The following is a 72,089-nucleotide window of genomic DNA, read 5'->3' as shown; positions in this document are numbered from 1 at the left end:
TTACCGTTTGCATGGTATGAACTCCTGCACCCTGGGACTTTTTGAAGAAATGTTAGTTTCAATAAAGTGGGGGATCACTTTTCTATGATAATTTAACCTAACATGAGCACCCACACGTTGACCCCCCCCCCGAAAACATTTTTGTTTATATTGGGGCAGGGGGGATGTCGGTGGCACTGGGGGGATGTTGTAATTGTACTATGTAGAAATGTTTTCTGTGAAGGAATGTTTTGCAATGAGCATAAATAAAATACAAGCTCAGATGTTTAAAACCATTGGCGTAGACATGACATCAGACTGCTTCAGTCACGGTATGTTCTACGTCTCCATCAGGACAGGAAGTTCAGAAAAATTCTACATTCTGGCTCCAAATCAAAGAAGCAGAAATGTAGTTTACCACGAGGCTCTGTAATGAAAAGTTCTACAAAAGGATATGATGAAAAACTGATATGATCTGATTGTGGTATGTTTTCAGCATTCAATGTGTTAGATAAGATTTAAGCATCGAGTTGAAATTTACTTCCCTCTTACAACATCCACTTACTGGAAAGATGCCCACAAATCGTGTACCTAAATGTGCAGAAAAGTCTCGTGCGATGCGCGGGTATCTTTGCTAGTATATATATATATATATATATATAGTAAGTTATAAAATATATATGGCGATTAAGCTACACAGAATCGCATAAGCCTGAAGAATCCTAGCGTGGATGAAACGCGGAATATTCAGTGTAGCTTAATGGCCATATATATTTTATAAATTACTAACTAGATCTACCTACGTATTGAGCACCGTTGAAGTAAATACTTAAAGTTTTATGCATATTTATTTCGTATATTAATTTATGTGAGTAAATGAAGTATATATATATATATATATATATAAGAGAAAGAAAATTAAACTGTAAGTTGAACTTTACAATCAAAATTTATTGTTCGACTGAATGCTCCAAAAAAAACAATTTACTGTAAATTGTTTTTTGGGGTATTCAGTCAAACAATACATTTTAATTGTAAAGTTCAACTTACAGTTTTAATTTTCTTTCTCTTATAATAAGCTCCACTCTCTATTGCGTATTGAGCTTTTTTATTCGGTTGGGATTAAATTATATATATATATATATATATATATATATATATATATATATATATATATATATATATATATATATATATATATACTAGTATGGGTGCCCGGCGTTGCCCGGGTATTTGGAGATGCATGTTGAGCAAAAAAAAACGTGGTTAATTTTTTTAACTTTGACCCCTATTATGACCCCTTAAAATTTAGTGTTTTGGAGTCAAATTAGGTTATTAAGTTAGATCCATGTCCAATGAACTTATATCTAAAATTTCAAGCGTTTAGACCGAAATATGTCGGAGGAGTTTGGTAGAGTTCTCAAAGATCAAATCGTTGAACTTTGACCCCTTAATCGCAAAATTTCTGGCTGAAAACCGATCACATCGATTTTCCCAAATCTCAGTACCCTGTATATCAAATTTCGAGTCTGTAGAATAAAAATTGACAGAGTTATTGTGTAGGGAAATATACACATTCAGACACACACACACACACACAGATACACAGACAGACAGACACTTTCACTTATATATATATATATATATATATATATATATATATATATATATATATATAGAGAGAGAGAGAGAGAGAGAGAGAGAAAGAGAGAGAGAGAGTTTGTATTATTAGTTTGTCTCAGAAAATAATGATCAGTTTTAGAAAGAAAAATTTATTCTTCATGATTCCATAATTAAAACTTATTTTGTAAATCATAATTTTGTTGACATAATTTTGTAAATCATAATTTTGTGGACATAATTTTGTAAATCATAATTTTGTGGACATAATTTTGTAAATCATAATTTTGTGGACATAATTTTGTAAATCATAATTTTGTGGACATAATTTTGTAAACCATAATTTTGTGGACATAATTTTGTAAATCATAATTTTGTGGACATAATTTTGTAAATCATAATTTTGTGGACATAATTTTGTAAATCATAATTTTGTGGACATAATTTTGTAAATCATAATTTTGTGGACATAATTTTGTAAACCATAATTTTGTGGACATAATTTTGTAAACCATAATTTTGTGGACATAATTTTGTAAATCATAATTTTGTGGACATAATTTTGTAAATCATAATTTTGTGGACATAATTTTGTAAATCATAATTTTGTGGACATAATTTTGTAAATCATAATTTTGTGGACATAATTTTGTAAATCATAATTTTGTGGACATAATTTTGTAAATCATAATTTTGTGGACATAATTTTGTAAATCATAATTTTGTGGACATAATTTTGTAAATCATAATTTTGTGGACATAATTTTGTAAATCATAATTTTGTGGACATAATTTTGTAAATCATAATTTTGTGGACATAATTTTGTAAATCATAATTTTGTGGACATAATTTTGTAAATCATAATTTTGTGGACATAATTTTGTAAATCATAATTTTGTGGACATAATTTTGTAAATCATAATTTTGTGGACATAATTTTGTAAATCATAATTTTGTGGACATAATTTTGTAAATCATAATTTTGTGGACATAATTTTGTAAATCATAATTTTGTGGACATAATTTTGTAAATCATAATTTTGTGGACATAATTTTGTAAATCATAATTTTGTGGACAATTTTGTAAATCATAATTTTGTGGACATAATTTTGTAAATCATAATTTTGTGGACATAATTTTGTAAATCATAATTTTGTGGACATAATTTTGTAAATCATAATTTTGTGGACATAATTTTGTAAATCATAATTTTGTGGACATAATTTTGTAAATCATAATTTTGTGGACATAATTTTGTAAATCATAATTTTGTGGACATAATTTTGTAAATCATAATTTTGTGGACATAATTTTGTAAATCATAATTTTGTGGACATAATTTTGTAAATCATAATTTTGTGGACATAATTTTGTAAATCATAATTTTGTGGACATAATTTTGTAAATCATAATTTTGTGGACATAATTTTGTAAATCATAATTTTGTGGACATAATTTTGTAAATCATAATTTTGTGGACATAATTTTGTAAATCATAATTTTGTGGACATAATTTTGTAAATCATAATTTTGTGGACATAATTTCTTATGAAAAAAATAAAGAAATATTTTAATGCAACGTGAATTTTTAATTTTTGTTAAATGTTTGTTTTTCTTTATGTAAATTTTCTAAATTTACAAGTGAAAAAAAAAAATGTTATTCAAAATTAAACAAAGCTGAGAGTAGAACTAAATGTCGCAATCACTTTCTTTTTTTTTTTAAATGGTGCTTCAGATAATTGCAAACATCATTTGGGGCTTGAAATTAATGGGGAAAACGCATCAAGTTTTTTTTTTATTGATTAAGCATGAATGACAATAATGAAAATTGCATGTTTAAAAATTTATTGATTTTAATCGAAGGAGCTGAGTTTCCGTGTTAATCATGTTTTTGTTTTTTGCTTTTATTTTTTTTTTAAATGCAGAGCGTTTATAAAAGTAATTGTCCGTTTTATCTTATGATTGCCACTTCCTTCATCACAAACCAAACACTGTTATTTTGTCACTTGTGCATCAAAAATTCATTACTCCTCAAGCCCTTGCAGACAATTCTAGTATGAATTTTAGTCTTGTTTACTGTTTTTTGAGAAAGAATTCCAACAAAGTGCTCGATTACAAAGAAAAACTTTCTTTTCGATACAAGAGCTTAATATTTATTTATTTAAATGTACAGAAGGTCAGAAAAACATTGGTACCGTCGGTTTTATGCCTAGCATAAGGGCGACCAGTTAATGGTAAATCGTAAATAATGTTAGGCTCTCATCAGCCTAACATTATTTACGATTTACATGTTAGGCTTGAAACCGACGGTACCAATGTTTTTATGATCTTCTGTACATTTAAATATATATATATATATATATATATATATATATATATATAGTAATTTATAAAATATATATGGCGATTAAGCTACACTGAATATTCGGCGTTTCATCCACTCTAGGATTCGTCAAGCTTATAAGCCTGACGAATCCTAGAGTCGATGAAACGCCGAATATTCAGCGTAGCTTAATCGCCATATATATTTTATGAATTACTAACTAGCTTTACCTACGTATTGAGCACTTTGGAAGTAAATACTTAAAGTTTACGTATAAATCTATACTTTCGTATATTCATTTTATGTGAGTAAATGAAGTAGTTATATACACATATATATATATATATATATATATATATATATATATATATATATATATATATATATATATGTATGTATAACAATGGAAAAATGCAAGCATGGAAAGTAATATGGCTAAGCTTAAACATGAAAAAGTAAAGGACTAGTTGTTAAAACTGGAAAAGAAATAGACAGGATATTCTAGTAAAAAATATAATAAATTTATAACATATATATTGCAGCATCAAGAATTGATTGTATAATGTTATAAATTGAATTTAAAAAAAAAATGACTATACATATATATATAATTAGTTAATAATTATTATAGTAAATAATTATATATATATATATATATATATATATATATATATATATATATATATGCATATATATATGTATATATTATTTATACTAGATTGGCATAGTGGATGAAGTATTTGGTAAAATTCAGTTGTAAACTTACACTTTTCTGGAGGTTGAAAGTTCAATCCTCAGTGTGGGTAATTACTTAAAACTTCAACTCAGCCATAGATGATGGAACGAGAGCATACCATCTCGTGGATTAAATAAAGGTTTCCATTCGAACTTCTGTGTAGATTTCTGAGTCCGACAGAAAGATTCCCGAATTCGATAGAGAGATTCCCGAGTTCAACAATATACACCTGAAGAAGGCCAGAGTTTATATCGACTGAAACATTGTGAAAATAGTACTCAAAATGAGAACAGTAGTCCAAATAAAAATATGAATAATCAATCCTCATCTCAAAAATTCAAAAACGTAACGTTTAATCCATGTGTGAGCATATTGAATGTCATCAGCTTGTTAAACACGAAATCAGCGGCAAGCAGAGAGAAAATCTGCTCGGGCTACTTATTTGGCCGACCGTCAAGATGAAAGAACTGTGATATGGACAAAATCTCTAACTTGAAAGCAAGTGATCAGAAATGCAGTCAAAGACTGCAGCGTTGGTTCAGGCTTAACTTCAAAAGAAACTTTCCTGAAAGGGCAAAGATGAGGTGTGCGATATTTATCTCCTTCCCAAGATGTGGCACAAGGTTTGGAAAAATGAGATTTGAAAAAGCCAGCACCCTAGAGGAAGAGCATGATGACCTGCAAAATATACCTGAACAGCCCTGTCGGTATTTCCCGGTACTGGAGCTTCATATGATTAGCAATAAATTAACCCTTTCTCAAAGGGTGTGAAAGCAAAGAAAAGGGTGAATCTCCTAGAATTGCACAAGACCAGAACCATATCCTAGCCAAAAAGTAAAAAGTCATCTCACAATGGCCTAGACTCTGGTAGCTTTGGTGCTGAAGGAAGACTCTATAGTGTAACGGAAAACGTACTAAGTAAAATTTAGTTGTAAGTAACGCTCTTCTGTGGGTTAAAGTTTCAATCCTGAGTGTGGGTGATACTAAAAATGCAATTGTAAATTATTTTTGTTAAAAAAATTTTTTTATTACATTTTCACCCCAAACAAGGCACATTGCCACTTTGATGAAAGGGGCTAATATCAGGGACATAAGTTGCAAGGGTATTTTGTAGGGAGTTTAGCAGCAAAATATCTGTTCACATTACACTTGAACTTCTGCATGTCAGTACAGTTGGGGAAGCAAGAAACAGGAAAAGAATTTCAAAGACTAGCAGTTCTGGGGAAGAAGCTATTAGAGTAGAAGGCCGTCATACATCTAGGGATCTCTACTGTGTAGGGGTGTGATTTTGCTGCTTGTCGGGTTTGTCGGGGGTATTTTTGTCGAGGGGTACAAGTGCTTGTAGTTCCTCAGAGCATCCACCATTAAAATACTTGTAATCTTGCAGAGGGATGCAACATTTCGTCAATGAGACACGGGCTGAAGCTTAGATGACAGTTCAGGACCTATCAGGTTTGTAACTCTCTTTTGGACCTTGTCCAGGAGTGAGAGACTAGTAGCAGATGCACCAGCCCAAATGTGACAGCAGTACTCCATACATGGGCGAATGGTGGCTTTTGTAGAGGTACAGGATACTTTCAGGTGTAAGTAACTTCCTAGCACGATAGAGAGAACCCACCTTCTTTGCAGCAGCCTTGGCAATGATCTCGATGTATCTATTCCAACTCATAATTCCTGTGAACGTTAAGCCAAGGAGCTTGAACGAAGTACTTTTAGGTAATGTATCTTTAGCCATAGCTATTAGTGGTTGGTAATTATTAAAGGAAACTAGGTTTGTCTTAGCAGCATTGAACGTTACCATGCATTTTCGACCCCATTCCACTACAGACTCTAGGGTTTCGGCCATTACCTTAGATATGTGCTCATTAGTTTTCCCCACATGTCTGCTATAGAGCGTGGTGTCGTCAGTAAATATACCCATCTCAGAGACAATTTTATCAGGTAAGTCATTCGTGAATATCAGAAATAATAAAGGTCCAAGGATCGATCCCTGAGGTACACCTGCATTTATATCAAATTTTTTGGACGTACACCCATCGAGGACAATCTGGATTCTTCTCTCATTTAAGAAGGATTTAATTATGCTAAGCATTCGTCCAGTAATACCATAGGATTTTATTTGTCTGTGAAGACCATTGCGCCATACCCTGTCAAAAACCTTAGATATATCTAGGGCTACTGTCCCCCCCCCTCTGCCTTATCCAGTGCTTGGTATAAACGTTCAGAGATTTCAGTTAGAATACCTGCAGTAGAAAGGGCTTGCTTAAATCCATATTGGTGGTCAGACAGAAGTTTAGCAGCTGTAAGGTGGTGGACTAGAGCTTGAGCTTATCTGAAGAAGCTACCTTGAGCCTTCCATATGGCCCTTAGGAATGACCTTAATCTGGAATATATAGTTTTCATAGTACCATTCAAGAGAGACTTGGACACCAATTTTATTCTGGCAATGAGCTGCAAGCTATGTGGTAAATTCTTCATCAACTACATTCCCTACACACAAAAAACAGTTTGCCAAATGTTTTAATGGTATTTTCTTTTTCGATTTCGGGTCATTCTAGAACCACTGGAGCTTTGCTCCCAAAATTTATTTGTTGTGTGTTAGCACAAATAGTGACCCCCCCCCACATTGTAGAGATAATCTACATGAATGTTACCCTGAGATTCTGTCCGCTTGCGTCCCTCAGTTCCTTAGATAAAAAAAAATAAGAAGGAATTAATTTTAGGTAGGTAGTCTTTCTTTCAGTGAGTAAACTCTTTCTCTCACAATAAAACCTTCAACATGTCTCCAGCATGTTTCACGCATAGAAAGACAACGAGAAGTGACGATGCTGAGAGAAAAAAAACTGGCTATTTATGTTAAAATTGGAGTTATCGAAATTGGTGGCCTTTTTCTATATATTTAGTTATGTCCCTTGTCTCAAACGGATATTCAATATGGCGTCCGGTCAACCGTAACACGTGTTTATCCTACGTCGTGGGAAGTACTAAGTGAACTAATATTGGTAGCAGAGCGTATTCTTTCATGTGACAGATATTATATCTGTTCAACTTATGTTGAAACACAGTTGAAAGAAAGATAGCATCATTTACAAAACAACCGACAAATGATTTACCCTTGTTACTAAGTTATAAATCAATGAAAACTGCTGGCATGATACTAGATTTTAAAAGTGACAGCTGTAAGATTTTAGGCAGATATATAAAATTGCAAAAGACAACTTATTGACATTATAGTCTTCCATTGACAAAGATGCTTTTGCAGGCTGAAAAGTCACCAAACTTTGTGTTACATTGTGAAGCTTAAAAAATGCTCGTGAATGGAGAAAAAAACGAAGGCTAAGAAATTACATAAACAGTTTGCTAATGCATAAAAAAAGAAATTGGTATCATTGGTGAAAGGCAGTAGAGCTTTTCATGACAAGTTTGTGGATTTTTTTCATGACAAGGAGTTTCTGGATCTTATGAAGGATGCCTGTGATTCGTGTTCAGTTTGTTTAAGGCTTAGAAGCTACCTCTTCGTCCAGTGGTAGGATTGGCTCTTGGAAACCGATTTAATGACACCGTATGTATTGAGTTAAAAGAATTCTGACATAACCAATACTGGGTTTTACACCTAATTGACACATCCATTAGGTACTCTGCTGCCAGGCTGATTAAAACCAAGAAGAGTGAAGAAACTATTTGCAATATATTTTTAATACGAATAGAATATTTGGAGTTCCCAATCGCTTCTTGAATGATAAAGGGAGGGGGCGGATTTAATAATGATGGTTACAGAGAGATGAATGAAAAACTGCATATTGAAACCTGCACTACAGCCGCTGAAAGTTCATTCAGTAATGGCACTGTGGAACGTTACAATCTAATATTGGCTGAAGGAATGGAGAAAACATTGGAAGATGAGCTGAGTGAAGAGGAGAAAACAGATTTTAAAAGATTAAATGATGTCAAACGATGTAGATACCTATTCAGACTCGACCTGATGTATCATTTGATGTGTATAGGATGAGTAATACCGGAGAATTTACTAAAATGAAGTTACTTTTTAATGCCATAAAGTCACTATTAAATCTTAAATCAAAGACAGGTTCCATATCCTTTCCACAGTTGGGAAATCCTTCAGATTTGACTGTGGTTTGCTGTTCTGATGCTACCTATACCAGCTTGGAGGATGGTTCCTCACAGGGTGGATTTATCATCTTTGTTTATGGTAAGATGAATAGATTGGCTCCTATATGTTGGTTATCAAAAAACTTGATTGAGTAACAAAGAGTCCATTGAAGCTGCTGGTGCAAGTGTATTGATAGTTGCCATGCTGCAAGAAATTTTCAGATAACCCAAGTTGCCTGAAGTACTTTGAAAACAGACAACGAATCTTTGGTAGAGACTTTAAAATCATCAAATCTTGTAAGTGACAGACGTTTGAGAGTTGATGTGGCCAGAGTAAAGGAAATGTTGGTAAAGGAAGAAATCCTAATTGAATCGATGAGAAAACAGGAACAGGTTACAAACTTTTTGACAAAGATGGGAGCCGCTACTGAAATTCTAAGAGACTTATTGTGTTAAGATTGTTTTTTTTTTTTTGTTTTTGTTTCTTTTTGTTGGAACTTTGACTTACACCTGACACTAGAAGACACCAGCAATGTTAAAGTTGGAGTTATCAAACTTAGTGGCCTTCTTTTATATATTTAGTTATGTCCCTTGTCGCGAGTGGATATTCAATATGGCGTCCGGTCAACTGTAACATGTGTTTATTCTACGTCGTGGGAAGTACTAAGTGAACTAACAATGTAGTCTTATGATATATGAAGTTATGGATTGGAGGTCACCAGTTTTGGGGAAGCGGTCATTGTTATTTAGGGATGTGTTCATGACAGGTTTTCGTGGTTATACCTTAGGCTATTTTGTAAGAAGAGAAGTATTTTTAGGATGAGCTGGATTCAGAGAAATATTTTCAATGAAAAAAAATTGCAGGTTTTATATTAAAATGTAAAATAAAACGAGAGACATTGCCATACGGTAAGCAAAACAAATAATGAGCTAAGAAGGCAGATATTCACAAAAGAGATCATTTATATATGTTTCAAATGGAAGAGCTACAGCAGTAGGAAAACAGGGAATGTTCGTGAATATTTTTAGAGTTCTTGTAAAAACATTAGCTGATACATTAGAGGAAGTCTGTATCGATTAATTAAGAGCCGTAAGTTTCAGGAGCCAGGAAAATCGTATTCAAAATTTCTCAATTAAATAAATTATAATTAATTGAAAGTTTTTAAAAGTCAATGTTCTTTTGTTTTTCATATTAGAAGATATTTCAATGATAAGGTTTAACAGATTGACAGACGAAAATGAGTCGATGAGTTGTGTGTGTCTGTGTGTTCGTTAATTTTTGTGTGCGTGATTGGAGGGAAATGTTGCAGAGATGAGCACCCAAAGTGGGGTTCCAGCGACACAACTTCACAGATTCGGATCGACTGGGTTCCACAGGTTTCTTGAAAAAAAAAAAAAAATCTGGCCCTTTTAATGCATCTGGGTAGCTCCCAGGAAAAAAAACCCATTTCAAATAAATTCAAGAAGTTTTCTGATGGGTCTAAAATATAATTATTTGTTTTTATTTAGGATAATATATACGTAAACGATATGCGTACAGACGCGTTTATTCATTTTGATTTTGTCCGGCGGTGTGTAAACATGGACGCTACAGTCTCTCTCAATGAGTAACTCTCTCTCTCTCTCTCTCTCTCTCTCTCTCTCTCTCTCTCTCTAAAACCTTTGAACATTCAGCAAAATTTCCATTGTATTTCACGCACGAGTAGTTTTGTTCGTCAACAAATGAGATGATCAACAATCAAGAGAGGATCACAGCCCACACATGGAAAGACGATGAAGAGAAAGCGACGATCAAGAGAATGAAAAACCAGCACTCACGCATGCGTGTATAAAAGCACGTATTCTATTGTTTTCTTGATCGCTCACGAGTGAGAACAAAGCGTTTACAAGAACAATCATGCGAGACTTATGTTCCTGAATTTTTTAGATGAGGATTGGTTATTCGTCTTATTTTGGAATCTTCATGTTACTGTTCTCATCATGAGTGTCATTTTTACAACGTTTTCGTTGATGCAACCCCCAACCTTCTTCAGGTGTATCTTGTCGAACTCGGGAATCTTTCTGTTGAATTCGGGAATCTAGACGAAATTTCGAATGGAACCCTTTATTTACTTCGCAGGAGTAGCATGCTCTCGTTCCGTCAGCCATGACTGCATAAAGGTCCTAAGTAATTCGCAATTGTATTTTCCGGTCGCCCACACTGAAGATTGAATCTTCAGCCATCAGGAGAATTTTTTTTTTTTTTTTTAAGTTATTTGAAAGATTTAGAACACCAAATTATATTATTCTCGTTTGAAATTCCGTCCAGATTCCCGAGTTCGACAGAAACATTCCCCCGGGTTCAAAAAGATAGTCCTGGAGAAAGCCGGAGGTTAAATCGACCGAAACGTTGTAAAAATGATACTAAAGATGAGAGCAGTAGTCCAAAGATTCCAAATAATACATACGTGTGGCCTCTATGTTGAATGTTACATTCCTTTGTCCCGCCAAATTATTTTCCCCCCTTTTTTTTCTGAATACTCTGTCCATTTAGATGTAATAGTTCATGTATAAATAAAATGGTAGAAGCTGGAAAAAATATTATAGGTTATTTCGGCATAACCATGAAAAAATATTATAGGTTATTTCGGCATAACCATGAAAAAATATTATAGGTTATTTCGGCATAACCATGAAAAAATATTATATGTTATTTCGGCATAACCATGAAAAAATATTATAGGTTATTTCGGCATAACTGTGGGAACATGCCAACCGGATGCTAACGTCTCCAGCATAAGAGACAAAATAAAAAATCGTCGTTTGCACATGGCTCCACGCATCGCTTCCGTTTGGAAAAAGAAAAATAAGAAACCATAAAAAGAATTATGAACCAATGGCAGAGCTCCCCGCCGAAAATAAAGGCCTAAATTATCACAGCCGCTGGGAGCCGGTTTACGACTATAAAAGGAGAGGACCAGAAAGAAAAAGAAGGAGGGATTCGCCTAGCCGCGTCAGTGAACGCACGGACAGTCTTCCACCCGACCTAAAGAAATGAAGAAGAAAAAGAAAAGAAAAGGAGATTCGCCCAGCTGCGTCAGTGAACGCACAGACATTCTTCCACCCGACCTAAAGAGATGAAGAAGAAGAAGAAGAAGAAGAAGAAGAAGAAGAAGAAATAAGGCACCAGTGAACTGAAGCCAACTCCGCTCTCACGTTATGAGCCGAGACGCCTTCAATTCTAACAATGCCTATCTTACACAAACCAAAGAAGAAAAAGAAGAAAAACACAGGAGGCAAAAACGCCGCGCCGCTAGGTTGATAAATGTAGTCGTCGCTCTCCAGTTAAAAGCCTGACACATATCACCGAAGTAGCGCGACTGGCCGCCACTTACCACCCCGTCGTCTGAAAAGATAAGTACGCTTTGTTTAATTCTACTACCCTACTCAAGTTCGTTCCGTATCAATGCATACACGCGCTGGACTACTATTCTCAATTTTCCTACAACAATTATTTCTCTTCCCACGCGCGAACAAACAATAGTGACCCGAACTTGAGATGAAAACACATTTCCTTTCTTGCTACAACACCAGTCCTGCAACGAACATTGGCCACATACGCGCGGACATATTGTAACTAAAACGTTCATTTCTTTCAATAGCAAATAAACCACGCTTACCTTCTCCAGTAATTGAGTCTTGGTCTCCTTCAATTCCTCATTCGTTTCATTATCCTCTTGTAACGGGATTGGGCTATTTATATATAGCTAGTCCCCTACATAACCATGAAAAAATATTATAGGTTATTTCGGCATAACTATGAAAAAATATTATATGTTATTTCGGCATAACTATGAAAAAATATTATAGGTTATTTCGGCATAACCATGAAAAAATATTATAGGTTATTTCGGCATAACCACGAAAAAATATTATAGGTTATTTCGGCATAACTATGAAAAAATATTATAGGTTATTTCGGCATAACCATAAAAATGCCTGAAATGAAAGCTGATCGAGTATCAATACGATTTTTTCCCTTTGTTTTCTGTTTCGTGAAATGTTTGAAAACTGTTTTGTATTTTATGATTCGTTTCTTTCTATGAACGTCTTTGTTTGGATAGCCGTGTTTAAAAGGTTTTACCTTTAAATCATCATGATGGCCATTCCTTTTTGTTGAAATTGGGCTTTTTATATGTTTACTTTCAAATATGCCATTAACTGGTGCCATGTTCAACTGATCTAATATATCTCATATAGAAAAGAAGTCGGTCGATTTTCAAAGTTAGACCTAAATAGCATTGCATCTGATAAATCGATAATTGATTCCGACTAGCTGATTATTTACATACAGGGTGGAACGATACATTTGTCGCCCTAAAGAAAACAACGTTTCAGCTTTATTTTAAAACGTTTATTGAAAAAATCGATTCAGGTAGTTTAATGTAGTAAAGCTGACATCTGTTCGATGTCAATCACCGCCTTGATACATGTCCGGAACTGGGAGCATGCCTTTTCCACAAGTGCTGATGGGATCTCAGCGAATACTTGGCAGATGACGGCAATCAGGCTGGCTTTGGTGTTGTGGGAGGTCACATTAATGATGTTCTTGGCGTATGACCAAACTAAGTAGTCCAAGTCGGGGGGGGGGGGGGAGAGGGCCAACGAAAGAAAGATGCATAACGATAGAGCAAAGACAGGTTTAAAACGTCACTTGTGTAAGAAAAAGGTTGCAGGGAAGACAAAAGGGCATCACCTTTAGGACAAGTAGCATAGCCAAAGCCAAGGAAGCAAAAATTGATGCCGATGAAGCCAAATGTCCGACCAACATAGCGTTATCTATATTTTATTTACCATTCTTTCTCGACCCAGCATTGTACTCTAATCAACAACGTCTTTGAGAGAATAGATTCGGCACTTTCCCTAGATAATAGTCCTCATTTGCATGACTTTGGTGACTTTAATGTCCACCACAGTAATTGTCTTGGCTTCTCTAGTTACACAGATGCAGCTGGTAGCATCGCACAGCTTTTCTATATCTTGTTCGTTGATTCAGACTGTCAAATCCCCAATCCATTTTCCAAATCGTTAAAATAGGCATGCCTCACTTTTAGACCTATTTCCAACTACAGGTCCCAAGAATTGTGTAACAAATGCCTATAGTCCACTCGAGAATGCTGATTATGTTGTGATATTCGTAGACATCACCCTAAACTCTGGACCATCTGTTTAAGAGCCATTGCTCAAAACAACCAAGTACTTCAAGAAGACTGACTGGGAAGTCATTAAGGATCCTATCAGAGACGCTCCATGAAGAAATGGGTACGTTTACAAGCTAGTCAAGGCCAAGGAAACAAAAACTGATTACAATGAAGTCAAATGCCAGACCAAGTCAGATGTAGAGAAGAAGGCTTTTGCTAATATATCATATACCGATAATGTATAAAAATACATAATATAATAATATAATAATGTTAATAAATAAAATAATATAATAAAATATAAAATATAATAAAATATATAATAATATAATAATGTTAATAAATAAAATAAATAATATAATAATATAATAATGTTTTATAATATATCATATACCGATAATGGTTTCTATTGGTTAGCTAAACAAAGGAACCAGACTATCCGAAATGATTATCATATGCGTATATGATAAAGACTTCGGTAAAACACTATGCAAGATTTCTAAATGTTGAATTTAAATTGTCAAGTGACTCACTTCCTGTGGTTCCCATAGTGACTTTCTTTCCTTCTCGTGTTGCAAGGAAGTTGCTTCAAAAGGTCATTTGCAAGATGACAAATAAGAAAGGTTGTTTCCTTTCTAACATGATATTAGCAGATAGCAGATTCATTGAGACAATCTGCTGCGAAATCTGTGATGATGAAATCTCAAAGGATCTGGAACTAAGCTATGAGATGTCTTCAATAGTTTCCAGACTTTTTTAGTATGGGCACATGAAAATCTAGTCCTCTTCGAAGTAATCTCCTCCGGCTGCAATGCACTTGTACTGTTCCAACAACTTCTGGAAGACCTCATGGAAGTCTTCTTGTGTAAGCGTGTCAATGATCCTCATCACAGCCTCTTTCATCAATTGTCTCATAACGACAGCCTCTAAGGTTTTCCTTGAGCTTAGGCAATAACCAAAAATCACAGGGAGGAAGGTCTGGACTATAGGGAGGATGAGAAACTGTCTTGATACTCATGACAACATCTTTCTTTCTGATCTTCTCTGAGCACCTTTGGGACAAACTTCATACAAATCTTCCACATCTTCTGTTCCTTGCAAATAATTGTGTTCTTATGCTGACATCAAGCTCTGCCCTTATTGTCTCTATTGACACACGACGGTCCTTATCCATGAAATTCTTTATTTGGCCAATCAATTCTGGTGTTCTGACTTCCTTACTCCTTTCACATTTCTCCTCATCACTCACAAACTCCTTGCCTTCCTTAAATCTCTTACACCACTCAAAATCTGATGCTTGATTCAGCCAAGATGGTCCAAAAACAGTCTGAAGCATACCATACGTTTCTATGGCATTTTTTGCACGTTTAAAAATGAATGTTATTGCATATTATTCTTCTAAAGTGTCCTCACGTCTAGATTGCATTTTTGAAATTCACCAGCTCTGACAATTAGGCTTTAGTACGGTGGATTCCAATTCCTGTTGTAGCTGTTCATTTAAACCTGAAATCATAAAAATTGGTCAGTCATTTCATAAGGTGTGTAGCAATAACGTACTTAATTTTTAAGTGGCTACGACAATTTTAAATGCCTGTACAAAAAAAAAAAGTCTGGAAAATTATTGAAAAACCTAGATAAAGGCAAGGGAGAGTGCCAAACCCATGGTAACTGCTGTATTCTTAAAGTTAGCTACCAAGTAAAACTGTTCAAGCTTGCCTTAGCTTCTTATATTTGCAAAATAGTTAAATATCTTTTGTAAAAAGGCAAAGCCACCTTGGATGCCATTTTCATTGCATGCAGGGAAAGGATATTACTTCCAGGAGGCTTCTCTGTTTGATGATTTTCAGAAGGCATTTTACCATATGCCTAGGAAAGTGCTTAGCTAGATAATGAGGTAATATTAGTGTGGAGGAGTATGTTGTGAGGTTAAATGATAAAGTGCTAACCATGCCGCACTTCTAGCTAAGAATTTCTGGGATTAAATACACAAATTGCTACTCCAACATTCAAATCCAAATCAGGCATTTTTATATTTAAATCGGAAGCACCTCATTTGCATAACAGGTGGCAAAATCGCCAGCTTATAAAGAGAAGCAGCAGGCATTTTTTTTCTTTCCCTCATTCTTTCTATTTGCATTGGACACTATAGGCTGTTGAAAGAACAGGTTTGTACCAACTTTTTTTTTAGGTATTTAATCACAGGTTGTCCCTGTTGTTTGGGACGTGTATGTAAATGCTCCAAATCGTGTTTATCAGTTCACTTTTTCTCATCATATTTCTAAAAGTTGCTGTTTCGGGAATTTCATACTGATGTCCCATGGGAGCTTCTGTATGCGAACGATCTTGTTGTTATTGAAGATTCCCAGATGGAGTGTATCTCCAAGTTGCAGACAAGGAAGAATGGGACCGAGAGCAAAGAACAGAGTTTTAATCTCTGGTGTTGATCTTGGCACTGATGATTCCTTACAGGAATGAAACACTGAAGCTCTTGTGTGGCTTTATTGCCATAAATATATTTTTTACCTCATATATAGATTAAAAATTCCGTAAAGACTTTCTTCTCAACCTAATACATTATATATATATATATATATATATATATATATATATATATATAAAATAAAATAAAAATTACAATTAAATTTGCCAAAATGATCCAAGATGGTAAAATTAAAGTATATTATAAATATTAAAGCATTAATATTCCACCAGACTATCCATTCATATGTAATCACCTTTTTCTTCACCATATTCCGTCTGCTTCACTTTTGTTTTCAAGTAAGATCTTTGACTTATTTGTTGTTTCATCAAATACTTCTGCATGCAAAATCCGATCCCGCATTTTGTTAATTCCTACCCTCTGATGAGAAGGAAAGTATTTCTTCGAAAGTCTGCGGATTAAGGACTATCCATTTATCTAGTGTTTCCTTTTCAGATTAAATATGTTTTTAACTGATTTCAAAGTGTTTTTTTAACATATTTTATTAACTGTTTGCTCATATATATATATATATATATATATATATATATATATATATATATATATATATATATATATATATGTGTGTGTGTGTTCATTTTTAAAATATTGTTAATTTCAATGTATACCGTTTTCAGTTAACAGTTTAGACTGTTATGATAAAAACTGAATCACAGTTAATTTCGAGTAAAGCTCAATATATCTATTTTATAGGTAGAGAGCATATATAGGACAAAGTTTTGTGGAAATTCGAAGACTTATATATTTTTTTTATATAACTCTTGTTTATTTCATCCTGGATATCTTCATTACAGCCGTTTCGTTAATGGGATGACAATTCTATGATTTTATGTTTTCATAGAAATTTTCTTTCTTATCAACTCGTCAGATGTTATTTCCACCTGATGTTACCAACAAAAAATTAATTTTGCACATGATAAACCTGGTGCGTTCGTTTGGGGAAAAGAAATTCCTCCCCACGTTGTTACAGGTCGGCCATCTTGAGTACCATGCAAACCAAAATTCTTGTTTTAAACCTTATTTTCGTAGTTTTCATTTTTAATGCAAATAACTCACCCGTATCCACACAGACTCCAGAGATATCACATTAATAACAAACCTACATTAACCCATTTCCATTATTTGTTACCCTCGGAAGTCTCTTCAATGGATAAATGTACCCACTCTTTCTTACACCCTCCAGGTAAGAAACTGCAATGACAATAGGTTTATACTTAAATACTTAAATACTTAAATACAACCCCTCCTGATTTAAAATGTTTTTGTCAATCTAATATATTCGAGTTTTGAATTAGAGTTGGAAGCTCCTTTTGATAAGCTGTGATATGACGAAACAGCTATCTGTGAATGAACTAAGTAAATATGTATCTACATGATAATAAATTGTACTTAGCTTTGCACTTTACTGCAGTTTTATGACGTTATCAATCGATCAGAGGTACACCTGACTGATTTCTAATATCGGGCATTCTATGTTTAAGCCAAGTACACGTTTGATGATCGGTAATGCCGTGAAACTGCAGTAAACCCTAAAGTTAAGTATAGTTTATTGTCGTTTGTTGTTGATATAGTTCTATTCCGATTTTGAGAGATTGATTTTGATGCAAAGGCGAAATAATGCAAAACATGCAAACACGTTAATCAAGTATAATGGAAAACCGAAAAATGTCTTGAATTAATAGTGATGCTATATATGCATATCAAATATGTAAGTGCAAGGGGGATAAAAAAGAATACAAGTAAAAATAAATTAATGAATAGATTTGTAACAGTGTTAATACGAAGGTTGTAGTCAACAGAAAAGACCCAATGCTTCTCCACTACAATGCCCGACCACACGTTACTAAACCGATCCTATAGAAGTTGAATGAATAGGGCTAAAAAACTCTGCCATCTTCTATTTTTTTCACTCAAAAACTAAAACGTTGAAGAGCTACGAAGACGGGTGTGGTATCATTAAAATGAGCGACTTTTTGTGTTTAATAATTTTTTTAATGTATAGCCATCACCATTCTCGATATACTTTTGCTAGCTTCTTCTGATGTCTCCGTCATAAAAGTCCGAGTTGCCACTCTGAAATCGATGGACCCATCTATCTGTACTGACATCAACTGCATCGGCTTTGTAAACGTTCAACAGGCGCCGGTGAATATTGATCAGTTTAATTTTTTCTGCATGGAGGAATTCAGTGACGCATCTTTGCTCTGACGCACGTCCTAGACAGGGGTTGCTTTCTTAGAGTGTCACACCGTCAATATCTTCAACAGAGAGATGGAACTTTATCGCCAGAAATGCATAAGTTCAGTCATCACAAAAATGCAATTTGCAATCCCATCTAATCCATTGGGGAGGAATAAAAAATAGGAGACATTATTTTTGGGACGTTTATCCTTAATTTTAATCCCCATTTCTCAGAAACAGTATAGGATTACAACAACGCTGCCAGAAATAAATAAAAACAAGAATAAAGGAAATCCGCAGAGTTGGAGATAAGATATTATCAAAAGAAAAAAAAATTAAAGAGAGGAGAAAAAAATACAACATCAATTCGTACAAAATAATGATTTTCCTTGACAACTTGTTAAGAGAATACAAAATAAAGCATTGGCAATGAATGAAAGAGTTCAAACAGTCATGATGCAAGAACGTTGCAAGCAAAAGAGTTGTTTAGATTGTATAATGTTTTCAATGGCCGCTAGACTAAACACAGTGACCATGTTTGGGATTGCTTCCAACTGACAAACGGCCTATGAGGCAAATGTAAACTATGCTTGTGTGCTTTGAATAACTCACATTTTTAGTATAATACTGTGAATTCAATTGTATTTGGGACTTGTACGTACAATCTACCTTGGTATTAATACAGCTTTTAAACTGTTTTCTCTACTCGAACTCTAACCCAACCATAAACTAGTCTTAACATAACCCTAACTTAACTATAAACTAATCCTAACATAACCCTGACCTAACCTTAAACTTATCCTAACATAACCATAAACTATGTCTTAACTAACCCTAACATAATCCTAAATTAATTCTAACATAATTCTATCTAACCCTAAACTAATCCGAACATAACTCTAAACTAACCTTAAACTAACTCAAACATAATCGTTACCTTTAACTAACTCTGATATAACCCTAAACTAATTCTAACCTTACCCCAACCTTGTTGGCTTTTGTCAGGTTCAAAAGCTGTACCAGTATCTACCTTGTACGTTGTGTTATAGTTTGTTAAGCCAAACTGTTAATACATCCTAACTAGGATTTGTCTTTTATTGATGCATGCATATTGTTTAAGTAATACACAAAACAACTTTTAGAACTCACATTTTTCGGGCATCAATTTGTTGCATATCTTTATAGCGTAGAATTACATACTCTTCTTAATATATTTTTATAAACATTTACCTAAGGGCGTTTCAAACATGAATTTTCTCCCCTTATGTAGATATAATTATGGTGATGTTTAGAGGGTGATACGGTTCTGATATAAAAAGCACCGTACAAGAAATAAACTCTTTTTTTTTCATTCGGATTTGCTGTTGACAACACCTTGTCAGATCCTTTCTCTCTTCTGATGAGAACAACTCTAACAACACGTGTACATTCGACAAACACATTGTACGGTGTGTAAGCAGTTCATCTCAACTCACGCACACACGTCCTTCTAAGACTTTGTTTATACATTCTTATGAATACAATTTCAAAGTCAGCCATGTTGGGTTTGCAAAGAATAAATGTTTTTTTTTTAATATTCAATGTTTCTGAGTTATTACTTTGTTTTCATTGGCGCATGCTCGTATTTGATGTATGTAGAGGAACCGGAGTTACTAAGCGTCGTTTAAATCTCCTCTAATAGAATGAAAATGTTCAATATTCCCATTCTTTGACTCTGTAGCACATGTCTCACATAGCACACACTCAGTTCCATTAATTTTCAGATCGATCTCACATTTTCTGCTGATGGAAAGCCAGAGAAAATTGTGCAACCGCTTGTTTTAAGCACATAATGACAACGTGGAATCGTAAAGGAGACATTTTGAGAAACAGTTGAATGAATCATAGCAAAGAAATCAGGTTGTGATTAACATGCGAGTACTGGAATTAGATGAGGAAACAAGAACTAAGACATCGTCAATACCTGTCCGTCGCCATGCAAATCACAGAGTCCAATATAAACGTAATCGATCAGAAGACTGCTCGTGGCACCCGTAACAGCTGGGTATTTCATTATGAATTCTTTCAAGGCCCAATCCGTTTTATTTGTGACAGCTGCTGATTTTGTTGCAAAGAGTTTCAAGGTTCGAGTCACAAACCAGCCAATGTTTTATTCGAAATAGTTGCCGATCTTCCTTTAGAAAACAGCCTAGTGTTCACATATCATTTGCTAATCATTTTATTTGTAATATTTTTTTTACAAAACAGTTTGATTTAACAGTCTCGAGTGGGTTTGTAAAACTGCTTTTTTGCAGGGATTTGATCATTAATGTATGCATTTTTTTTTACAAAAGAATCACCACATATCAAGGCCTGAAGGCCACTCGAGGATAAGGGTCAATGTGTGTAGTAATTGGGACAATAGCGTAGTAATCGTTAGTAATGGAAATTTAGTATAATTAGATTAAGAGAACAGTTCAATAAGAACTTGTTTACATTAGACTTGAAGACGACAGTATTGTAGTTAACTGGAAAGCAGACCAACAGAGCAGAGTTCCACAGGCGGACAGTTCAAGAAAATAGGCTTGGTTCATGGAAATCACGTTTAGATTTAGGCACCAATAGAGAGTGGGGGAATTTTTTTCATAGTGATTTTGGCTAGATGAGTGTTTTGTGAAATATTATCAAGGGGAGGTATAGGTTGAAGTTCAGTCGAACACTAGCCATGAAAGAACGATAGAGCAGAGACAAACTAACAACGTCAATTCTATGGGAAGGGCATCACCTACCAGATTACGAAGTCCGTTTTGAACTCTGTCAAGGCAGGATAAGGAGGATCCGAGCAACTCCTGCCCAGATGTGGCAATAGTACTCCATCCTAGAAGGTATTTGGCTCTTATACAGGTAGAGGATTGGTGCGATAACATATTATACTGAATGTGAGTTAACCAAAGATTATTTTCCTAAGGCTTTTTTTGTTATGGCCTCCTTAAGGGTCAGAAATAAGGCACAAGAGAAGAACTGAGTAAAAATATATATTAACAAAGAATAGCAATACAAATGAGAGGGTTAACAGTGATACTATTCAGTCCGACTATCATGGGTGTCTGTTGGAATACTGCTATTTATATCTAGAAGAGTTCATGCACACTTGGTTTACTTTACTATAGTAACACATAAAATTCTACCTACAATATATTTTAGTTCTGGGATTGAATTATGTTTGAAAATAAAAGAAGTCTATTCTAATTAACTGTAATTTATATGTTATGCATAACTTTTTTAGCTTTTTTTATATATTACTCTCGCTCCTTTAATACCATCTTGCTTCCACCACTCTCTAATATTTCTTAATGTCTCCATGAGTAGTTATAGAAAGAGTGACGTTATTTCCATACCAATATATATATATATATATATATATATATATATATATATATATATATATATATATATATATATAAATATAGTAATTTATAAAATATATATGGCGATTAAGCTACACTGAATATTCCGCGTTTCATCCACTCTAGGACTCTTCAGGATTATAAGCCTAAACGCATAAATCTATACTTTCGTATATTGATTTTATGTGAGTAAATTAAGTAGTTATATATATATATATATATATATATATATATATATATATATATATATATACTCATGTATCTGATTCCAGTGCTGATGAAGACTTTAAATCAATAAAATTTATATCATCTCAGAAACGATCGTACACTGATAGGCTGTTGATGTTAAATTCTTTCAGTCTAAGGAAATGATATATTTTATATAAAACTCTTGTGGATTCATTTCTCCACAATTGAACTGATTTTATACTTTATATAGCTCGTATTTTAAAAACTTGGCCACTATATGTATGCTTATTATTACAAATGAAAGGTAAGCTGGTCATTTATTTTAACAGATATATATATAGTGTTATAATGGAATAATTCCAGAGGAAATCCGGGTATGAGAGCTCAATGTGGTAAACAGAACAATAACATAAAAATATAACACGGAAATTACATAATTGTCGATGCAATAATTTATTTCAACCTTATGGTATTTTCAAGCATCTAAACCAGACAATTACATTTTTGATACTGAAAAAAGGAAAGAAAAGGTCGGGCTTCGACCCTCAAAAAACCAGAGGGGGTGGTAGTAGCAATCCACTTTATACATTTTATGGAGAGGGTGGTAGGGATTTAAAAAAATAAAAATTAAAAATAACAAATAAAAATATTAGATTAGACACTTATAAGCGGCAGCTCGATGTAACCATAGATATACACACAGACACACACACACACGCAACACATATACATACACCTACACCCACATACACACACACACACACACACGCCTCTAAAATGTACGTTCTTACACGTAAATGCCTTGACACGCGTTTACTAACCTAGGAAGAGAGGGGCGAAAGTATACGGATATATAGTGAAAGAAATAGAACAGCGTGTAATGGAAAAAGAAGAAAAAAAGAGAGGAAGAAAAAAGAGGAGACAGTGATCAAATGTTAACTGTCATATTAGTCTAGAAACTCTGAGAAAGATAAGGGAAAGAAAATGGATGTTATAAACGCGTCCTATAGTTAATTGAGTCATGGCAAGTAGGTCTATTAAAAGATAGATAAAAAAATAATAAAAGTAAGAAAATAAAATAAAAATAAAAAGAATATTATATACAAAGTTTTAAAACTATCTGTATGTTATTATGTAAAAATTAGTTAGAAATAAATATTATCTTATAATACATTTAATATTGTATTTGTAATATAATACTATGAATTTAAAAAAATTGAGTCTTATGTATTTAATATTTTATATATTTTCATGTAAATAATTTTATTGGTGATTATAGCGGTCGTTGTAATTAATATTTCACTTCTTAATTGATTAAGAAGTGGAAAATTGTAATATTGGCCGCCCCCAATTCGATAGGACGTATCTAGTTTCGGTTAATATATACTTTTATTCACTCCGTACAACAAAAGTATTCTCATGCACGCATAAAGAAATAAGTAAAATAATTATATTTTTGTGTTGATTTGTATCAAATCTAATAATATCTAGTTTTAGTATTTGGTCTTTTTGACTTAACTCAGTTTAATAACTAATGTATTATCTGCAGAGAAAAATTATTTTCTTAAGGCTATCTCATTTATTTATAAGTAATTTGGATAAAACAGGTACTTCGGGGGAAAAAAAACCTAACTTAGATTTCGGACAAAAAATCATAAAGTAGTTATTATCGAGTATATACCGGACAACACTATAATTGCCAGTGGGGTGGGGTGGGGTGGGAGGGTTCATCGTAAATAATCTAGTGGTGTTAGATTCGGTGTCTTTACCATTATAGAATTCTCTGTTCGTCGGATCTAGAGTTATTGGTTATTTTAAATTTACATTTATGTCTACATCTGGCCATCAGTTCATCTCGTTTGTTTCGGAGATTACTGTGTTGGTACTTCAGGATTCTTATTTTTTCCTCGAGGCATAAACTGCATCTCTGCCTAAAGCCGTTTGGAACGTCCGAATGACATAGGATTGACCATGAAATCACTGGGGATCGATTCTCATTTTTTAATAACCACCATTGTTTAGCTAACTCGGTTTTATTCTTAAGTTCTGGGTTATTGAAAGAATGTTTGTGGTCATAAAAACGTTGTTTCCAGCTTTCGGCGGAGATACCGAAGTAAACTTTTTTGTCCCTGTTATTATCTTCTGGGTGGATCGTGGCCTTATAAACCACGCACTCAACTTTACAATTACCGTCCAGAGGGCAGTTATTTTTCACTTGGCAGTTACATTTGTCTACTGTAGCCTTATTTCTATTAGAGTTGTTTAATATTTTACTATTATGAGTGCTAATTATTCTGTCCATGTTTTTAGTGCACGAGTAACTTATTTTAATTGTTTTTCTATTAAATATCTTCCTAAGTGGATTATTTATGGTAAAATGCTTATCTTTAGGTTCAAAAATATTTTCCCTGTGTTTATGTTGGATAGTTGACAGTAAGGGGGATTAAACCATATTATTTTCCGGCCTCTGTTCTTAGATTTATTTTTATTTTTATTTTCCTTCTTAATATATGTGAGTTTTTCACTGTATCCGTTTATCTCTAGTGCTCTATTGTATAACTTTTTATTTGCTTCAAAACTTTCTTTGTTAGCCGAAAGTTTATTAATCCTAGTGTTAATCGTTTTAGGTATTTGTTTAATTATGCAACTTGGATGGTTAGATCTAGTATTAATATAAGAAGGTGTGTTATTATCTTTATTGAACGGCTTGTATATCCCCTTTCTTAAGTCTAGAGTTATGTCTAGATAATTAACTTCTTTACAATTTGGGGTAATATCTATTTTAAATCCTAGGTATTTGAAGGCTCTGACTAATTTTTTATGTATTTTCGATACCATGGGGCCGTCACTATTAGGGATAACAATTAGTCCATCATCCCTGTATAATCCCACTAAGTTAGGCTCTATAATTCTGCTAATAGTGTACATTATAAATATGCCCACTAAGTCGGCAATCTGGGCTGAGTCAAAAGCCCCCATCGGGACGTCAAACTCGTTGTTATTCGATTTGATCCATGTTTCCTGATTGTTTAAAAGGATGGATCTGCGACAAGCCATAATTAGTTTTACCTGATCATCGGATACATCCACGAAATTCCTAGCATAATTAATGCTGTTCATGAGTAATTCCTTGGAAATTGAAGGATAGAAATCCATGATATCGAATTGGATGAAACAAGCATTTCTCTTATTTTCAATCGATTTAAACCATTCGATAGTATCCGAAGAATCCTTCCACAGATTGAATTTAGTGGCCTCCAGGGTTACCTTAATAATGTTCCTGATAATCTCCCTAGATACATGACCGAGTTCCGATTTAGTGGAGTTGATCAGTCTAGACTGCTTCTTGATGTGGAAATTTTACTTGTGGTCCTTGATGAGTATGTATGCGTTTTTCTTATCTATTTTTCCCACTCAGGACGCGTGTATAACATCAATTTTCTTTCCCTTATCTTTAATATTAATATTTATAAAGTAATCTCAACCAGATGTAAAAGCTCGATAAAACAAAATAGGAGATAGAACTTATAATAAGAACAAACAGTTAATAAAACATGTTAAAAACACTTTGAAAAAGAGTTAAAAACATATTTAATCTGAAAAGGAAACACTTGATAAGTGGATAGTCCTTAATCCGCGGAGTTTCGAAGAAATACTTTCCTTCTCATCAGAGGGTAGGAATTAGCAAAATGCGGGATCGGATTTTGCATACAAAAGTATTTGATGAAACTACAAGTAAGTCAAAGATCTTACTTGATAACAAAAAGTGAAGCAGAGGGAATATCGTGAAGAAAAGGGTGATTAAACGTGAATGGATAGTCTGGTGAAAGGTAAATAATCCAATGACGGTAAAATCCAAAAATATAACTCCAATGAAGTTAATTGAGTTTCCATTTGCACAAGTAAAATCCAAGGAAATCACGTAAATATATATATATATATATATATATATATGAACAAATGATTAATAAAACATGTTAAAAGACATCTTGAAAAAGAGTTAAAAACATATTTAATTTTAAAAAGGAAGCACAAGATAAGTGGCTAGTCCTTAATCCGTGGAGTTTCGAAGAAATACTCTCCTTCTCATCAGAGGGCAGGAATTAGCAAAATGCGGGATCGGATTTTACATGTAAAAGTATTTAGTGAGACTACAAGTAAGTCACAGATCTTACTTGGTTAAAAAGAAGAGTGGGGTAAGGGGAGTAGGAGGTAAAAGAAAAATGATAAAAAGATTTCACATGAATGGATAGTCCGGTGAAGGGTAAAGAATCCAAGAATGGTAAAATCCAAACACTGTAGAATTAAAAATTTCCAATCCAACAGGTAAGTTCCAAATGGTCCAAAATGATCCAAAAGGCAGAATTCCTTGGAAAAAAATCACAACTGGAATGAGTTCCAAATCATTAAAAGAAAATTTCAAATGTGCACAGAAAAAGCACTGGAGAGAATATTTAAAACACGTCTGCCAAGGCTGGAGGAATCAAGTAAATTCAAGTAAATTTTTTCCAAGGAATTCTGCCTTTTGGATCATTTACATGCAAAATCCGATCCTGCATTTTGCTAATTCCTGCCCTCTGATGAGAAGGAGAGTATTTCTTCGAAACTTCTGCAGATTAAGGACTATCCACTTATCGTGTGCTTCCTTTTTAAAATTAAATATGTTTGTAACTCTTTTTCAAGATGTCTTTTAACATGTTTTATTAATCATTTGTTCATATTATAAGCTCTATTTCCTTTTCGGTTTTATTGAGCTTTTACATCTGGTTGAGATTACTTTACTTGTAAATATTAACTCTTTAATATTTATAATATATTTTAAGTTTACCATTTTGATTACCTTGGCAAACTTATTGTAATTTTTATTTATTTATATATATATATATATATATATATATATATATATATATATATATATATATATATATATATATATATATATATATATATTATTTTTATATTTTATAGACGGAATTAGACCTGAAGTCTAAAGAGGAGAGTTTATTTTAATGTATAAGTAAATGTATTGTACTGTAGATATATAATAAGCTCAATAGATATCCTATAGCTATATTAATATTGAGTAAAATGATTCATAATTGTGAATGAAAAACCAGTCGCAAAAGGAAAAACAAACAAAATCAAATCGAGTGTACGATCGTTTCAGAAAAGATGTTAATTTTATTGAAATTAACAATAAGTATTAACAATAATTTGAGAAAGGTTTTGTCCTTTAAACATAGTCTCCTGATCAGCAAAAATAGGTGGAGGGGGGGGAGAAGTTAAAGACACCAAAAAAAAACTAGCATTTTGTCGTGAGTAAGACAGATATTCCTGGAAATATTTAAAAAGAAAATAAAGAAAACAAAGTTATTAATTTTATGTTGATAAATAAAATAAAATAGAAAATTATAACTCAATGTTTGTGTTTTCCCTATAGAAAGAAAGGTTAGATAATCTATTAGGTGGATCAAACGTTCGTTGGTTGGTTTGTTTGTTTTTTCTTTTTTTCTTTGTTTGTTGTTGTGTTTTTGTTTGTTGTTTTGTTTTTTTTTTGTTTTTTATCTTCTGTTGACTTTATTGGGAAAAATATAATGATAAAAAATATAATGATAAAAAATAAAAAAATATATATACCTTATTTAGCTCCATTATAAAATTTGTTTTAAGTTTAATTAATCTATCTTTTGGCATGCTCTTATATCTTGTCTCCTAATGGTTGAAATAATTACTTGGAATTTATATTAATTTAAAATCGCTGTTCCAATGTAAATACTTATTATCAATTTCAATAAAATGAACATTGTTTCCGAAACGATCGTATACTCGAGTTGATTATATATATATATATATATATATATATATATATATATATATATATATATATATATATATATATATATATATACAAGCATTTCAGTCCGGTGTTGCCCGGGTGTTTAGAGGTGTATGTTGACCTCTCCCCCCCAAAAAAGCGGTCAATTTTTTTTTTAACTTTGACCCCTATTAACATTTATTGTTTTGGGCTCAAATCAAGTAATAAAGTTAGACCCATGTCCTAGGAACCTATATCTAAAATTTCAAGTGTTTAGACCCAAAATTGGCGGAGGAATTTGGTAGAGTTTTCAAAGGTCAAATCGTTGAACTTTGACCCCTGAACAGCCAAATTTCTGGCCGAAAACCGATTATAAAGATTTTCCAAAATCTCAGTACCCTGTTTATCAAATTTCGAGTCTGTGGACTGAAAATTGACAAAGATATTGTGTAGGGAATGTACACAGGCGGACAGACAGACAGACAGACAGACAGACAGACACACACACATATATATATATATATATATATATATATATATATATATATATATATATATATATGCCCAATAATTCCAACGAGACATCCATCCTATTAACCTCTAGCGGCATCAATGTTGATGTTGACATTATTTCCTCACTATATTTTCATCGAATAATATTGATTTTCTACTCTTTAATTATGACCGTTTCTTCTTTGCTTTTTTGCTATGTGCCGAGTTTCTCTATTGATTTATGAAATATATTTTTCTATTGCTTCAATAGTGAAACGTTATTGCAATAATTGATGCTTCAAAATAATAAAAAAAAGAAATAAGAAATAAATGTTTTTTCTGTCAGAAAATCGTGCATAAATTATCTAAGCCTTCACTTCAAATTGTACAGGTTTGTTCAGAAGACATCATCTCTCTCTCTCTCTATATATATATATATATCTATATATATATAATTTCTGTCTCTGTTTGTCAGTTCATTCCAATTTTCTCAGAAACTATTATGCTGATCTGTCTGAAATTTAGTATAGACCTTTGTCATAAGGTTGAGCGAACTAGGTAGTATGGCATCTGAAACGCGGAATATTCTGTGTAGCTTAATTGCCATATATATTATATATAGTAAGTTATGAAAAATATTTGATATATAGTAAGTTATGAAAATATATATGATTATGCCTGACAAATTCTCACGAGAATGAAACATGGAATAATTTGTGTAGCTTAATTGCGATATATATTTTCATAACTTACTCTCTCTCTCTCTCTCATATATATATATATATATATATATATATATATATATATATATATATATATATATATATATATATATATAATCATTCAAACACGCTTTATTTTGAAAAAAAAATTTCAATTTTCGTTCAGTAAAACAAGTTATGATGAATTTACTGGTGTTCAAAATCGTAAAAAAACGTAAGGAGGTTAGCAACGATTTTTAAGACTGATTTCCATAGCGACCGCATCGCTTCAGTGACTACTGTTGCTACCAATACACTGCTCTCGCGAAAAGAGAAGTAACAAGTGAAACAGAGAGAGAGTGAAAGCATGAAAGAGATATAATTGGGGGATTCTATTGAAAGCAGTCGAGTACCGTACATTGTTATTACATATGTGTATATTATGTTTATGGAGGCAAAAAAAAAATAAGACTGAAATTAAACAAAGAACAAGTGAATTTACTGCAAGCCTGGATTATAATAGAAAAATTGTGGTGTAAAAGAAGAAAAAGAGAAACAAGAACGACCGACCCATGTCCTAGGAACCTATATCTAAAATTTCAAGTGTTTAGACAAAAATGCGAGCATGGAAAGTAATATGGTTAAGCTTAAAATGGAAAAAGTAAAGGACTAGTTGTTAAAACTGGAAAAGAAAAGGACAAGATACTTCAGTAAAAAAAAATAATGATTTTATAACTTAGAATATTGCAGCATAATGAATTTTCTTTTAAATTCAGTTAATAGCATTATATAATGCTGCAATATTTCAGTTATAAATTTATTATAGTTTTCACTAGAATATCTTGTCCTTTTCTTTTCCAGTGTTAACAACTAGTCCTTTACTTTTTCATATTAAAGCTTAACCATATTACTTTTCACGCTCGCATTTTTCTATTGTAATATATATATATATATATATATATATATATATATATATATATATATATATATATATATATATATATATATATCATTCAACCACAGTAGTGGTTGAATATATGCTTAAGTCCGAAATTGAATGAATCGAGACACATTCAAACCCCCACCACTAATTCCGTTCGCAACCAAATTTCAAACAGGTTATATAGTTGGATGGAACACCTCATTAGCTACATTTTGAAAAAAAAATTTCGAAAATTGGTTCAGTAAAAAAAAATTATAACAAAATATGTGGGTTCACAAACAGGAGAGTAAGTACATAAGTGACTAACGCTTTTTTTTTTTTTATTTTGCATAACTTTTTTTTGTATATAAATATTTTTTACTGCGATTTTGCCAATATGACATGTTAGCGTAACGGTTAGAGTACCGGGGGTTGGTGGAAAGATTTTAGGTTCAATCCCGTGTAGCGTTTTTTTTTTATAATTAAAAAACCGAACTTTTTTTTAATAACTAATTTTTTTTAACTCTCCTTATGATTTTATAGCAAAAAATGGTGAATTTATCGATTAAAAATATTAGTGAATTCTACATATTCTTTGAATGAACTCAAATTTTTCGTTATCACATTTGATGAAAAATGTAGTCCCAGTTTGGCAATGCGTCTGAACAATGATGCTTTTGAACCCGCGACCAGCACTGCGATGTCATCAGCAGCAGCCTGGGCATAAATATTCCTATTTTTAAACTCCTTTAAAAGAGGATTCAGTATACAGTTCCATAGTAAAGGTGATAAAATCCCACGTTGGGGGTTTCATTTAACTACTTTCCTTTTAACAGTTGCCCTCAGTAGTTCTACTTGAACTGTTCTGTGCCTCACCATATACTCAATCCATCGGATGAATACTGGTGGCACATTGAGTTCTCGTAGCGACTTGAACATACTACTGAAGGGTATGCTGTCAAAAGCTCCAACGATATCTAAAAAGACACCAAGTGCCATCTTCTTTTTTGTTAGTTTACGCTCTATACAGATCACGAATTCATGAACCGCAGTCTCGGTAGAGACCCTGGCTCGGAACTACTGTGATTGAATGATAAATATTGCATAAATGTGTGTTTGAGAGCTAATTTTTTTTGACAATCATTAATAAATATTATAAATTTATATATTAATACAATAGCAATGCCTGGAAAAATCATGGATTATATGGAAAAATGCGCGCATGAAAAGTAATATTCTTAAGATTTTATTAAACCTGGAAAAGTAAAGGACAAGAAATTCAACCTGGAAAAGTAAAGAACAAGATATTCTAGTAGAGTAAAAAATAAGAATTTTTTAGACTTAAAATATTGCAGCTAAAAATAAAATTTGAATATGGATAAATATTTTATTTATTATTTGCATATGTTGTTGTTTATTGTTGAGTTAGAAAGAATTAAATGATCCTAATTATGATATAATAAAATTATTAATTTTTATGTAAATTATAAAATTATTAATTCCATCTACTAACTAACTAACTAATGAATTAATTTTATTCAACCAATTTTCACTACATAAATACATACGAATAATAGGGGGGAAATAAGTTCAATTCAGCGACTGACACCCTTTCTAGCTCAATAATAAATAACAACATATGCAAATAATAAATAAAATATTTATAAATATTCAAATTTTATTTTTTAGCTGCAATATTTTAAGTCTAAAAAATTCTTATTTTTTACTTTACGAGAATATCTTGTTCTTTACTTTTCCAGGTTTAATAAAATCTTAAGAATATTACTTTTCATGCGCGCATTTTTCCATATAATATATATATATATATATATATATATATATATATATATATATATATATATATATATATATATATATGATGAAAATAATGGAAATAGTATTCAGACAAAATAGAGAAAATAAAAAGAAACAAACCGTATTATGTGTTCATCAACGTTTCGTCTCGAAATAAAGACGAAACGTTGATGAACACAATACGGTTTGTTCCTTTTTATTTTCTCTCTCTCTCTCTCTCTCTCTCTCTCTCTCTATATATATATATATATATATATAGTCATCCACATATCCGCATTTTTCTATTGTAATATATATATATATATATATATATATATATATATATATATATATAGTCATCCACATACAGTACTGTTTCGCTGTTTCACAGCTCATCAGTGCAGCTAGACAACCAACTACCTCAAGCCAGGATCGAAACCTGATCGCCCAAACGACAGTCGAAGCTTCTAACCATTATGCTATACGGCTGCTAGTGAATTTACAATGTTTTGACATTGTCCAAATACCTAAGCTCAATTTGTTTACACAAAGAGTATCGCTTCATATGCTAATGGTAATTTGTATATCACTTCCCAATATGCTCACCCTAGGATCAGGAGATGTATCGTAATGGTTGACAGTGACCCTGTGGTTTGTTCCTTGCTAATCGAGGCAGAAATGGCTTTGTTGCAGGGTTTGAATCCCACGACCAGCGGCAATCATAACTTTCTGAACTGATGATTCCAGAATGATGAAACATTAGTGTCTGTAAATATTAAAAATAATTATTCGTAGTTATAATTATTTTCGCCGCTTTAAAAAGTAAGTTTCTTAACAATTGAGCACTGTCTGATGAAATGAAAAAGTTGGTCTCTGTGCAGGATCTTGACGTTTAGCCACTCGATCATTGTGGATCATTCTTGTATAACGTTTATGCCTTTATAAATGTTTAATTTCACTTGAAAATCGTTGTGATTGATGGTGGCCCTGAGGTTTGTGCATTACTAATCGGGACGGACATGACTTCCTTGCAGTAACAATCGTAACTTACTGCATTAATGATTCCAGAAGAATGAAACACTAGTGTCTGTACGTATATATATATATATATATATATATATATATATATATATATATATATAGTGTATATAACTACTTCATTTACTTACATAAAATTAACATACGAAAGTATAAATTTATGCATAAACTTTAAGTATTTACTTCAACAGTACTCAATATGTAGGTAGAGCTAGTTAGTAAGTTATAAAATGTATATGGCGATTAAGCTACACTGAATATTCCACGTTTCATCCACTCTAGGATTCTACAGGCTTATGCGAGAATTTTGTAGTTGTCTCGTGTTTATTATATATGCACCTTCTATTGAGTTTTTAGTTAGCCAATCAGCTTTCTAGTATCCACCGAACCCTTCCTAATCAGCCAATGAGGAGGAACTTACAGGACAAAGACCTATTTGACCTCCGGTTGGCTTGTTCCTTTGTGTGTGCTATTTAGTGTAGATATCTAGCATCTTGACCTGTTTTAAATCTAGGTTAATTTTTTTTTTTTACATGTTAGTTTAAATATATATATATATATATATATATATATATATATATATGTGTGTGTGTGTGTGTGTGTGTGTGTGTGTGATAGTTTATGAATATGCATGTTTATTTATTTATTTAGTTAGTTATTTTTTTATTTGTTTATGTACTATTGTTTTTGTTAGTTTTAAAATTATTTTGTATCTCTATACTAGAGTAAATTTTATCCTGTGAACACAGTTGCTCGCTATTTCTCTCCTACTGTTTAATAGATGTTGGGGTTCTTTAAAGTACTTAAAAGAATGTATATATATATATATATATATATATATATATATATATATATATATATATAAACTTACACATAAAAAATTAACCTAGATTTAAGACAGGTCAAGACACTAGATATCTAAGCTAAATAGCACACACACAAAGGAACGGGTCAACCGGAGGTCAAATGGACCTTTTTCCTGTAAGTGCCTGCTCATTGGCTGATTAGGAAGGGCATGGTGGATACTAGAAAACTATTTAACCCATAGTTGGGACCCTTATAGGAACTACCACTCCGGGTCAGAGTGGACCTGGGAAGAACGGCAATTAAAGGGTGGCTCCACACTCCCCAAAGCCCGCCAGCTGGGGCCTCACCACTGGATATAGTTTAATGTCATATCCCGGACCTTATTTTGCTTGAAAGTTATATTGGAATTTATAAATATATTTTGAAGCTACACTTCGTTTTCAGTATCTCTTTTTTTTTTTTTTTTGCCATGTTGTTGTTGGAGCATAGAATCAGCAAGTAGAAGTCCGTTTGTTGTTTTTACGGTAGTCTTTTCAAATGTTTCTCAACCAGCGCTTCTATCGAGGAACACAAATCCTAATGTGTTTTATTTAGAGTGAGCCAAAAGTAGGTGGACAGTAAATAACATTTATTTTACATACAACTATATGTAATAAGACAATTATATTACTGGAAAATAAATTTTATTTTGCAACGCAAGCGCTCAAACTATTTTCCTTCTTGATATACTCAGCTTTGAAGTCTGCTCACCCTATATAAAAATGATTTATTGTAATATGATTGATTAAAAGGAACTATTTTACCTCATAGTTAGATATGAAACATTAAATCGGTCAAATATTAGTTCATAAACGAACACAATAGATTCAATGAATTTTGAAACCATCACAACCAATTCCATATGCACGGTGTATCCATTAGGCTAAGGATGCACACGTCCCTGCACCAGACAATACATAAATAATAACATAAAATACAGAATTAAAAAAAAAAAAGAAGAAATATGAAGCTTGGTTCAAGGTGATCTAAAGGCTCCATTTTTTTCTTTCCTGCATTGCTCCACTTATCCCTTTTTTTTTTTTTACAAAGAGGTCACCACTTATCAAGGCCCGGATGCCACTCGAGGATAAGTGTTATTGAGCGTACAGTAGTCAATGGGATAATTTCAGTAATCCTCACTTTATAATGCTTAGTTTTTAGCAAGGATGCATTATAAAATTGTTATGGATTTTTGGTATGACTTGAAAGTGAACATTTTAAACATTATGAAGAATGTAGAGAAAGGATTTCATATTGCATCTGTATAATACCATACGAAAATGCTGATAAGGTTGATAATTTCATGCTTTGAGCTGAAGAGAAAATCTCTATAAAGTCACCATTTGCCCATCCATTGTAAGAACGTCTGGCTTGTGCTGTAATCACTAGTCTCTCCCTTTTCAATAGGGTGAAAAATAGAACTTCTAACCTAATACGTCTCACACTGTCTGCCAAGCTCCAATCCCTGTCTAATCACCACAGTGTTGCATCCCTGTGCTTGCCTTACAAGTACTTCCACAAAACTTGCTACCCTTGTACCTTCTCAATGTAAACGCTCTCAACCCACCCGAATAACATCAAAATCCCACCCCCTTTATTGTAAAAGTCCCTCGATGCCAGATTTTCTACTTGGATAACTTTTTTATTCTGACTGTTCGCCTTTCGAATGTTCTCTCTGCATTAACTACATGCAGAAATTTAAATGTAATGAAAACAAACATGTTGTTTAAACTCTCAGCCATGTTGCTTCCCTTTGAATACGGCTACTATCATAGTAGCATTAAAAAATAAAAAGTAAATTTTTTTTTATCGCGATGGTGCCGAAGTACCTCTCAACTGAGCCGGGGGGGTGGAATTAGGATCAGTCACTGATGTATTTATCACTTATTTTTGTGCTCTTAACTTGGCTGTCTGAAGACAGTAGGCACAACAGTTTGAACGTCCAGTGTGTTGAAAGCAAAATTTGAGAGGGAAAACGTAAATCAATCACTTATGCCTAAGGGGACATCAGTAGGATGAGAACCGATGGTGGAAACGTCTCAAAGAAAAAAAAAAAAGGAACAAAAATGTCAAAGACAGGTTTTTGGTTTCATGATTCATTTATTGTTTTTATAGGATTCTTCGTTTGGCTGTCTTTGACAGGTGTTACTGTTAAATCATCATGAAGAAGAAAATTCTTCATAACTACAGTTTAGAAAGCTCTGATCTCTCTGCATGGGTTTTTATGTTGGCCTTTAAATCAGTTCCTAACTGGCGCCATTTTTGCGGTTTATTATTTTGCTAAATACTATTTTATTGGCATTGAATCAGGCGAGGAATATATATATATATATATATATATATATATATATATATATATATATATATATATAAGAGCAAAGAGTTAATAAAACATGCTAAAAACAATTTGGTAAAGAGTTAAAAACATATTTAACCTGAAAAGGAAACACTTGATAAGTGGATAGTCCTTAATCCGCGGAGTTTCAAAGAAATACTTCTCATCAGAGGGTAGGAATTAGCAAAATGCGGGATCGGATTTTGCATGCAAAAGTATTTGATGAAACTTGATAACAAAAAGTGAAGCAGAGGGAATGTGGTGAAGAAAAAGGTGATTACACGTGAATGGATAGTCTGGTGAAAGGTAAATAATCCAATGACGGTAAAATCCAAAAATATTACTCCAAGAAAGTTAATTAAGTAAAATCCAAGGAAATCACGTAATTGGAAGATGGTCCCAAATAACCCAAAAGGCCGAAATCCATGGAATAATTCACAATCTATCTCCTATTTGGTTTTATCGAGCTTTTACATCTGGTTGAGATTACTTTATAAATGTTAATTCTTTAATATTTATAATATACTTTAGCTTTACCATCTTGGATTATTTTGGTAAATTTAATTGTAATTTTAATTTTATATATATATATATATATATATATATATATATATATATATATATATATATATATATATATATATATATATATATTCAGGTTTGAGGTGTTCAAAAGTTAGAACTAATGAAGACAACGAGGTTGATAAATAGTGCTCAATAAAAAAATTTTTTTTTTTATTATTTGTGGTAAACACTTACATATGGTCGCTACAAATAGCCATCTGTTTCAGTCAAAGAGACTTCATCAGGCGACCTGGAACCCCTCGACGCCATAAATGAAAAATGAAAAATAGGGTAGATTAGAGAGAAATTAAAAAGTATAAAAAGTTCATAAGGGGTTTATACAAAAATCGCGAGCTCTCTAAAAAAGAGGAAAAAAAGGGTGAAAGATCGCATTAGGACCTATTGAAAGATTATTCAAAACTTTTCACAACAGAATGTAAATTTGAAATAAAAATAAAAATGGGTCATAAATTTTATTGGGGCTGTGAGTTGTACATTTGTAATTTTTTTAATATTCATTATATATATATATATATATATATATATATATATATATATATATATATATATATATTCACCCGTTAATTCATTTTATTTTATCCTTTCCCCCACCTTTTTCCTGTACATATATTTTATTATAATTGTAAATTAATCCTTCCCATGTTTATTATTAATTTTAATTTCTCCCCCATATTTTCTTTTTTAAAAAAGTTCGAAAATGCCATCGTTTGCCCCTGATGAGGATGGCGAAAGACGTCTAGGGTCTTAAAGAATTCTTTTTTCTGTTATTTGTAAATTCTGTATCACAAATAAACTCACACACACACACACAGACACACACACACACACACACACACACACACACACACACACACACATATATATAATAAATGAATGAGAAAAGTTTATATTTCAAATTTCATGATGTTGAACCATCTTACAATTTATTCCTTTAATTCAGTTGACGCTTACGATTCTTGGCAGTATCTGTTTTGTAGCACAAAATCAATCAATTAATTATTATATCAACCAGTTAATCTATTTTGTCCTTAACTCATCAGAAGAAATAGCAACAATAAATTCACAAAAATTAAATAAAACGCGTTTGGACATGATTAAAAAATCCGAAAATTGGAAAGGAAGCTGCATATAACTTATAGTTTGCTTACATTACGCCATTTTGAATTATATATATATATATATATATATATATATATATATATATATATATATATATATATAAATTTTATTTTTTTTATTTCGGACTACTAGTCTCATCTTTATTAGTTGTTTTTTTTTGTTTTTTTTTTGTTTTTTTTTCATCTTTTAGTGAATAAACAATCCAATAAAAGATGAAAAAAAAAACAAAAAAAAAACAACAACTAATAAAGATGAGACTAATAGTCCGAAATAAAAAAAATAAAATTAATATATATAATGCTCATCTCAAAAAATGAATTCCAATTAAGGAATAATATATATATATATATATATATATATATATATATATATATATATATATATATATATATAAGTTTAAGGCTTAAAGTTAAATTCTGTAGATTAAAATATACATAAAGATATATTCAAGTTAAGAATTTATAGTTTTAAGCAAAGAATGTATGGAAAAAAAGTATATTTATTTCCTTAATCCATGGATTTTCAATAATGGCTAATATCATCAGAGGAAATGAAATGCAATGATCAAAATTGCCAGCTATAAATAAACATATTTTTTGCTCATCAGCACATATATTGAAAAAGGTATTTAAAATTCATAAACAAAGGATATCATACAGCCTGGGCAATACAAAGTCACCCTATTACCTCTAATCCTCTCCTTGAATTAACCGACTTGAATTCGCCGACCAGGCAGAAATATCCCAGAAATAATTGAACTCATCTTGACGTTGGATTGCCCAGGCTCTATGATCTCCTTTCTCTATGACTTTTAAATACCTTTTAAAAACTTTTTCAATATATGTGTTGATTAGCAAAATATATGCTAAAATTATTTTTTTTTTAAATTACAGTCCAGCTCCGATAACTAATATGAATATATTACATAGTTACCTTAAAATATAAATCAAAAGAGAGATAAATTATTTAAATTGAAGAATATCATAGGAGTTGTCTACAATAAGTTTAAGAATGTGTAAATAAATTAAATTAAAAGCTAAAAATGATTTTACTGCATCCGGATAACTCCGGGTATGTACAGTCAGTATATTGATGAAAAAAAAAACATCAATTTGTTTAACGTCGTTGGAATATAAAAAATCTAAATATATTAATTTTTTTTCTGATGAAAATGTTGATGTAAAAATTTGTTAACGATGTCGAAAGGGGCAAATGAAGCACGCGTCAGCTTTGATAGAGATGGTTTCTCGATAAAAAGCACTCCATCACCTTACTGGTTTGACGCCAGGAAGAACAGCCATCCCATAAAATCTTGCCTCAAATAAGGAAATGACTTCCAAAGAAAATTGGTTAACTTTCAGACTATCGTAGTTTAAATGTCTGAAGCTTGCGTGGAAGATCTGGTGAAATTGTTAAGCCTCTTACGAGAAGGTGTATTGATCTGTGTTTTATTCAAAGAAGCTCGTTGAAGAAATAAATCTGCTAGAATGATTGTGGGAAAGACTGCAAGATATAAGTTGTATTGGAATCGGAAACGAAAAAGGAACAGGTGGTATTGGTCTTTTTATTGCAGAGTGGGGAGTAGTCAAATGATTAAAACGAATTATTTGTTACCATTGTTGGACTGTAAAAATATATAAGTATTGATTATCTTCTGTTGAATATATATGATACAAAACCTTTTTAACATTGTCGGAATGTAAAAAGTATAGAAATATATTTTTCTTCTGTTGAAGATATCGATAAAAGCCTCTTAACATTGTTAGGACATGGAAAAGTTATATATATATATATATATATATATATATATATATATATATATATATATATATATATATATATATATATATATAGTAGAAATGGTAATCAATAAAAACCTGAAGAAAGTGCTCAATACTGTTGTAGGACAAATATGCGTTTTATTTTTTACATTATTGTTTCGGCTACACGTCTGTTTTTTTGCCGTCATGTAGCTTCCTCAGACTTTTACAGAAATCAGGTTTCTATAAAAGTCTGAGGAAGCTACATGACGGCCAAAAAACGGCCGTGTAGCCGAAACAATGATGTAACTTAACAGAAAAATACGGTAATAAAAAATAAAACGTATATATATATATATATATATATATATATATATATATATATATATATATATATATATATAATCCTGGTCAAAGTCATAAGACCACTTAAGAAAGTAAGCGTTTACGCATATTATCGAATTTTTAATCAAACAAATGGTTGAAACTATTGCCAAAAGGGAAAATATGATGGGGGGGGGAATGAAATCTGTTTCATTCGAAACCTTAACCCTGATCTAATAATTATTTTTTAAAAAGCAAACATTTTCACCTGGTCAAAATGATAAGACCACTTTAATAAAATCGGCTAGTTTTAAAAAAAAATGAATACGAAAAGCTTTCTATGTTACTAAAAGCAACTTGTTAGTGGATAAAAAACATCTTACTAAATTATAAATGGCAAAAGGGAAACCATTATCAGAGTTTGAGAGAGGAAGGATCTTTGAGCTTATTAGGGGTGGACTCTCCCATAGATCCATTGCAAACGAAGTGAATCGTAGCAAAACGGTCATCACAAATTTTTTAAGAAATCCAAATCAATATGGGCACAAAAAGAGTCCAGGTCGACCAAAAAAAAAAAAAAAATAACCCCATCACTGGATCGCTGTATCATAAGAAGTTAAATAAAAACCTCCAGTATGAGCTCAAGTCGATTGAAAAGCCAAACAACAGCAGAATGTAGTCCTAAAACCATCAGGCATTTGAAAATGAAGGGTTTCAATCATTTAAAGCGACTTCAGAAACCACACCTTCTTGAACAGCACAAAACTAACCAACTTAAATATGCTGCCAAATACCAGACTTGGGATGAAGAGAAGTGGGAAAATGTAATTTTCTCCGATGAGAAAAAGTTTAATCTAGATGGTCCAGATGGATTTCAACACTATTGGCATGATAAAAATTTGCCTAAAGAGACTTTTTCAACTTGGCATAGTGGAAGAGGGTCTTTAATGATCTGGAGTGCTTTTTCGTTAGCTGGGACCCTAAAGTTGCAAGTAGTGAAAGGCCGGCAAACATCATTGAAGTACATTTCAATGCTTGAAAATGCTTCTATCAGGACTGAAGGTCCACGTCTGTGTGGAAGAAATTGGATTTTCCAGCAAGACAACGCTGCGATACACACTTCTCGACAAGCACGAGAATACTTTTCTTCAAATAATATAGAATTATTAGATCATCCAGCATGTTCCCCTGACCTCAATCCCATTGAAAATCTTTGGGGATGGATGGCAAAAGAAGTGTTCAAGGATGGAACCCAGTATGATTCGATACAGGAACTTTCTGATTCAGTTTTCAGTACATGGGATAAAATTCCTTCGCAACTTATAAAAAAACTTAGTCGTAAGCATGCCGAAGAGAATTTTTGAAGTAATTCGTAATAATGGAGGCTATAGTAAATACTGAGACCCTTTTTAGTAATTTATAAATGCCTTTTGTTAGATACATTATCAGTGGTCTTATCATTTTGACCAGGTGAAAACGTTTGTTTTTTAAAAAATAATTATTAGATCAGGGTTAAGGTTTCGAATGAAGCAGATTTCATTTTTTCCATCATATTTTCCCTTTGGGCAATGGTTTCAACCATTTGTTTGATTAAAAATTTGATAATATGCATAAAAGTAAGCGTTTATGCATATTATCAAATTTTTAATCAAACATATATATATATATATATATATATATAATCAAACATATATATATATATATATATATATATATATATATATATATATATATATATACTTCGGAGTAGTTTTTATTTAACAATCAGTGGTTATGTAAACGTGAGATTGTAGGTTTACAAAATATTACTGGCAGTAATATTCTATAAGTTATCCCATCTAAACGAGAATTGCTCGATATTCAAGATAGAGCAAATAAATTAAACTGTAATTCAATGAATTTCAAAAAAACTCTTATTGAAATGAAATGAAGTGGTTGAGTTTCATATCAAAGAATTTTTATTATTCTAAGCAAGACAAAGAATGTTTTAGAAAGTTTATCTCCATAACCTATAGGGTTTCGATGTCTACCATCTCATCAGAGGAGTGAAAATATTAGCAAATAGTTATAAAGGTATGCACCCTATTTGCTAAAGTCAGTGAGACATGGAAAGTCAAAGTGAAAATAAATTTATCAGAAGTTCTGTAGCAGGAGTATTTGTAGAAAAAGGATATGAATGTTTTTGTTGATCCAACTTGTTTGGTAAAATCCATATAATATGGATTTTACCAAACAAGTTGGATCAACAAAAACATTCATATCCATATCCATATAATATAGGTTAAGGAGATAAACTTTCTAAAACATTCTTTGTCTTGCTTAGAATAATAAAAATTCTTTGATATGAAACTCAACCACTTCATTTCATTTCAATAAGAGTTTTTTGAAATTCATTGAATTACAGTTTAATATATATATATATATATATATATATATATATATATATATATATATATATATATATATATATATATATATATATATATATATATATACTAAAGAAGCTTTGAGTAAAATTTAAAAAATGTAAAAATAGAAATTAAGAATACAGTTTAAATTCCCGGAAAAAAAAAGAAAGTAAATTTAACTCATCGTAGACTTAGCACCGACAAAATCCGACTTCTAAAAAGTTTATAATTACAAAAGAAAATGCAACTATATAAGAATGAAAAAAAAAAAAGAGAAAGCCTTAACTTAAATTGTTAAATAGAAATAGACTTAGCACTTGCATGAGCCGATTTCTCAAATATCTTCAATTATAAAAAAAGAACTTAACTATATAAGGATGAAAAAAGAAAACCTTAACTAAAATTTTTTAAATAGAAATCGGGAATCCTCAGCTGCTTACCATGTAGCTGTTTGGGAGATTTAAAAACAGGACACACACACACATATATATATATATATAAACTATTAATAAAATATATAAGTAAATTTAACAAGATTACAAGATCTATTCCACGACATGTTTACTAGTGCATACTATGAGAATAAAAAATGCATACTCTTACTACCTTTGGTACCAGAAAGGCAAGTCTCTCTCTCTCTCTCTCTCTCTCTCTCTCTCTATATATATATATATATATATATATATATATATATATATATATATATATGTGTGTGTGTGTGTGTGTGTGTGTGTATTCTCTATTTATGTTACACATTTATTCGCTATTTATGATATATATTTATTCTCTATTAATGATACATTGATACATATATATATATTATCTATTTATGAAACATATATATTCTCTAGTTATGATACATATCTATTTTCTAGAATGCAGTTTAAATTCCCGAAAAATAAAACGAAATTTAACCTATCGCAGACTTAGCAGTTACATAATCCGACTTCTAAAATAATTACAAAAGAGAAATCGATTATATAAGGATGAAAAAAAAAGCCTTGACTAAAATTGCTAAATAGAAATAGCCTTAGCACTTGCATAAGCCGATTTCGCAAAAGTCTTCAATTATGAAAGAGAATTTAACTATATATATATAAGGATGAATAAAGATAACTTTAACTAAAATTTTGGTAAATAGAAAACGGGGATCATAAGTGCTTACCATGTAGCTATTTCAGAGATTTAAACACAGGACAGCTGTTAAATACATGACTCTCCAGGGGATAATACCACTTCCCCAATAAGAAAGTGTAGAGTAATACGATTAGTATTTATACTAATATATATATATAAAAATAAATAAAAATAAAATATTAATATATATAAGTAAATTTAACAAGATTACAAGATCTATTCTGCGACATGTTAACTAGCATATAAATACTATGAGATTAAAAATGCATAAAAGCTTAAGTACCTTTGGTGCCGGAAAGGCAAATAGATAAGAGGAAGGAAACCTAGCCATACATATCTTAAAACCCAATATATAGTTTAAAGAAGCTGTCAGTATATATATATATATATCTATAATATGAAGCTGAACGTGTGTGTGTGTGTGTGTGTGTGTGTGTGTGTGTGTGGTCACGAATAGGCTCCTATATGGTTGACTATTTTAAAAAACTGATTACATATAATGATAGAAGATGTATCGAGGATCAGGAATGGGTATGTTTGATCTGGCAGAACAGTGGTTCATAAAAATTGTGGGGTCTGTGTCCGCGAATGGCCCCCAAAGTATGGAAATAATAAAAAAAACGTTTTTGATATAGATGTACATAAGAATACTTTGATAAAGTGAAAGCCAAAAAAAAAAAAAAAGTCGGAACTTTAGACAATTCTCGACACAAATTTTGCATAACTCTGTTTTTTCCTTCTCCACTTGCACGTTGCACTTTTTCGAAAATAGATAAATAGATAAATAATAAAAAATAAGAACTTTACTTGTTATCGTGTCAAAAGAAGGAAAACATCCTGCTCACGTGATTATGTGTCTTTTTAAAAACATTTACATGACATTTTTATTTTTATTTATATATCTGTTTAAGCTTTTTTTGTCAGTGTACTAGAAAGAATTCAGTTGAGCACAACCCTTTCTGCGTGTTCTTTACATTACAATAGTACAACCCTGAATCCGACAGCGCAATACTACACCATTCAATACGGTAAAACTGAAACGAAGCTGTTCTACTTGAAAAGGGCGCCATTTTCTTCTTATTCATATTTATATCGATTCTTCGCGTTAAAAAACTAAAGTAATTACCTGTTTACTTTTTTAATATCCCATTTTGCTGTTTCGGATTATTTTACTAAAGTAAGTAAAGCTTCATTATTTTTCAAAACTGTTTTTGTTTCTTTGTTTTTCGATATTTCGTTGATATTATTTAGTAAGAGTGTTTAGCAGAAAAGCCAACAAACGATTACCCGAAAAATTAATATACAAGAAATAAATGTTACCATAGTCGATAAAAGTTCAGTTCATGTTTTTCTTCTTTTTGTTTTGAAATAGTTTTTAATGCTCTTTACTTGAAATAATTTCAGTGAACCGAAATTAAAACGAAATTTGAGGTGATAACTACTTAAATGAATTTTTGTATAAACTACACATGCCATAATCGAATATTCCTCAAGCACAAAATAGCGGAAAACATTAAAATATGTTTATAAATATTCCTTACGTTGACGGAACTGTCTTAAATTGTTAACACAGAATGCTCAGGTGCCCCTCCTTCAAATTGAAAACGGGTCTCTCCATTTCAAAGTCGCTGCCATTTTGATTTTTTGTTAAACCGATTCGTGAATTTAAAAAAACATGTTTTTTACAAACTACTTAAAAATACAAACCAATGAACTTTTCTACCATAAAAGTAACTTTTATTGACTATGGTAACATTTATTTCTTGTATATTTATATTATTATATATATAACATTTTCTCTTTGTAAGGAAGCATCATTTTGTTGGTCATTCTTGGCTACGAATGGAAACAAAGTTGATATAAAAGAATATATTTTCGCGAAAATTATCTTTACTTTCATCATATTTTGCTTAGAGTAAAATTTTGGAGTATCAAAATCTATCTTTTCATAACCTATCATACTTTCATCAATACCAGTCCATTTTCTGTAGGCTGTTTTTGAACCCAGTCAATGACGGGTACTTCTGCTAGTATATATATATATATATATATATATATATATATATATATACAGAGAGAGAGAGAGAGAGAGAGAGAGAGAGTGAGAGAGAGAGAGAGATATTATTTTATTCAATTTAGGTAAACAAAATTACCATAAGCCGCTACATTAAATTTACTGTTTCAGTCTTAAAAGACATAATCAGGCGACAAGATACCTCTGTTCTTATTTAAAACCAGTCATTTAAGTAGGGCAAATGACTGTCCTCGAATAAGAACAGTGGTCTCTTGTCGTTGGATGATATCTTGTAAGACTGAAACAGTAAATTCATTGTAGCGACTTATGATGATTTGTTTACCTAAATTGAATAAAACAATATTGTACTCTTTTTAATTGAGTACTATCAACAACCTAGTTGAAATTCAATGATTTTTACTTTTGAATATTTTTGACCTGGAATATATATATATATGTGTGTGTGTGTGTGTGTATATATATATATATATAGAGATATATACATATATATATATATATATATATAAAAGTGAAATTGTCTGTCTGTCTATGTACATTTCCCTACAAAATTACTCTATCAATTTTCAGTCTACAGACTCGAGATTAGACATAAAGGGTATTGAGATTTGGGAAAATCTTTTCAATCGGGTTTCGGCCAGAAATTTGGCTGTTAAGAGGTCAAAGTTAAACGATTTGACCTTTGAAAACTCTACAAAACTCCTCCGCTAATTTTGGGTCTAAACACTTGATATTTTAGATGTAGGTTACTTGGACATGGATCAAGCTTTTTAATTTGATTTGAGCCTAAAACAATAAATGTTAAGGGGTACAAAATTGGGGTCAAAGTAAAAAAGATTGACCTCTAAGCCAATTATTGGTCTAAACATGACATTTTACAGAATGTGTATTCAGACATAGGGTAAGTTTTTAATCGGTTCTTAGCCGAAAATTTGGCTACCAAGGCACCAAAGTTCAAAAGATATGAACAGTACATAGGGCCCGAGTAAAGCTGGGTTGAACTGATATATATATATATATATACTATTATCTGTATATATATAATATCAAAATATTATTTATTAGCAGGCCGTCCACTGTTGCCCGGTCGTAAAATATGCATAAATATCATAATTTAATTAATGCAGATTACTTATCTATAATATTAATCTCACTTGTCTGTTCAAATCTATGTATGTATGTATGTATGTATGCCTTAAACTTTTGACAAAGGCAACTGATTTTCACACGATCGGTATCGTTTTGAAGTTCAACACAACAGACGACAAATATCAAAAAATTGGCTAAAAACATTAATTCCTTCACCCTCAACTGGGCACGTTTCTACAAGAAGGGGTCGCTTTTTTCGCCGATATTTTTGAAAGTCATCCCCTCTTTTCGATTGACTAGCCTTAATTAAAACCTTCGTCACTTCCGGTTTGACGATGGACGCAACAGCAAAGACGTCACATTTTTCGTTTCACGTTTTTTTCCTACTTCGCAGTATGGATTCGAGCCTGCCTGCCTACTGTTATGTAATGGATGGCTGGAACCATCTGATACATAACTGAAAAGAAAAAAAACTTCTTTAATAAAAGATTTAAAAGAGTGGGCATCGAATAATCGATTGTCCACCAGTTGAAAAGAGAAAGTGCTTACGTCGTAAACAGAGAAATCGGACGACGATTTTTTTGTTTACAAAACAAAGAAACGTGACATTCCTCGTAAGCTCTGGAAGTACAGATATTGGCATGAGTGGTAAATTCACGTGTCGGTCAGCTGAAGATAAATCGGACGATCGTCCGAGGTCAGGAACCGGCAAAGAAATTGTCAAAACGTGACTAAAGAACGCATATTCTATTATCGATCAGCTGATTGACGGATCGCGTGGATAGGAAAAAAACAAAGCAACAAAAATGCCAATAAAATCTAACGAGAATGCCAATGGAATCTAACGAGAAGAAAATGCCAATGGAATCTAACGAGAAGAAGCAGAGAGCTAGCAGAGAGAGGAGAAACAAGGGACAGCACGTGTTGCTGAAGACCGGATCGTTGAAACGTCAGTTCCCTCCTCAGAACACTGTGAGAACACTGTTACCATCGCGGTGAACTTCAAAACCACCAAAAGAAAAAAAAAAAGACGAACTGATTAAATTGTAAATATATTGTAAAATATAATTTTATACAAAAACAAACGCAATTGTGACTTACGTCTTTTAATGCATATTTTTAAGTTACGGCTGATCGTTCTAAGTTGTCAACCGCTTTGTTTTCAGGTTCAACGTTGTTATGACATTTTTGACAATTGACGAGAGGCAAGATAAGGAAAAAGTGCCAGTCTAAGGTGAGATAACTCACTAGTCTTAACTCGTTGTCATGACAACCGCTTAGTAAACAGGTGAACCCACGGACGATCGACGTAATTAAAACTGCTATGTGCCACAGCCAGGGGGTCCTATGCACTACTACGATTCCCAACCTGAGGGCCACACCACAATACAACACTACAACCACTTTTTTTTTTTACTCAACACACCTTCAAATACCCGGACAACGCCGGGCACCCAGGCTAGTTCGTTATCTATGAGAAAATATCTGCATATTTGACATGTGTTTTTACGGTAATAGGAAAAAACAGCAACTTTATCATTCAAACAATGTAGTGTTTGAATATATGGTTAAGTGGCAGTATTTAAAGCTTCACCACTCACTTATTTTTCAACCAAATTCCAAACAATTATTACAGTTTATAGATCACCTACTCAGCTATATTGCAAAAAAAAAAAAAAATCAATTTTCGTTCAGCAAAACAAAAGTTATGATGAATTTTCTGGTGTTCAAAATCGTAAAGATATGTAAGGAAGTGTGGTACGCTTTTTATGACTGGTGAATACTGTTGTTACTAATTCACTGCTGCCGCAGAAATAGAAGTAACAAGTGAAACAGGGAGAATGAAAGCATGAAATGGAGATAATTGAGGGGATTTTATTGAAAGCAGACGAGTGCCGTACATTTTTATTACATAGGTGTTTATGGGGGCAAAAAAAAAAATAAGACTGAAATTAAACAAAGAACAAGTGAATTTATTGGAAGCCTGAAAAAATCATGGATTACAATAGAAAAATGCGAGCATGAAAAGTAATATGGTTAAGCTTAAACATGGAAAAGTAAAGGACTAGTTATTAAAACTGGAAGAGAAAATGACAAGATATTCTAGTAAAAAAATAATAAATTTATAACTTAAAATATTGCAGCATTAAGAGTTTTTTCAAAAATTCAATGTAACATTATATAATCAATTCTTAATGCTGCAATATTTTAAGTTATTAATTTATTATATTTTTCACTAGAATGTCTTGTCCTTTCACTTTTCCATGTTTAAGCTGAACCATATTACTTTTAATGCTCGCATTTTTCTATTGTAATAGTTAAATGTTTAGAGATTTATAAGGATCGAAATCAGAATTTATAATTGTATCGGAATCTGGAAAAATATTGGAATCGTCCCATCACTACTGAACTTACTTCATCCACTCCTAACTTTGCAATCACACAAGCACCTACTATACCGATAAGATCATTTCTAACATGTCTGAAATGTAAAAAACTAAATATCTCTTTTTTTATTGAATGTATTTAGTCTAAATAATTCTGTAGAATGTTTTTTTATTGGGGGGGGGGTCTTTTTTAGGCTTTTTTTTTTTTTTTACCTTTTTGGTCTATTTTTTTTTTGCCTTTTTTGCCTTTTTTTTTTTTTTTTTTGCTTTTAGCCCAAGGCCAGATCATCACGTTTCTGAATAGGGTAAATACAATTCAATTTCTGAAGAGGATAAAATGAGGTAAAAAAAAAAAAAAAAAATCAATAAATGAAATAAAATTACGATAAATTTTAGATAGTTTAGACATAATTCGATTTTCATAATTCTCAAATCAATAGTCACTGCGGTTACATTCTATATTTCCATATAATTATGCTGGTTTTCTATCTATCTCGCTCTCTGTTTCATTCTCTGTATATCTATCTATCTATCTATCTATCTATTTACTATTATATAAAATGGAACTGTGTGTGTACGTGTGTGTGAGTTCATTTCTTCTGGAATCCGAAACAGCTGAGTCGATTTGTATGAAATTTCACATAAATATACTTTATGTATCTGGCAGTGTTCTTAGATAGGTTTTGTATCGGAATGTCTTCGATAAGTATCAATAATTGAAAAAAAAAATTCTATAAAAGACGGAACAGGCGATTTTGACCAAAGTTAACACCCTATACAGCCTAACATCACAAGTGTATTTGAGAAGTTTTATTATCACACAAGCAGAAAAGCTCGGCACATAAAATCGACAGTAGGCTCTTTGATATAATAAATGAGTGCTTCTGTTTTGAGCCTTATTGGACAATGATATTTGACTTTTCAAGCTTAAACTTTAATGCAAGCCATTAAATCTAAAAACAATTTTATAAAATCAACAATAGGTTCTCTATAGTGCAAGAGAGTCGCCAATCTGATAGGTCCTGAACTGTCATCTAAACTTCAGCCTCTGTCCTATCGCTGAAATGTTGCATCCCTCTGCCTGTTCTACAAGTACTTTGATAGTAGATGCTCTGACGAACTGCAAACACTTGTGCCCCCTCGACATAAATGCCCCGACAAACTTGACAAGTACCTAAATCCCACCCCTTCACAGTAGAGATCCATTGATGTAAGAGAGCCTTCTACTGCAGTAGTTTCTTCCCCAGAACAGCTAAACTTTGTAATTCCCTTCCAGGTCCCTGCTTCCCCAACTGTACTGACATGCAGAAGTTCAAGTGTAACGTGAACTAAATCGCAATGGGAAGGCATGTGAAGTTTCTTTCTGGTGCACCGTGATGCATCCCCAAGATCAATTTGATTGAAAAATGGGCGATTTCACCCATTTTGATGATGACAAATACATATATGGGAGTGTGAGACATTCGTTGATCATCACTCAATCCCAGGCAACGTCGAGTCTCCCTGCTAGTATATATATATATATATATATATATATATATATTAGCGTTGGGACGATTAATCGGAATCGGGAATCGTAACAATCTGAACATTTGGGGGTATCAGAATCGGAATTGGTGCCTATTTTCCGATGCCAAAAACGGTTCTTTTAATTGTCTTTTTTATTTGATTTTGTTTAAAGTAAAATCTTCTATGCTAGTAATAATGTAATGATGATAAATTAGTAAATATTGATTGATTTAAGAATACTAGTAAAGCTAAAAGCGATAGATCATCCCCCACAATTGTATTTTAACGTTTAGGAAAATATCTGCATATTTAACATGTGTTTTTACGAAAATCAGGGAAACTAATAATTTTATAGTTAAATAATTAGAGATCTGTAAAGAATCGGAATCACAATCAGTAATTGTATTGGAATCGGGAATCTAGCAGGGATTCACTAACTGTATCAGAATCGGGAAAAATTTTTGAATTTTCCCATCACTAATATATATATATATATATATATATATATATATATATATATATATATATATATATATATTAGCAAAAGTACCCATCGTTGACTAAGTTCAAAAACAGCCTACAGAAAATGGACTCTGATTTATGAAAGTATGATAGGTTATGAAAAGGAAGGGTTGTAAATTTGGGTTGAATTTGGGGGTATCAAAACCAAAGCAAAATATGATGAAAGTAAAAATAAAATAGATAAACCCCATAATTTATTATACCATACCTGTTCACACTGAAACACTTATCACAATATTCTTTGGAACTATATTAAAAAAAAAACCTTGTTAAACACACACACATAGACATTCAGCTTTTTATTATAGATATATAATATAAGGCTGAACGTCTCTGTGTGTGTCTGATCACGAATAGGATCCTATATGGTTGACTATTATGGAAAACTGATCTCATACAATGATAGAAGATGTATTGAGATACAAGAATGGGTATGTTTGATCTGGCATAATGATGATTCGTTAAAATTGTGGGGTCTGCGTTCGCGCCTGGTCCACAAAGTATGGAAATAAAAAATTTTTAAATTTAAAAAGAACGTTTACAAGTGTTTTTGATATAGATGTACATAAGAATACTTTGATGAGTATGTTTTAACTTAAATAGGGATGATATAATAAAATTGTGGGGTCTGCATTCGCGCCTGGCCTCCATAGAATGGAAATAGGCACAAACTTTAATAAAGACTTTTCACATCTATCTGCGTAAGTATACTTTGATAATTATGTTTCAGTTTGAAGAAATATGGTATAATAAAATTATGGGGTGTTCGTTTGCGCCTGACCTCCATAGAATGGAAATATGTCATAAAGTTTAAGAAGGTTTTTTTATATAGATCCACAGAATATTGTGATAAGTGTTTCAGTGTGAACAAGTATGGTATAATAAATTATGGAGTTTATCTATTTTATTTTTACTTTCACCATATTTTGCTTTGGTTTTGATACCCCCGAATTCGAAGCTATCACTTTACAACCCTTCCTTTTCATAACCTATCATACTTTAATAAATCAGAGTCCATTTTCTGTAGGCTGCTTTTGAACACAGTTAACGACGGGTACTTTTGCTAGTATATATATATATATATATATATATATATATATATATATATATAGGGAAAATTATCACAATGCAAAGAATGGAAAGTTGTTGATGTTTCTCAACTCACACAATGCTTCAAGCAAACTACATTTCATATTCTCATTACATATACATATCTGCATTTATACGTTGATCGATAAGTTAAGAAATTATCTCCGCGAATAAAAAATAATTGAGAAAAGCACGAAAAGCACGTTCATTAATCCTAAAATTAATGGTTCGGGTGTATTTCAATGAATGAGAAATTCTTCAAGACAGTGAATTTGTTATTTTTTTATGAGCTAGTCTAGAATTTGATGAAATGAAATGCAAACAACAGTAAAAACAGTAAAACAAATAATAATCATAATATTGAGAAGAGTAAAAAAAATAATAATAATAATCTCTTCTCTTCTTCTCTATCTATCTATCTATCTATCTATCTATCTATATATATATATATATATATATATATATATAAAATGAAGTCATTTTTCCCCTCTGAGTTTGACCTTAATAGGATTAAGACTCAAGACATTTCATGCAAATGTAATATGCACACATTGCAGCACATTATCTGAGGTGTGCTATAGACCTATTACCTCTACACTTGCTCGATGACCGTACATTCCCATATTTTTTCTGGTGAGAGTTCACTGCCAAATCCTGTAAGAATCAATGGAAGTTGTAAAATACTTTCTCTCCATTTGATTACTCCTTTCCCTGCTCCCCATTTCCACCGCCGCTTCGTCGTTCACAAGGAACTAATACAAACGCACACCAGTTAGGGGTTTTGTAGTTACATACGAAAACGGAAATGCTTCCTACTACGGGAAACTCACGACGCATAATTATACATTGCTTATTTACAATTTATTTCGAAACATTATTACACTAGAATATAAAAAAACGTTTATCTCCATTTCTTTTTCTTTCATTAACATATAATATATCATTTCCTTTACATTCCGTTTTGTTTTGTTCGTTGCTTTCTTTTTCTGTTTACCTTTTTCTGATTACTGCTTTACATATTAATTTTCCGTTTAACGCAGTACAGATTGCACTACTGGCGCTATTTTTAGCGCAAACAAGGTGTTTTCTTTTTGATAATATTTACTGCATTAGATTATGAGTTGACTTTACTAATTATCTTCAAATTATACAAAGAAAACTACGATTTATCTCGAAATGTATTTGTACATTGCATTTACTTAACTTCAAAAATTAACTGAATTGGTAACCTCGCACCGAAATAAATTCTCATCACTTTCTTTCTCTCACGTGTACAAACACTTTCTTCCCTGGGGCAAATTACGTTTGGTCCGTAATCTTCTTATGCCTATTTCAGTCACCTAAATTAATTAGTGCGAAAGGAGCTTAGGAATTTCGGCATAGAATGATATGCCGGTACATTATTACATTACGCCCAAACCATCGTTCACATTCCACAAGTCAACTTCGATAGTTTTCCGGGTATACTGACACCGTTACGGGTTGTCTATGTCGAAAGCCTTCCTTAACCGGGGGAAGGTTTGGAGTGTTTATTCCGAGACCAGTTTAATTGGAAATGTTTCGCTTTCATTAATGAGAACGGGAAAGTTTTACATGGAACATTTTTGGTTATTAAAAACAGACGATCACATGACATATTCATTAGGGTTTAATATGGGCGAGCGACATTTGATAACCAAAACTGGAATTTGTAAAATAAGAATTTTGATTTCAGACAAATTACTTTAGACTCAACACTTGGAAGGCTTCAAATTCACTTTTTGTCCTGCACGTAATGATCATACAGATTATAAAAAAAATTAAAAAGCGCAAAAAAAAAAAAAAGAAAATAACTGAAACCTGTGTTTATGTTTTTTTTGTGTGTGTGTTAATTGAATCGGCAAGCTAAACACAATTTCTGAAGTAAAGATTCCCAATTTGAACATCCTCTTGTATACGCTATGTTGTCAGTCTCAGTCTTTTTCATAAATATATAGTACTAGCCTGGGTGCCCGGCGTTGCCTGGGTGTTGGGAGATGTGTGTTGAGCAAAAAAAAAAAAAGAAAAAAAAGTGGTAGTAGGCAGGCAAGCTCGAACCCGTACCACGAAGACGGAAAAGAACATGAAAAAAAAACAAAAAAAAAACAACGTCACGTCTTTGCTGTTGCGTCCATCGCCAAACCGGAAGTGGAAAAGGTTTAAATTAACCCTAGTCAATCGAAAAGAGGAGATGACTTTCGAAAATATCGGCGAAAAAAGCGACCCTCCCTGTAGAAAGAATTAATGTTTTTAGCCAAATTTTGATATTTGTTTCCGGAGGGTCGGCTTCAAAACGATACCGATCTCGTGTAAATCCATCGGCTCTGTCGAAAGTTTGGGACATACATACATACATACATACATACATACATACATACATTTAAACAGACAGGTGAGATTTATATTATAGATGTTAATGGCATGTGTTTTTCAGAATTGTCTGATCTATTCTCTGCTTCCTTTGTTACAGCTTGTTTAACTCGTTTGTCTACTGGTCCCCATCAATTCACTGTTTTGATACCTCATTATAAAAGAACTTTTTATTCCAATAGCTTCTTTCAAAAAAAAAAACAAAAAAAACTGCAGGCTTGTGGAAATCTCTCTTCCTGCTCATTGTTTTTCTCCTGTCTATAATCTTGATTATTTTTCCAAGACTAAGTTCATAAGGGATCTCCTGTCTTGGCGATTATCATCTTTGGTTCTTGTTAGCTCTTTACATGAAATGGCTTCATGCCTTGTCTGGAGCGATTTCTATATATATAAAAAAGAAAGAAACTAAAACTATGACAACGAGAGGAATTTTGTTACAAAAGCGGGTTGATAGAATTCAGGTCAAAATTGGAATGTGATTCTAAATGCGTTTTTGGAATTGGTGTGTTATTCTGATCCTGAGTAGCAGTTGAATTGAAAATAAAATGAACATTTTGGAGAAAAATAAATGAAAATAGGAACATTTTTTTTTTAGAAATATTACCAGCAATCATAAATGTGAAAGTGGAGATTGTCGCCAAGTTGCAAGGATGCGATATGCACTTGGCCTCACTAATGGCGTCACTAGAGCCGACATAATGAGAATAAGGCAATGCCAACATATAGTAGTAATAAAATTAAACAATGAAAAATCCTTATTTTGTCGTCGGGTATCCATTTTTGAACAGAAGAGACGTTGCGAGCCTATCTTTGTTTTATCGTTATTTCCATGGGAAGTGCTCGTCTGAACTCCAATCTCTGGTCCTCCCTCGCCAATCTTTCACGAAAAACACCCGTCTAGCTGAATCCACTGTGAAAAATTTCCCCCACTCTTTATCTGTGCCTAAATCAAAACGTGGATTCCATGAACAAAGCTTATTTCTTAGAACTGCACGCCTGTGGAACTCTATTCCGTCAGCCTGCTTCCCACCTGACTACAACCTGGATGTCTTCAAGTCCAACGGAAACAAATTCCTAATGAACCGCCCCCTTAAGTAAACACTTCATTAAATCTCCACACTAACGTACTGTACTTGCAATAACCCTTATCCCTGAGTGGCTTCAGGGCCTTGATAAGTGGTGACCACCGTGTAAAAAAACAGAAAAACGAAAAAACAAAAAACAAACATTCATTTTGATGATGAACCACTATGAGGAGATAAAAAAAATATCATGTTGGTGACAGTCACGACTTCAGCCCTCGGTTGAGATCAGAGCGTAGTATCGGTTCAGATGCTACACTCCAGTTAATTTGTCCTTAGTCAATCGAGAAGAAACCCTTCTATACTAAAGCAATTTCTATTTTTGCCTACTTCCAGAGTGCCCCTTTTTTAGGGAGCTGATTTTTCCCGACATTAAAAACGACCTTGTGTCACATTTTGCTTTCGTGGAGAAGCAAATAAATACCAATAGAATCATGACTTCGGCCTTTGGGTTTAGATCACAGTGTAGTTTCTGTTTAGATGTTACATTCAGTTTAATTTTGTCCTTAGTCAATAGAGGAGAAAGCCTTCTATACTAAAGCAATTTTCCTTTTGGGGGAGCTGTTTTTCTCCTACATAAAAAATGACCTTGTGTCACATTTTGCTTTTGTGGGGAAGCAAATAAATATAAATAGAACCTCAACTTATCTGTTAAAATTGCATGAAAAATCATAGATTATTTATGGTATAGGCTTCCATCTAACGGATATTATTTTCATATTTTAAAATCTGCATGTATTGAAACATGATTGTTAAGTTTAAACATTTTAAACTTTAAAGACACACACACACACACACACACACACACACACACACACACACACACACAAACACACACGCACACACACACACACACATATATATATTTATATATACTAGCATTTCAGCCCGGCATTTCCCGGGTGTTTGGAGATGTATACTGAGAAAAAAAAAGCGGTCAATTTTTTTAACTTTGACCCCTATTATGACCCCTTACCATTTATTGTTTTGGGCTCAAATCAAGTTATTAAGTTAGATCCATGTCCAAGGAAACTATATTTGAAATTCCAAGTGTTTAGGCCCAAAATTGTCGGAGGAGTTTGGTAGACATCTCAAAGGTCAAATCGTTTAATTTTGACCCGTTAACAGCCAAATTTCTGCCCGAAAACCGATTACAAAGATTTTTTCCAAATTTCAGTACCCTGTATATCAAATTTCGAGTCTGTAGACTGAAAATTGACAGAGTTATTGTGTAGGGAAATGTACACACACACACACACACACACACACACGCACACACACACACATACACACAGACACATTCACTTTTATAGATATACTAGCATTTCAGCCCGGCGTTGCTCGGGTATTTGGATGTGTATTTTGAGCGAAAAAAAAAAAAAGTAGTAGTACGAAGGCAGGCTTGAACCCGCACCGTGAAGGAGGAAAAGAATGGGGGAAAAACCCGACGTCTTTGCTGTTACGACCACCGCCAACCGGAAGTGACGTAGGTTTGAATTAAGACCAGACAATCGAAAGGAGAGGATGACTTTCAAAAATATCGGCGAAAAAAGCGACCGTCCACTGTAGAACAGTGCCCAGTTGAATATCTATATATCTATAAAAGTGAAAGTGTCTGTCTGTGTCTGTGTGTCTGTGTGTGTACATTTCAATACGCAATAACTCTGTCAATTTTAAGTCTACAGACTCGAAATTTGATATACAAAGTTCAACGATTTGACCTTTGAGAACTCTACCAAACTCCTCCGAGAATTTTGAGTCTAAACACTTGAAATTTTAGATATAGGTTCCTTGGACAGATCTAACTTAATAACTAGATTTGAGCCAAAAACAAATTTTAAGGGGTCATAATAGTTAAAGTTAAAAAAAATTGACTTTTTATTTTTATTTTTTGCTCAGCATACACCTCCAAACGCCCGGGCAACGCCGGGAACCCATGCTAGTATATATATAAAGTAGTAGCGTTCACGTGTGTGTGTGTCTGTGTGTACAACTCAAAGGTCAATGTCAGAGCGTATGTATTCATACTCTCATACAGCTCACACGACTGGATCATTCATGACCAATCCTGGCCTGGTGATGATCTTCCACCTAGGGATGGTGCACACTATTTTCCAGAGTAAAGATCAAAGGTCACACCACTGGAACGATCATGACTAACCCTGGCATGGTGATGGTCCCCCACCTAGGAATGGTGCATACTATTTTCCAAGGTAAAGACCAATGGTCAAGGTCATAGCATATATATATATATATATATATATATATATATATATATAAAGCTAGATGTGTGTGTGTGTGTGTCTGGTCACGAATAGGCTCCTATATGGTTGACTATTTTAAAAAAAACTGATTACATATAATGATAGAAGATGTATCGAGACACAGGAATGGGTATGTTTGATCTGGCAGAACGGTGGTTCATAAAAATTGTGGGGTCTGCGTTCGCGCCTGGTCCTTAAAGTATGGAAATAAAAAATTAAAAAATTAAAAAAAAACGTTTACAAGTGTTTTTGATATAGATGTACATAGGAATACTTTGATAAGTATGTGTTAACTTAAATAGGGATGGTATAATAAAATTGTGGGGTCTGCGTTCGCGCCTGGCCTCCATAGAATGGAAATAGGCACACACTTTAATAAAGACTTTTCATATCTATCTGCGTAAATATACATTGATAATTATGTTTCAGTTTTAAGAAATATGGTATAATAAAATTATGGGGTGTTCGTGCGCGTCTGACCTCCATAGAATGGAAATATGTCACAAAGTTTAACAAGTTTTATTAATATAGATCCACAGAATATTGTGATAAGTGTTTCAGTGTGAACAGGTTGGTATAATAAATTATGGGGTTTATCTATTTTATTTTTACTTTCATCATATTTTGCTTTAGTTTGGATACCCCCGAATTCGAAGCTATCTCTTTACAACCCTTCCTTTTCATAACCTATCATACTTTCATAAACCAGAGTCCATTTTCTGTAGGCTATTTTTTGAACCCAGTCAACGACGGGTACTTTTGCTAGTATATATATATATATATATATATATATATATATATATGTATATATATATATATATATATATATATATATATATATATATATATACGCTCCTACAGCTCACAACACTGGAGCGTGGAGCGCTCATGACCAACTCTGACATGATAATGGTCACCCATTTAGAGATGGTGCACGCCATTTTTCAAGGTTAAGGTCAAAGGTTAAGGTCGGAACTTTGCTGTACGCTCGGGTACCTTGCTTTTCGGCTCCCCGAACATACAGCAAAGCTCCGTGAGAAGCATGGGTATCTTTGCTAGTAAGATATATATTTAAACGTAAAAAAAAAAAACATGGAAGGATATTAGGCACGCTTTTTGCAATTTGATGGACAGCAGAGTTAAGTTAAAATATATTAAGCTTTAGATTTTAGATATAACTTAAAGCTATCTTTACTTGCATGTTGAAAAATCTATAATTCCAGATCACGACTAACGCGTTATAGCTGCGATTTAAAAAATATGACATGGTAAAAATACAGGAACAAAACTATTTTTATATCAATCGGAAGCAATAAAATATAACGAGCCAAAATGTGGATTCGTTCTATTCTTTCTTGTTTACCTGAAGACAGTTGAAGTATAATGGTCTCTGGCTTAAGAGCTAGCGTGGGTGGCACGTGCTTTAATGACGTCACTGAGTTGCTTTTTCAGTTTCATGATAAATCACCGTGAATAGATTAAGAAAAGAACATTTTTTTTTGTGGCAAACGGCTTGAAACCACTTATCGGAGGGGAGAGGGGGGGAATGCACGAAAATCGTAGATTATTTATGTATTGAACTTACCTCCAAACGCATATCATTTTCGTATTTCAAAACTTTCATGTATTGTGACATCCATTTATGAAGTAACATAGCACCTATATCGATAAATAAATGTTTGTTTTTTTTTCACGCTTTTATGCCAATGTTTTCATTGTTGGAGTAATATCAACAAAATATCTCTACCAATATATAAAACGAACTTTGTCTGTGTGTCTGTGAGTTCGTTCTCTACAGACTCGAAAACGGCTTGGTCGATTTTTATGAAATTTCAAACCAATGTACTTTATGTATCTGGCAGTGTTCTTAGATAGGTTCTGTATCAGAATGTCTTTGTTAATTATCGATAATCGATAATCGAAATAATCGGATTAAAAAAGGAACAGGCGATTTTTAATCAAGTTAACACCTTACACAGCCTAAGATCACAAGTGCATTTGAGAAGCTTTATTACCACACAAGCCAAAAGACCCAACATATAAAATCAACAGCAAATTCTTTGATACGACAGGAGCGTGTTCGAAATGAATATTTCTGTTCAAAGAACAATTGAACGATGGTACTTGACTTTTTTTAATTTTAAATTTAAATTCAAGTTATTATCACCGCACACCCAGTCAGGCCGGGCATATAAAATCAACAATAGATTCCTCCATATGACAGAGGCGCGTTCGAAATGTATGTTAATATTTCGAGCACAATTGAATTATGATACTTGATTTTTGCATTTTAAACTTTATTTCAAGCCGTTGTATATGAAAAAAATTTTTTTAATAAAATAAACGGTAGGTTCTCTACAATGCAATGGAGGCTACAATGTATTATGGACTAAGTCATTGCAGGGAGGCGTGTGAAGCTTCCTGTCTGTGCACCACGATGGGTTCCAAACGAGAGCAGGTAATCAATCGATTTGATTGACAAATAGGCGATTTCATCGATTTTGATGACAATAAAAATATGGAAGTGTGAAATATTCGTTGATCATCATTAAATCCCGGGCAGCGTTGGGTCTCCCTGCTTTTACTAGTATAAACGCCTGTATTTTAAACTATAAAAGTGAATGTTCACATCGACATAAAATCTAAAACCAATCAAAATCGGTTGTAAAAAAGTTTCCTATTCCATAATGCCCAGTGAGGAGATTGTAGGCCCAAATCAGATAACCATGTAATCGTCGGTGCTCAAAGGAAAAGGGTTAAGTTTTTTGGGTCGGCAAATAAATACTAATAAATAAAGTATCTGGCCTTCGGGCTAAGATCAAAGTGTAGAATCTGTTCTGATGTTATACTTAAGTTAATTCGTCCTTAGTCAATGCTATTTCTATTCAAATTTTATATTTACATTTTATTATATATATATATACATATATATATATATATATATATATATATATATATATATATATATATATATATATATATATATACTAGCATTTCAGCCTGGTGTTTGGAGGTGTATGTTGAGCAAAAAAAAAAAAAAGCGGTCAATTTTTTTACTTTTGACCCCTATTATGACTCCTTAAAATTTATTGTTTTGGGCTCAAATCAAGTTATTAAGTTAGATCCATGTCCAAGGAAACTATATCTAAACTTTCAAGTGTTTTGACCCCAAATTATCGGAGGAGTTTGGTAGAGTTCTCAAAGGTCAAATCGTTGAACTTTGACCCCTAAACAGCCGAAAACTAATCACATCGATTTTCCCAAATCTTAGTACCCTGTATATCAAATTTCGAGTCGGTAGACTAAAAATTGACAGAGTTATTGCGTAGGGAAATGTACACAGATACACAGACAGACGCACAGACACGTTCACTTTTATATATATATATATATATATATATATATATATATATATATATAGAGAGAGAGAGAGAGAGAGAGAGAGAGAGGGAGAGAGAGAGAGAGAGAGAGAGAGAGAGAGATAGAAAGATAGATAGATAGATAGATAGATAGATAGATAGATAGATATAAAACCAATATGGTTTGGGAATCTTAGGTAGGACGACCTTAGGTGTGCTTGAGGTATTGTGGTAAATGAGAACTTTAGCTAGAATCAGCATAGACTAACAAAGGTACAGTGATGTGGATAACAATAGACACCCATTCTCCAATTTCTGAGTGGCCTTGTGCCTTATTTTTTTTCTTTGTGTTTTTTGTACATTTAGGAAAATAAAAAACATATAGCTTAATGGAGGAGAAATACTAAGGAAACTTTTATTTTTGCCTATTTCCAGAGTGCCCCTGGTTCCCTCACATGAAGAACGGCCTTGTGCCACATTTTGCTTTTGTAGAGCAGATCCGATAGACCTTGCACCATTCGAGTAGCCAGTCTTTGAACCCTTTCCAGATGCTTGATATCACATATTGGTTATGGAAGGGAGACCTGGATACAATAGTCTAAACAGTGGTCTGATGCGCGAGGCATAAAGAGAGAGAAGTATTCTAGGAGTCAGTTTGTAGAAAGAACGTTGTATGAGGAATAGGAGACTCATTGCTTTGTTAGCAGCGTTTAGATGACTTGAAGAACGAGTCGACCAGAAAGCCAAGATCGTCTTGCTCACCTCATTGAGCAGAGCAGTGTCATCACTGAAAGTAAGAGCTGACCAATAGAATGTTATGTAATTTTTCTCGCCTTTATTCACATACAAAAGACAGTGATTCTGGCTGATATTCGTCTTAATCAATACAGTTATAACTTTCTTTCTTTTTCACTGACCGGAACTTGCCTAGAATGCTGAATCTTTCTTAGCACTAAGACTTTCGGCTCCCATTTAAAATTGGGCGATAATAATGGGAAATCAATTCTGTTGTTTCCTCTTTCGTGGATTGTAAGACAGAAAATGGATTATTGCAAATTCATCTTTTTCTGTTTTTATTCTTTGTTAAGAAAACATTTATGGTATACGCTATCATAGCATAATAAATAATAATATTTTATTATAATAAATTATACTATTTTGAAATATTGTGTATATACTAAAGAAAAACTACCCAATCACCGCCATTTTTTTTTGTCAAATTTGCATAACAATTTTTTAAACAATGTGTTAAACAATTTATAATAAACTAGCCTGGGTGTTGCCCGGTGTTCGGAGGTGTGTGTTGAGCAAAAAAAAAAAAAAAAGTGGTATTAAGCAGGCAGGCTCAAACCCGTACCGTGAAGGAAAAGAACGTGAAAAAAAAAAAAAAAAGTGACGCCCATCGCCAAACCGGAAGTGGCGATTTTAAATCAAAGGGAATCAATCGAAAAGAGGGAGATAACTTTCGAAAATATTGGCGAAAAAGCAACCCTTCCTGTAGAAAAGTGCCCAGTTAAGGGTGAAGGAATTAATGTTTGTAGCTAATTTTTTGATATTTCTCGTCCGAAAGGACGTCTTCAAATGATACCGATTTCGTGAAAATCTGTCGCCTCTGTCAAAAGTTTTAGGCATACATACATACATACATACATACATACATACATACATACATACATACATATATTTAAACAGACAGGTGAGATTGGATTTATTTATTTGTAAATTTTTTGTCCTATTTTTCTATATATGTTCAAAAAGTTTTTAGTTTTAAGACAGAAAATAGAGTATTGCAAATTCGTCGATTTCTTTCTTTTTTATTCTCTTTCATAAGACGACATTAACTGTGTATAGTAGCATATCACCCAATCTTACACGTTGTGTGACCTTTCAAATTTCATTTTCATAAGATAATTTAATTATCTAAATGAGAAGTATTTTTTTAAGTTATCACACCTATACTACCATGAAAATGGCTTATTTAAATCAATAACTACTAATAATAGCATTTTGAAATAATGTATATATACTAGTGTTGGGACGACTGCAATATTTTTACCAATTCTGGTACAATTACCGATTCTGTTCAAAAGTCTGTTTCTGATACAATTATCAATTCCGATTTCTTTCAAATTTCTAAATATTTAGTTATAGCGTTCTTTTTTTTTTTTTTTCAAATTGCTGTAAAACCCGTGTAATGTGTGCTTATATATATTTTTTAAAGTACAAATGAGCTTGGGGAGCACACATTAAACGAGTTGATCTTTCTAACTATTTTCATATCAAATGTTTTACACATAATGATTGTAAATAATAATTTGATAAACTTATTGTGAGATTTTCATTTGTATTTTTACTTGTGCCATTTTTCCTTATTTAGCCACGCATGCCATTTTTCTTCTGCCATTTTACTGTGCCATTTCTTCAATTGCAATTTTTGCCTAAATTTGCTTTTAATTTCACTAGTAGTTTAAAAACAAACAAAAAATGTTATTTTATCATAAATACTAGCAATGAAAGATAAAGTCTTAAGCAATAAAAAGAAAAAAATATATTAAAAGAATCGCTTTTAGAATCGGAAAGTATGCTCAAACTTTTCTGATTCTGATACCCCAAAATGTTATGATTTTTCCTGATTCCTGCTCCAAATAAATAGTTCCAACAATAATATATACTAGCGACAATCAAAACTGTTTTTTTTTTATCATTATTTTTTAAACAATTATAATAAATGAACATTTGGTTCTATTGATGTGCAAATTTTCTTGTCCTATTTTTTCTCTATATATTCAATAGTTGTGTCGATATTAGCAGTAATTAATTAAAGGGATTTAATAAAAAGGATACATCATGGAGACTTTTCTAAAAATATTAATTTTCAAGGCAAGTAATTTAAATAAAACTAATATATCTCAGTGATCTAGAAAGAAATATATACCGACGATGCATAAAGGTTTGGAAATAAAGAGATTAAGTACCCCCACCATTCTCTCTATTCTTCTCTCTTTCCCTGTCTTGATACTGATTTTTTTTCTTTTTTTCTTTTTATATTATTTTTAAATTCAATGATTTCCTAACCTTCTATCTAATCACTCCATGATTTTAATAAAAGTTGATGATAGAGACTTTGCAGAATATTTTTAGATTTTTAAAGCCAAATTTAGATTACATTTATTAAAATGTAATATATATATATATATATATATATATATATATATATATATATATATATATATATATATTAAATTGAGAAATTTTGGAAAACTTTGAAGTGTCGAATATAATAATAAAATCATTTTTGTTTATTGCTTTTTTTTTTTTTTTTTTTTTTTTGCATGTCCTATATTTCGCCAATACATAGTCTCATCAGGGTCGAAAATCCGGTTCGTAAATTTCTTTTTCTTTTTCTTCATTTTGGTGTCATGGCGAAGAGACGAGAATTTACGTGCTGGTCCGGTGGTTTCAAGTGTGTAGTGCTCCAGTTTCGAGCGGGATTTAAAGTAAAAGATGGTTACACATTTTTTCGAGACACTTTTTTAAAGTAAAATTTAATTGAGAAATATTTGAAAACTTTGAAGTGTCGAATATAATGATAAAATCATTTTTGTTTATTGCTTTTTTTTTATGTCCAATATTTCACTAATAATAGTTTTTCAAAGACTAATATTATAATACATTCACAGATGCTCAAAATGTCGGACGTGCACTTCATAGATGCGTCTTCACCAAGAAATTCAAGCTCGTTTGGCGTTTTGAAGAGAAACTTCTGGTATACCATTCCAAGCATTTGAAATAATTATTGCAGTCTATGTTGTGTTGACATTTGTGAGTTTCTGCTAGTAATACAGTAATCCTGTCATATAGAGCAATACCGGAGGATACCAAGTAATTTGGACGATTATTATTATAATCGTTTTTGATGTCTAGAAAATATGTATCAAGACGAAAGATATTTTTAGGATAAAAATATTATGGTAGAAATGTATCAGGAATGTTTACGTAGGAATGTTAAAACAAACAAGCACGTGAGAACATAAACAATGGAGATTAGTTTAGTGATGGCATCCACGTGATCTTAATGTCACGTGATTTAATGATGTAATGAGATTTTGTGAGACGTGCAGTTTAGGTTAGAGTTTGGAGTCAGACAGGAAAATTCAGACAAACTAACATGAAAGATATTATTTTCGCGTTTTGGAAGCTGGGAGAAACGCGACTTTAGCATGATATAGAAAAATATAACGTTTTGCAGCTCCGATGGGAAGTCAATAATAAAGTTATATCAAATACCATTCAAACACTACCGTGTTTAAATATATGGTCAAGTGGCAGTCTTAGTCTTTTAGAACTGCTTTAAAGCTTCACCGCTCACTCATTTTTCAACCAAATTTCAAACAATTATTACAATTATTACTTTTTGGCTATATTGCGAAAATATTTTTTCAATTTTCGTCCAGTAAAACAAAAGTTATGATGACTTTAGTGGTGTTTAAAATCGTAAAAAAAAAAAAATAAATAAAAACGTAAGGAGGTGAGCGACGTTTTTTATTATTGGTTTCTATAGCAACCATGTCGCTTCATCGACTAGTGTTGCTACTAATTTACTGATGTCGATTGGGGGGATTTTATTGAAGTAAACGAGTGCCGTACATTGTTATTGCATATATGTATGTTATGTTTACGAGGACAAAAAAATAAGACTGGAATTAAACAAAGAACAAGTGAATTTATTGGAAGTCTGGAAAAATCATGGATTACAATAGAAAAATGCGAGCATGAAAAGTAATATGGTATAACTTAAACATGGGAGAATAAAAGACTAGTTGTTAAAACTAGAAAAGAAAAGGACAAGATATTCTATTAAAAATATAATGAATTTATAACTTAAAATATTGCAGCATTAAAATGTTTTTTAATTCAACTTAACACTTTATAATCAATTCTTAATGCTGCAATATTTCAAGTTATACATCTATCATATTTTTTACTAGAGTAAATGTCATTTTCTTTTCCAGATTTAACAACTAGTTCTTTACTTTTCCATGTTTAAGTTTAACCATATTACCTTTCATGCTGGCATTTTTCTATTGTACTATAACCTATGGTTGTTTGGTTTCTTTCGAAGAAGAAGAAGAAGAAGAGAGAGAGAGAGGGAGAGAGAGAGAGAGAGAGGTATGTTCTTTGCCTGTGCACTACACACACTGAATGTTAAGGAACTGTATTATTATATGTGAAACAACCATATATACATACAAGAATAGAAGAACATTTAACCACTAGACGTTACACACTATATATATCACGTTACACACTATATATATCACGTTACACACTATATATATCACGTTACACACTATATATATCACGTTACACACTATATATATCACAACGTTAATAGAACATCAGTTAAATAGATTTTGCTGCCTGAAGTCCTACCTAATTAATATTCCTGGTGAACCAAGTGCAAAAGAGATCCAGACGATTGCACTTAAGGGAACAACGAGGATACAAAAAAGAGCTCAGTATTTAATTATTTTATCATTCTCTTACTGTTAAGTTGTTGCTGCTGCTGCTACTACTACTACTACTACTACTACTCTCTATTTCCTAAATGAGCAAGTAAATTTTTTAATTTTACATAGATACTGTGGATACCAGGTTGGAATTCAAAGTAGCTCTAAATGAATTTTATCTTATACAAATATATGAGAAAAGCGCGAGTCGAACTATGGGAGAAATAGTAGGATATACTGGACTCTCAAACTAGTCTAAGAGAGAAGGTTGGTTTTGATTTCTGCTTGGCACTAGATTTCTTGGCCCTGTCGGTGGGGCATTAGAATACGCCGACTGTCTCCCTGCAGAGCGTAAAAGTCCCTCAATGAGGGTCCTGGATATGACCTTAAACTGTATCCAGTGGTAATGCCCCAGCTTGTGGGCTTTGGGGAGTGTGGATCAACCCTTTAATTACCATTGCTCCCAGGTCCACTCTGACCCGGAGTGGTAGTACCTGTTAGGGTCCCAACTATGGGTTGAATAGAAACTGACGTGAAAACAACAAATATATTCTATTTAAAAAAATTTTCTTCAAAATCTTTGGATTCGGCATTAAATAACCCGAAAAGGGTTGATATACCGTAAAACAAAAACAACCAACCAACCAACTAGATTTCTTTTTAAAGATTCAGGGTCAGTAGAAGTGTGGTTAGTTAATGCGCACCTCTTGCTTCCCTGTTAAATCTTTGCCGCTTGGACATCTTTTCAAGACAAAAGAGGTCAGAAACTATAAGATATTTGTCTCTTTCTATCATTGTTTTAAGTTAGTTTGTTGTTTCTCTTTACCACTAGATTTAAGCTATGCTGCGCCAGGAGAAGTGGTTAGAGAATGTGCAACCCTTGCTTCTCTATACACTTTTTCCATTGTTACTCAAGACAGAAACTGTGTGATATGCAACAATCAGCACTTCCAATCCTGAGTTATAACACGATGTGAAAGTGGTAATTAAAAAAAGAAAGAAAACAGAAGTCATTTTTTTTAAAATGAAGAAGAAAAAAATATATATAATAGAAGTTATAAAAGCGGCTGAGTCGTGTTTCCTCTGACAAAAGATGTTATTCGTGTCATGATAATCGTGAGGCATGTTTAGCTAAATAAACATGTAACAGGAAAGAAAAAAGAGAACAAAATGTTCAGCTCGTGCTAACTAAATAACTGAATAAGACACAACGAGATCTTTGATTGGAAATGATGTATAACACGTTTACAAAAGCAAACACAAAGTGTCAGTCAATATTTCTCAGTCATCGCGGCTATAACGTTAGCATCAGTACGTCTGTGGTGCGCTAACATTTAGAAAGACAAAGATGAAACATTTATAATATATAAAGTTATTTTGTCGGATTTTCAATGTTGGACCTACATAGCAATGCGTTTGACAAACTCGAGGATAAGAGTTAATGAGTGTCAGAAAGTCGATGAAACAACACAATAATGATGAATAGTGGTGTAAATTGGGTAGAATTTAATTGTTTAAGACGGAAGCTCAACAAGAACTTGTTTGGACTTGAAAACGACCATATTGTAGTCAGCTGGAAAGCAACCCCCGCGGTATAAAGTTCCACGGGTGAGCAGTTCTAGGAAAGAAACATTGTTCATGGAATTTACGTTTAGTTTTAGGTACAGGAAATTGTTGACAGTGGTTATAGCTAGACGAATGTGTGTTATGAACGTTTTGCGGTGGAGGGACATATATTGCTCAGTCGAGCACGAGCACTCGCCATGAAAATAACGATTAGGCAGAGATAGACTCGCAGCATCTCTTCTGTGAGAAAGAGTGGTTTTCTTCCTTTTTGTTATGGTTCGCAAGTAGCCACAAAGAATAAAAAAACAGCGGAGAACAGTTTAAACATGTATTACATGGAAAACGGAAAGGTTACAAAGGAAAGATTGCAAAGGAACAGTGTAGGTACTACACCGAGCATGCGAGAGTCGTTCTGGAATTAGATCCCCGCCCGGGACCGTCATGCGTAAAGTTTATATGGACGATGGATTAGTCCATTTGGAGGGTGGTTCCCAACAACACCCCCTTCCCAAGCTGATTTCTCCGGGTGTGAAATCAGTATCTTTTCTTTTTGGGGCAGCAGTTTATTCAATTCAAACTAAATTGATTTGAAGATTTTTATAACATACGCTCTTAACTTTTTAATAATCCAGTTTAAATATTACTGACAAAAATATTTGCACAATAAAATCAATTTTATTTCCAGTTACTGTACGTGCTAACTTTACAGTTTTTTTTTGTTTTTTTTTTGTTTTTGTCTTTTCGGCAAATATTGTCTACATGACTATTTTTTTTTGGGGGGGGGGGGCGCCAAGTTTGGAACAATTTTGACATTAGTTTGCCATTTTCATTTTTCTTTTTATTGAAATAACCCTTTGTTTTATACTGAGATTGAACATATTTTTTTTTCTCTTTTCTGGGACCGGCATTTCCCTAATGGCGGTCGTCCTGTCCGTATCTGGGCGTCTGCCATCTTTATCAATGATATGTCCTAGGTACTTGATTTTTTGTAAAAAGAATTCACACTTGTCTTCTTTGATCTTAAACCCATAATTTTCTATTCGTCTGAATACTTGTCTGATATAGTTTGCGTGTTCCTCCCTGCTTTTGCTCGCTATAATGATGTCGTCTAGATATGCGATGGCATTGACCAGGTCGCTTAGCATGGTATCCATGACTTGCTGGAATATCGCGGATGCTACCTTGACTCCAAACGCGAGCCTTTCGTATCTGTACAAACCCCGATGAGTATTAATACAGAGGAGGTTAGCGCTTTTGTCATTTACAGGAATTTGTAAGTAAGCGTCGCTCAGACCGATCTTAAAGAAAAACTTGCCGCCATTTAATTTTGTGAACACTTCCTCTGGGCTGGGTAATGGATAGTGAAAATCTTCTAACGACCCATTGAGTCCGGTCGAGAAGTCAGCGCAAACGCGGATTTCTCCGGGCCTTTTTTTTTTAAGTAGACTGCTGGAGCAGCTCACTCACTATATTCAATTTTAGCCAGTATACCGATGTTTTCTAATCTGTCCAGTTCCTAATTTATTTTGTTCAGAGATGCAAACGGGACATTACGTTTTCTTAAACATTTATTTATAAGATAAAACACAAGAAAATATAAGATTGCTTGTATACAAGGCACGCATTGTTTGGGTGCTTCTGTTCGTACATCTGCCTCATTTATTTATTTATTTTTAAACGGCATTCAACCCAGGTGGGTTGAACCAGCTTTTTCTGAAGGAGGGAGTCTAATGAGAATATCGATCCCCAGTCGCATGTATATTCTCATCAAGAAGATGACGACAATAGATATTTTTCAGTTGTTGCAGGGAGGTGTTGACATCCTCCTACTTTAAGCGTCTGGTATTCCCATATAGTCATCATCTGGTACTGGACGTTTCTTAACTTCGGTGATCTAACGAGAACTACTGTGATTATGCTGCATATTCAACTTCATCCTACTCATGCCTCATACTAAAGAATCATCACTTAAAAAGGCTAAAATCCACTGGAGTATAAGCGTTAATGAGATGGTCAATTGGATGATGAACAGTGCTATGAGAAGATTGGACACGTATTGGGTAGAATTAAATTACTAAAGAGGACGTCTTGATAAGTATTTGACTTGTAGTGAAAGAGATTTAGCTGTTATGCTGCTGTTACTAAAAGTCTCTTATACGTGTGTACTTTGTTACTTGTTTTTTATGGGACCCAAATGTTTGTGGCGGGTTAGCATAAGAAATGCTACCACTACTACTACTACTATGAGAATAGCAGTAAAAAGATGATGAAATATTTCTCCTGGTATCACCAGATTGTAACCCGCCCACTTTCTTTATTTTCCTCTCTGTTCTTCTTTCTTTAGACCAATCAAACCAAAGATCATGAATGAAAAACGTAAATAAAAAGAAAGTAAATCCGGGGAGTTAGGAAAGTGGAACCGACGAATCTACATCGCCTTTGTGTGACATTGTCTAAGTACAGCCTCTACACGTACATTTGGATCTGCCAAGCCTCTCCAACCCAAAGCTACATCAATTCGACAATTCACACCTATCAAGGCCCACGCGTGCACAAAAAGACTATTTTTCCTTTAAGGGAAAACGAAATAGCTAGATATGATAACATATCATACCGAACACTTTCACCAAGAACATTCATTGGACCCTTCTTAATTTTGGAACCAGAAAGAAACAGTAAAACATGAAACTATATTATATTGGAGTGAGGATGAATAAATATGTTTTGTATAGTTATTATGTGTCGTTGTATTTCATTACAAAACGGACCCGCACACGATCACGTGTTCATTAGAGATATGCGCGTGTGTGGCGTACCTTTTTCTCTCACCGTCTTATTCTCTTCGATTGTTGAGTAAACCTGCCCGTTTATCTTCATCGTTTTTTCTCTGCTTCCATTATCGCTATCATCACCATTTCGTCACGCGTTTGCCGTGTCTTATTAAACCGTTCTGGTCGCGATTCGTCGTCAGTGAAGCTATGTGAATTAAACTCCCTCACCCCGCCCCCGCACTGAAAGGCAGACAAAGACGTTTGTTTGGAGTTGGTTTAAGTTTATTTGGAGAGACACCTCGTGCGACAGACAGCCAGACAGACAGAATGAGAGAAAGAGAGAGAGAGAGAGAGAGAGAGAGAGAGAGAGGGGGTGGGAGAGGGTACATTTCTGTGAACTAATCACTAAGCCTGTGACAACAGCATATTCTTTTCATTGCTTTGACTCTCGAGCGTGTATCCGTTGATATTTTATATGCTTTTATATAAAGTGATGTCGACCTCAGTTGATTAATTGTGTCTAAGAGTTCAAAATACAAGGGGTATAATTCAATAGAATTGATTACAAATATTTCTTTTTATAATCATAAACAAATATATTTATGTACATAAATATATATATAGTTTTAAATAAAAATGTAAAATATAAATATTTTCTATTATATTCTATCTTGATATATGAAAAAAACAAGGCCGATAGCTATTAGTCGCGTGCTCTTGTGTAATGAATGAATGCGTGAATGTAGGATTGACATGAAATTCTTAAAGATAAACTAAAATGACCGAAAAATGGGCTGAAATGACTTAAATAAATAAAAAGTAAATGACTTAGAATGACTTTAATGAACTTAAGGATGAATTGAATGACCTTAAGAATGACTTGAATGCTTAAAAATAACTGGAATCCTTCAAAAACAACTTGAATGATCTGGAGGATGACTTGAATGGCTTTGAGACTGACTGGTTGTAAAGTGGGTGATCATTTTACATTAAATTAATAAAGAAAAGTGATCCCCCACTTTATATCACAACGTTACAA

This window comes from Euprymna scolopes, chromosome 2 (assembly GCF_053919585.1).
Source record: "Euprymna scolopes isolate OS-2025 chromosome 2, ASM5391958v1, whole genome shotgun sequence".
Lineage (NCBI taxonomy): Eukaryota > Metazoa > Mollusca > Cephalopoda > Sepiida > Sepiolidae > Euprymna > Euprymna scolopes.
Note: the sequence above shows the minus strand (reverse complement) of the source record.